This window comes from Gigantopelta aegis, chromosome 9 (assembly GCF_016097555.1).
Source record: "Gigantopelta aegis isolate Gae_Host chromosome 9, Gae_host_genome, whole genome shotgun sequence".
In the NCBI taxonomy this organism is placed as follows: Eukaryota; Metazoa; Mollusca; class Gastropoda; order Neomphalida; family Peltospiridae; genus Gigantopelta; species Gigantopelta aegis.
The window spans coordinates 72,890,885-72,951,832 of record NC_054707.1 but is presented as its reverse complement, the minus strand read 5'-3'; the positions used below and the strand labels follow the sequence as shown (position 1 = coordinate 72,951,832).

General features: G+C 34.7%; 2 protein-coding genes across 3 annotated transcripts; one reads left to right on the top strand and one right to left on the bottom strand.

Moving 5' to 3' along the window:
- Positions 1 to 8,288: 8,288 nt before the first annotated feature.
- Positions 8,289 to 49,369, bottom strand: LOC121381065 (choline/ethanolamine kinase-like). The gene is made up of 9 exons (XM_041510155.1): positions 49,116 to 49,369; positions 36,566 to 36,791; positions 28,269 to 28,402; positions 25,584 to 25,688; positions 22,909 to 22,967; positions 20,618 to 20,702; positions 19,198 to 19,309; positions 12,270 to 12,440; positions 8,289 to 11,513 (listed from the first exon to the last, which is right to left on the bottom strand). The coding sequence occupies exons 1-9, from the start codon at positions 49,367 to 49,369 to the stop codon at positions 11,406 to 11,408; spliced, it is 1,254 nt and encodes a 417-aa protein (XP_041366089.1). The 3' UTR covers positions 8,289 to 11,405.
- A 150-nt stretch (positions 49,370 to 49,519) lies between these two features.
- On the top strand, positions 49,520 to 51,447 carry LOC121381066 (BTB/POZ domain-containing protein KCTD1-like). 2 transcript variants are annotated; one of them, XM_041510156.1, is made up of 2 exons: positions 49,520 to 49,638; positions 49,852 to 51,447. In XM_041510156.1, the coding sequence occupies exon 2, from the start codon at positions 49,904 to 49,906 to the stop codon at positions 50,636 to 50,638; it is 735 nt and encodes a 244-aa protein (XP_041366090.1). In that variant the 5' UTR covers positions 49,520 to 49,638; positions 49,852 to 49,903; the 3' UTR covers positions 50,639 to 51,447. The 2 variants fall into 2 exon arrangements, with proteins under 2 accessions (XP_041366090.1, XP_041366091.1); XM_041510157.1 differs by having other exon boundaries at positions 49,573 to 49,638; positions 49,855 to 51,447.
- The last annotated feature ends 9,501 nt before the right edge of the window (positions 51,448 to 60,948 follow it).

The window sequence follows — 60,948 nt, the reverse complement described above, 5'->3', positions numbered from 1 at the left end:
GAGAGGAAACCTGCTACATTTTCCCCCATCAGTAGCAATGGATCTTTTATATGTATCATCCCACAGACAGGATAGCACATACCATGACCGTTGATATACCAGTCATGGTCTCTTGTGAGTTTAATGTTGAGTAACCAACATGTGAACAGAACAATGGTTCACTTGAAGCTCTAAGATCAACTTAAGTGCATTTATAATTACCGTATGCACTTAAGGTGATCTTTGCGCTAAGACCACTTCATGGAACGGGTCCCAGGTGCAGATCTAGAAGGATAGTGCTGGGGGGGGGAGGGAGGTGCACGATGCAAAACATTTTGTATTACCGCCTCCCAAAATCCAATGTTTAGCAATTGAACAGTTTGTATTTTAGTGGGGAATATAATATTTAGTAAGCATGTTAATGGTTCCCTTTCAAAATGTTTCATACCCTCCCTTAAAACATGCTGTATTTGTCAATTTTATTAAATGTATAAGTTTTTAAAAATATGTAAATATTACTCGAATAGTCTTTAAGACATAATGCAGTCATAGAAATTCAGATGATTGTGAGATGACAATTTAGTACAAATACTGTAACAAAATAAATAAGTGATAATGATAAAAATGCTGTTGCAAATCAATACTGATACAGCTTTTTACTGATTAACACCATAAACTGCAAAGGCTGCATAAAATACATGCCTAATGTAATGGCCAATGTAGCCTCACTGATCAACAAGTTACCCAATATGCTGTACACATGTAGGTAGAGATGATGGAATATCATTTTGTAAGATATGATTTGATTAAAATACCTCGAAAGATATATTTGATATTACATGTATAAATCTTCAAAATAAACTCTAAATACCCTGCATTTTCAAGATATGTTATACAACTACAGTAGCTGCAAAAAATTATTATAGAATATTAAACCAGCTTCCATTTCGTATGACGTTTAAGTCCCGAGTGAAATAATTTTCAGTTGTGACAAGCTTTAGTAAATGGAGAGTCTCCTCATTTCATATATTAATTTTTCAAAGAAATGAGTGCAATAGTTATTCCATAATATATTTTATACTGATGAAATATAAAAACTGAGCATGATAAAATTTGACATTCATGCAATGGTTATTCCATATTTTATATCAAATGAAATAATAATACCCTTGGAATTATAAAAACTAAGCATGTTAAAATTTGACATCCATGGAAGTATGAACACAGAACTGCTTTACCCACTTATGTTTGAATTTTTTTTTTTTTTTTTATTATTTTTTTTTTTAATGAGTTTATTGCCCCCAGATCAGTTGACAGTGTCAAGGTTGGGGAGCCTTGAATCATTGCCTTACAAAAATACATGTATATATTCATACCTTATAGTTACATACATTTGAATTTGTTAAAAACAATACATAAATATGAATACAATAATGGTTTTGATCTGAGGGGAACAGGGGAGAGGAGAATGGACAGATGAAATGAATGGGGGAAAAAAAGAGGAAAGATAAACAGAAACTAAAAAAGAGAGAGAGAAGCATGTATTATTTACTCGTATTGTAGATTAAGATTGGTTTTCTGGTTCTACTGAAGTTTTTGTATATCCAAGCAAGCCCAGATTTTCCTTTAGGTTAACAAAATGTGCATTTGTGAGATTGATGAAAGTAGTATCAATTAATTCTCTGATTTTCAAGCAAAAATGTTCATTAAACTTGTCATACTGGCAATTTTTAAAATAAATACATCTTTCTATTTGGAATTTAGTTTTCAGGATATTTTCAATGGCCTTTTTGTGCAAACTTTGTTTAAGTATTTTCATGTTGTAAATGTAATATTTTATATTAACAGTTTACTATGCATCTTAGATCACCATCTGTCATTCCAAACATAACTACATTTTTGCTTAGTGGGATGCAAAAACCAGTTTTTTCAAAAATCCATTTTTTAACTGCTTCCCAAAGGTTTTTTTACTTCAATGCAGTCGTAAAAAAGGTGTTGCAATGTCTCCGGTTCATTATTACAAAAAGAGCATTTGTTTGAATCAATATCATATGAAGAAAAAATATTAGTAGCCAGAATTCTATGTAACAGTCTGTACTGAAACCACCTTAAAGTTGTATCTTTTAAACAATAGAAAGGTAGAGCATAGTATTTTTCCCACGTACAACAGTCGTATGTCAATCTTTTGTTTGCATATTTTATCTGTGACTTTGGAGTTATGTTTTTTTATTCAACATATTGTACAGATCTTTACATCCTGCATTTGTGTTCAGTAGAATTTTCATTTTGAAAGGTAAAATTGGAATTTTAACAGATGTGAATGTTTTGTTATTAATATTGTTTAATGAACGTAGGAAAGATTTTACAGCATTTACTAATGATGCATAATTTTAAAAATTAGTTTTTATGTCATATTTTCTTCTAAACGTTTCAAATACCAAAATATTCCCTTCATTGTCGAGTATGTCGTTTATGAAAATTATTCTTTTTTATATATTTATTATACAGAAATGGTTTGTAACCTTTTAAGATGTTGGTATTATACCAAATATTCAGTCCTTGTATATCTTCTGTTGTTTTTTTACTTTGTTTTTCTCGTAATTATACCCAACTGAATAATACATCTTTCCAGAAACTGTTTTTGATCTTTTCTTTTTTAAATATAATGAAATAGTCCGAATATATAATTAGGTCCCTTGTACTTAAACCAGTAGTAGATTGAAATAGGTTGACCCATTTATTATTATTTAGAAAGTCTTCTTATCCATGATATTTTTAAGGATGTTATTACATGTTGTATATCTGGCATTTTTATACCCCCATATTTATAATCTTGAGTTAATAATTCTCGTTTTATTTTTTCTGGTTTATTTTGCCAAATAAATTGGAAAACATTTTATTTAAATTATTTATAATTGTTTTTGATGGGTTTGGTAATGACGTTAGTAGATAAGTAATTTTTGGTATTAATAAAGTTTTAACAATTGTAACTCTTCCTAGGACAGTCAGTTTTCTAAATGACCACAGTTTTATCAAGTTCAGAATTCACTTATGTTTGAATGGCTTCATGCTATATTATTCATACAGTGTGTTAAGTTGTTCTTTGGTTCACACTTTCATGAAAGTAAAACATTATCACATTCAGTTCTTAAACAGACACACTATTATGTCCAACTAGACATACATCCACACAGACTATTATGCACTAACTAGCAGGCACTCGGTACAGTAAAAAAAAAAACCCACCTTTATCAACAAATACATTTATATTAAAGACAACCTTAAAGGACAACCCAGAATAATAAAAAGGATATCATACAGAGTAATAATAACCAGGCTTGATGCTTATAAAACTCAAGATTTTAATAGTGTCTGAGACTCTAATACCATGGCAACACCATATAAATTATGTGTGTCTGACGTCTTACAGCTCTGAGTCTAAATTCTGAAGTTGTATAAGAACAGACCCTGGATATCTTCAACAATACTCTAGAGACAGACCCTGGATATCTTCAACAATACTCTAGAGACAGACCCTGGATATCTTCAACAATACTCTAGAGACAGACCCTGGATATCTTCAACAATACTCTAGAGACAACCAGTCAACTAAGCAACACTACTTACATCCTTATATCCCTTGAAGATTCAAGCACATCCATCCCAATATATTGGCTGCACTAACAAGCATATAAGGGGGTCTTGGAGACAGTGATGTTCAAAATGTATTAAACAATAAATGAGATTGGATAGACTATAAAAACGTGACACCTTGGATAAAACTAAAAACCCGAAACAACCCCAAAAGAATAGAAGATAAAAGCAAGATCCCACTGACAACAATTAACAGAAGCACAAGGACATTAATAATCTTGGTCAAAATAGGCAATAAACAAACTATTAACAGCAAACAAATTAACAAACAGGACACCACAGACAGTAAGAAAGGGAAAAACAATGACAGCCATACAGTTAAAGTTTGTTTTGTTTAACAACACTACCAGAGCACCTTAATTTAATTAATTAGTGCCTATTGGATGTCAAACATTCGGTAAATTTGATATATAGTCTTAGAGAGGAAACCTGCTTCATTTTTCTATTAGAAGGAAGGTATCTTTTATATGCCCCAAAAAAGTTTGTTCATTTTGTTTATCGACACCACTAGAGCACATTGACTAATTAATAATCGGTTATTAGATGTCAAACAATTGATAATCATAGGAAACTTGCTACATTTTTCCTAATGCAGAAAGGGATCTTTTATATGCACTAATTCACAGACAGGATAGCACATACCATGGTTCTTGGTATACCAGTCATAGTGCACTGGGTGGTATGAGAAATAGCCCAATGGGGCCACTGATAGGGATCGATCCTAGACCGACCATGCATTAGGCGAGCACTATAGCACTGGGGTACATCCTGCCCCTAGCAGCAATACAAATATCTCAGACAATAGAAGCCCATAGACACACAGTAAAGTGCTTGCCTAATGCATGGTCGGCCTAGGATCGATGCCCTTCAGTGGGCCCATTGGGCTATTTCTTGTCCCAGCCAGTGCACAACCACTGGTATATCAAAGGCTGCGGTATGTGCTATCCTATCTGTGGGATGGTGCATATAAAAAATCCCATCCTACTAATTGAAAAATGTAATGGGTTTCCTTTCTTAGAATATATGTCAGAATTACCAAATGTTTGACATCCAATAGCTGATGATTAATAAATCAATGTGCTCTAGTGGTGTCGTTAAACAGAACAAACTTCCATAGACACACACGTACAGAATGAGTTCCAATAAACATGATCCCATAGACAGTAATAAACAATATCATACACAGTAAAACACAACACCACAGACACCGATGAATAGGACATAATAGACAGAACTGGATATACAGTAATCAGCGGAGAGTATTTCATAGTCAGAGACTGTTGTAAAATCCAGTTTGATGTCATTGGCATGCATTAAGTATTAATTAACTGTATTTTATTTACACAAATACAGCAAACCATGTATCACGCAAAATAGGCTTCACATTGAAACAGATCCTTTGATGATACAAATTATTAACGTATGAAAAAATACCATTAATTTTCACCATAACATTTTTAATGAATGTGTTAAACTGCCATATATATTCTTAATTAATTCTATCCTTCGATAAACCTCAGAAAATGATGTCATTACGTCAAATGGGATGTCATTATGTAAAAAAAAAAAAAAAGGTCAAGAAAGGACTTTCAAAAATTATTTATGTATATTTTTAACTAAATAAGTACAAGTGTTGTTTGTAATCACAAGAATTGTTTGTAATGTTTTGTGAATTTATTGATGTCACAAAGTTAATATAAAATGGCTACGTGATTTTGGCGACTAGGCGTCAGTAAGTCTGGCGATCTAAGAAAAATATGCCGGCGTGGTCGCTGTGGAAATATCACTTGATAGGGGGAGGACCACGATGTACCCCCAGGCGATATTAGGATATTTTATGATAAATAGCTAGGGTTTCAGAGATATCAGGCAGAAACATAGGAAGGCTTCCAGGGATCGCTGTCCATTCGGACTGGTAATTATATATTTTCTGCTCTGTGTATAACCTTGATGTGATTGATGTGACTAAATAATGCTGTATTATACCAATATTATTTAGACGGTGCTGCCGGTCATCTGACGCAGTAAACTGTAGGCTCACTGTCTAAATAATTATTAAAGCTTAGCCAGTCATCCTAGAGGACCTAGGTAAACTGTAGGTTATTGTCTTTATTGTGATAGGTACCAGTATTAATTCTGTGTTACAAGATTACTGAATGAGTAGTTAAGGGTTAATTAAAAATTAACCAGTTAGGAATAGAGTTGTAATTCCTTTATTAATTAAGTTCCCCTGGAAGCGTTTCTCAATTATTACACGTGTGGGTGTTGTGTCACGGTGAAGTGATTAGCATATTGTGTAAACTAGACACCTAGAGATTAACTAATTAAGTGATCAGTTCTGGGTTGTTATTAATTGTTGTTGTTAATTAACTACTGCGGCAGTACATTTGTCAGCGTAGGTTAATACAGATTCCAAAGTGTATTGTGTTTTTGTTGTGTTTTCTAGTGAACTAAACGTGCTATATTACATATACTTTATATAGATCGTATCTCTGATCATACCTAGACGAGCCACACTAGGGTATAACCGCCCGTTACAGAGAGATCTAATAGATATACAGTTAGGAGAGATATTTTGATAATCGTGTTTCATTCAGTTACGGGTATAATAGGATCCCCGTGACAATTACATTACACAGAGGATAATAAACAAGTTACCAGTTATTATCAATTTATGTCCCGAGTGAAATAATTTTCACATGTCACGAACTTTATTTATTTATTCTATTTATTACTCCAGCAATGTTTTATTCTAAAAGCCTTTATTTTCGATACATACACATACATGTATATGTATATAGAAAGGATGTAAACCACTTTACACACTGTTCTGAGTATTGCTATAACTTTGTATTTTAATTACATTATAGATTTCAAAAACCAAAGTTTTATATCTTCTGTTAAAAAAATCTAAAATGATTTGCATTAAATTAATATTTTATCACAAGTTTAACACTGAAAACAGAAAGCCGTAAACGCAGTCATGTTTAGTACCGATAAAGTCATTGGTTTGTTAGCCACAATCGTCCAACAATACTGTACGTTACACCAATGCAGAATATTTCTCACTGCGAAAATCTGAAAAATATTTTCCCTGTTATGGGTGACCGCTGGGGTAATAAACAATTTTACTCAATTTCTGACTGTTATACACACATAAATTTACAATTCTTATATAATCTTGAAAAATTCTCCTACGGTCGATGACAGTCACTCTTCGCACCCCTGTTTTGGCTTTGTATACGATAAATATAAAATGTTTTTCGGTAATATCACTTGAAATTCATATTTTGTAAAAAGTACAATTTATTAATCACAAAATTTTCTTCAAACACATTCAGGTGCATTAGTAATGTTAGAAAAAAAATTTCAATAGCAATTTTGTACTGGAAGTTTCTCAGCATTCTTAAAATGGAAACATCATGTATTCAATGTATAATTATTGTAAGGAGATGCAAAGTGATGTCATTGGAATACTGACGTCATTCAAATTCAAAATTAGCTATATTATTACAATGCTTCGCCACATTAAAATAAAAACTGACCCCCGTCAAAATTTTATAACAAGCAGACAACACTGTTTACAGGTCGGTATGTTTTTATTTTGTATTATTCAGGACAAAATATTAAGTTTAAGCTTTGAAAAATGAAAGAAATAAAAAGTACCTTTTGTCAAATATATATCAAAAAATTACCATTGGATATGTTTATTTATTGTGTAAAAAGCCAAAACAAGGGTGAGAAAAGTTACTGTTGTCGACCTTAGTCATTCATCTAATGCTTTTGTGGTAAACACAACATTTTGGACAAAAGTATTCTTATTTGACTCAAACTGATAAAATTCACAATAAATCACAAAATAAAATATTTTACCAGATAAACTGACGTCTATAAACCATGATTGTCCAAAGCACATATAAAATTATTTACAAACAATAATATTACACATAACAAATAATACATTACATTTCACTAACTACTAAAACTCATAAAAACAGCACAAACAAATTTTAAAAATAAAATACAAAATATATAAAGCAGTTAGTCAACTAGTGGCACCAAACTAGCTGAAGAAACAAATTAAACATAATTTTTGTCAACTCGAATAACATTTCTGTGAAACAGTTACCATGGTTACTAATTCATATTTATTTAATGACACTTCTGCACATTTAAAACAATGACCAGTAACCTTGGTTATTTTGACACTAGATAAATGTGAGAAAAAACCCACAAATACAGTGTGTGGGTAATTTTTGGCACGCTTCCATCGGAGAACTGTTCAAGCACACCTGTCGTGGGCACAACATCTGACTTCCACAGAGTTCTGTCCATGACAGGGTAAATACCGTGGCAGCAAGGAATGCCTTGTATGCACTTTGCAACAGACAGGTCAGCACATACTACAGACTTTGATGTACCGGTGGTAGGGCACTGGCTTGGATTTCTATGATTAGTTCAATCGTTCAAAACATCCATGATTTAAACTCAACATAACAAGAATCGATCCCCGTCGGTGGGCCCATTGGGCTATTTCTCATTCCAGCCAATGCACCACGACTGGTATATCAAAGGTCGTGGTATATACTACCCTGTCTGTGGGATGGTGTATATAAAAGATCCCTTGCTGCTAATCGAAAAGCGTAGCCCATGAAGTGGCAACAGCGGGTTTCCTCTCTCAATATCTGTGTGGTCCTCAACCATATGTCTGATGCCATATAACCATAAATAAAATATGTTGAGCGTGTCGTTAAATAAAATATGTCCTTCCTTCACAATTAAAGAAAACCTGTTCAGTTTGTAATTATTATGAGTTTGTATTGCACCCACAGTGTAAATTAAAAAATAACAATTAATAAATAAAAGACCTATTACTGGTTAAGTTTAATTTGATGAACATATTTTCATAATAAATTCACCAAAAAGGTCATAATGAGAACAACCTATTTAATGAGACTGTATTTTGTCATCATCCTTTTGGCTACAACACACTAAATTTGGCTACATGTTTTTAAAAAATTTCACCAAATTGCTAGCAACATGTTTTTGGTCCAGATCAAACCGTGACTATAAGGTACCGGTAATGAATAATAATGTGAACAAACAATAGTCACCTACAGTTAGTACATTGGATTTGTATTTATAAACTGAATCCTCTCCACCACCACCTCACAAAAAAAACGACACAAAAAACAATAAACAAAAACGACACATACAAATATGTGAATATTGCAGCACACAAACATTATTATGGTATTCATTATGACAGAGATAGGGTGAGGGATTGTGCATAGACAAACTTGAGAGCAAAACATCCAGGGGTTACACTGGAAAGAAATTTTGTTTTAGCCAATGTTTAGATATGTAGGGTATTTGTTTGAAACATATTAATGGGAAAGACTCTAGTTTTTAAACACTACCAAATATTTTTCACTATTAGAGCCATTTATGATCAATGAAATCAAACATTACTTATATTTTATTCTTTTGATTATCCATTTCTGTACAACCAAAGTGTTTCTGGTCATCCCAGTGTTTCCAATACCAAAAAATGCATTTTTCATATGTTTAAAAGTACATGTGCGTCCGAGAAGTAGCGATTATTGATTTGAGTTCGTCTATTTTTAAATATTTGCCGGTTTCAACATCACACGCTCTTCTTTCACTATATTGTAACTTTATTCAAATGAGTTACAGGTTTGTAGATTAACTAAACTTAGTGTCCATTTTGTACGGGTTAAAACTAGGGTCTGTCCCTTTAAAAACTGGCTAATTTAAACAACTTTTTATTAGCCATATACTGAATGTTATAGCCACTTCACATAAAAGTTAGCAATTGGCCAATTTGGCAATGGGCAGGGTGAGCCCAGAAATCTAAGAGTAACTTCTAAACAATATTTTACTAAAATCTGACCAATGATTTGTTTGAAAGTTTGTTTTGTTTAACGACACCACTAGAGCACACTGATTTATTAATTATCAACTACTGGATGTCAAGACCAATGATAAATGAAAAAATCAGTGAGTTGTTTGCACTTTAATAAAAATTACCCTGTGAATTCTGCTACAGTAGGGTTCGTTACATGTTGGCTGGTAATGAAACTGTCATTTTGTTTCATCTAAACTTATTTAAATAAGAAAATTAAAAAACATGCTACACCATTGACATCTTACAACTGATTTTTTTCTTTCTTTTCTTTGCCATATTAAAAAAAAACCATTGTTTTTTTAACTATCTACTGACACTTTATATTTTAGTACAAAATGGTTATATTATATCACAAAAACCAATGAGTTAGGCATACTGGCTAATATGTAATTTGCCAAAATGGATTATTATTTAAGATATGCTAGTACTGGGAAAAGGACTTTGAGATCATACCGGTTATACATAGAAATCTGGATTAGGAAAATGGCAGCAGACCACCGGCACAAGTAACAATTTAAAACTTAGAAAATAACACTTTTTATCAAATGAATTTAACCAAATAAAGCCGTATTAAGTTAGACATAATGTTTAAGAAGGTAGTACACATAAAAAACTCTCTCAATTAAACCAACAGAAAAAACATGATGGCTTACATTTGAAAGGAGCAAAAAAAAAAAACCCAAGCCAATGAAGGAAAAACAAAGGAAGTGTTAGTCACGTGACTGGAACAGGAAGCAGGGGACTCATTGGAAGATTCAAGTCATCCCTTGGCTGTTGGGATGTTCGGACCAGACTAATATCTCTAGGGGAATAGTCAGGTTGAGTAGAAAAGAAAACACCTGTGCTCGTTTGGACAGAGTGCCCTGTATAGTTCATGTAACACAATTAATTATTCATTTATTTATAATAATGATGACATAATAATGATATCAACATTTACATGATAAGAAAAGGAATACAACAAGCAAGTAATAAGAAACAAATACAATAAACATTTTATCTTTGGAAAGCATTCATTATGATGGATGATAGTGAATTGTAAGTTTCAACATCAACTCTGTTTAAACAATTTATACCATATTGCAATTTTCCCCGGTTATGGAACTTAAAATGCCATCAGCTATCACATATGTACATTTCTAACTGAGTTAAGCTAAAACTTATAGCTTCTTAGGAAACTGGATCAAAGCAAATACTGTTGAGCATACACCAAATTACCATTATAAAACTAGATACTCGGTAAATAAATTCATGTATACAGAACACAAAAACATTATTTTTTTCCAATAATAATTTTCACAAATTAGACTGAGGACCTTTATTTGTGTATAGTGTAAAGTCTTCAACTTTTTAAGGATCGTTTTTTTTTTTTTTTTTTTAATTACATATCACATTCCTGGCTGTATTATATAAATGCATGGGAACATCAATACAAAAACAAGGCATTTTGTAGTGAAGGAACACATAGGTAAATGTAATACAAATTATCATATAATAAATATATACATTAAAACTAGGAATCCATGTGTACATGATCCATAATGCATAGTGCGTGATGCGTATTGGAACGATCACAGAGGAGTTCAGGAATTAACATATTGCACATTAAGCAACACGTACATATGAACGTGCTTCAATTGATTTCTATATAAACTGTTGTTTACGCACCACACACTACTCATTACGAACTACGTACACATAGATTCCTGGCTTAAAAAGTGCATCCACTGTAAATGTAATATGTGTTGATCTATATTTGTTGTGCAGTAGTCTATCAGAAACATTTTCCTGACTATTAAAAACCTCTGTTATATGCAGAAGCCCATTCTGATCAGCCATGAATTCAAGAAAGTTCCACTGAATAATCGGAGCTTATTTCATCTTGCGACCCAAGATACAGAAGCTGTTCTTTCATTTTAAAATAGCCTTCAAATCTGCAAACTGCATATTCCTAGAAAGAAAATAGTTTAATAATTTAAGAAAATAGTTTGACAAAAAACTAAACAAATGCGTGATCAGTCTTGATAAATCCCCAACAATTAGCCCACTGGGCTATTTCTCGCTTGAGCCAGTACTCCACAATTGATGTAATAATGGCTAAGGTATGTACTATCCTGTCTGTTGGTTGATGCATATAAAAGATCTCTTGCTGTTAATCAAAATGAGTAGTCCATGGAGTGGATTTTACCTCCCATTATCTGTATGGTCCTTAACCTGTCTGCATGACACCACATAACTGTTGATTAAAATGTATCAAGTGCATCATTAAATAAAACACTTCTTTATTTTTGTAACAGGCAACATTTTGTTTTCAAAATCTTAATCAGCTATTTTTTTCAGTCCGCTGAAAATTGATTAGCAATTACTGTTCAATGTTTTAAAATTGTGTAGCGACCTCTGAAACTTACATAGCGAATCACAACGTGATACTGAATAAAATGTTCCCTGTGGAGCTGTGAAAATGAAAAAAGATATAAATTTCAAATAAGAGAAAGGAAAGGGGAGAGTGGAATTTAAAAAAACAAAAAACTCCAGATTTTACCTACAATTTAAATCTCACCATAAATTCAAACTTGATAAATGGCCACAACTTGTCTTATAAAGTATGCTTTAAATAAACAGATACCATTATTTTTGCATACATGAGGGAAAATGAGGCTTTTAATATAGATGATGAAATTGTGCTTCCAAAGATACCAAACCTCACCATAAATCCAAACTTGATGGCACAGGTCTGTGACTGGACGAGCGACCACACGCCCCACAGGAAGTGTGAGGCCAAGGCAAACGTGTTCGCCTCCACGTACATGTTGTGAAGATCTTCATCCGTGATGGCCGTCTGTCCCATCACAGCCAGGTACTCTCGGAAAAACTCGTACTACAACAGAATAATAAGTTACTCAATCTGTGTTTATATAAGATATAAGTTAAAACGTTTGTTTTGTTCAACAACACCACTAGAGCACATTGATTTATTAATCATCAGCTACTGGATGTCAAACATTTGGTAATTCTGACATAGTCAAAGAGAGGAAACCCGCTACATTTATCTATTAGTAGCATGGGATCTTTTATATGCACCATCTCACAGACAGGATAGCACATACCACAGCGTTTGATACGGTGCACTAACTGGAATGAGAAATAACGCAACGGGTCTACCAACAGGGATCGATCCCAAACTGACCGCACATCAAGCGAGTGCTTTACCACTGGACTACGTCTCCCCCCCCCCCCCCCCATAAAATAGCCTGTGCTGCTAGATGTAGGCTAGGGATTTTAGAAGGTATCTTAGCTCTACAATATTGTGAAACCATAGTAGGTTATGATGTTCTTTACAACACATGCCATAGTGACGTCATAGCTTATGATTGTTTTACGATATCGTAGCGCTAAGATAGCTTTGAAAATATGCTTTGAAACACTTACCTATGGTGTGATGGTTTACAGATTTAACAGCACTTTATGCACTTTGTTCCCCTCCCCCCCCCCCAATCCCAAGCACTGTTCATCAAATTTGGTGGTATGTAATGTCCTGTCTATAGGAAACTACATATAAATAGTTCCCTTGCAGCTCAAACTTGAGTTTACCTCTGAATAATTTGTATGTAAGAAGAAAGAAGAAGTTTAAGCTATTGCAAACATTAGGGTGATCAGAAACACAGTGAATGTACACACATTGATATTGTAAAAAAACTAAAAAGCATTTAATATGTCATTTAAGTCATTAAAAGTTTCTATTAGTTGCAAATGCAGTAGAATCTCATTGGGTTGAACTCAGAAGGGTCGAATACACCACAACGCTCGAACCAAAAATGAAGTCCCGAGTTACACTTACACAATGTTGACCAAATAGATAGGTTGAACTACCCGATAGGTCGAACACTTTCTCGAGCACCGACAGGGTTCGAGCCAACGGGATTCAAATGAATCTTGACAATGGCCACAAATTAAGGACTTTCTCTTTAAAATGCATCACAGTCATGAGGCAGAGCTGGAGAATACTTTAATGTTTGAAACTGTCTATTATGAAATTTTGAGGTCCAAAAGAAACCCAAGTACTGTGTTTAAAATGTAACTTTCTAAATTTGATGCTACTGACGTTTAGTTTGATCAATTACAAGTTTAATCAAGACATTAAGCTTACATGTCAGTGTTCCAGATTAACGGTATCCCGATATCCCGGGGATACCAGAATTTAATTTCGGATACCAGACTTCAAGAACCCTGTATCCCACCGCGATACCATATAATGGGTTTGTTTTTGAGTTGTTGTTGTTGTTTGGGGTTTTTTGTTTTTGGGAGGGGGGGGGGGGGGGGAGTTTGTTGGGGTTTTTTTTTTTTTTAATCCTACGTTTTTATGTTTCACTGAAACAATGAAAGTCATCATTTACTAGTGAAGTTAAGTAACAGTGTCGTCCACGTTTGTTACGATGTTATTTATGAATTTCATTTAAGTGGGATACTAAATTATCAGGTGGAATACCAGATTTTGAAATATTAGTATCCAACTGGGATACTGCCCAAAATTTTTAATCTCGAACACTGCATGTCCATGACTAGTACAAATGCTGGAAGGCTTTAAACTGCCACTGTATATTAACTTTACAATAGTTGTTGATGTAGCACTGTTGATTGCTGCCGCAAATTTCAAGGGCTGTAGCTTGGCTGCTAAGGGAGTTGTCTTCACCTCTGTATTAAGATGGAGATTTGGCCAAGCATTTTGATAAACAATAAAAATAAGTAATCAGTCCATTCAGGGTGGGTCGAACGACACGTCCAATCCCCACCCACAGCTATGGGAATGTTCAGTTAACCATGTACATGTAGGTTTCAGTTAAAAGTCGCAGACCCTAGTTCTAACAGGTGAAAATGGTCACTAAGTTTGGTTAATCCTACAAGCCTGTTTAGATAAGTTACAATAGAATGAAACAAGAGTCTATGATGTTGAAACAAGAAAATACCCTTCAAAATAGACTGATGCTTGTCCACATTATTAACCATTATTTCTAAAAAGTATGTGCATTTTTTAAAATATAAAAAATGCAAATCACTGTATTACCGTACAAACACTAAGATAATCAGAAACACTTCGGATATACAGAAATGGATAATCTAAACAATAAAATCTAAGTAATGTCAGATTTCAATTGTCAAAAATTGCTTTAATAGTAATAAAATATGTTGTTGTGTTTTAAAAACTAGGGTCTGTCACTGTAATCTATTGGGAACCTATAATCCTACATGTGCATAACATAGTGAAGGATGCAAACAAACATTTTGTATCTGGTGAAGTAAGATAACAATTAGAAGTTGAATGTAAACAAAAAAGGTCCCATTTTTATTCTTTCTTTCTTCAACCTTGAAAGAGTACAGCATAAAACAGAGAACACACTACAGAAGAACTTTACTTGCATGTGGAAATCGTTATGAATATATTGTGTTAAGATCAAGTGTAATAGATAAAAAACACCAAACCACATTAAAGTTTATTATTTAAATGTCACAGATTACACTGTATCTGTTAGTGTTTCTACACATATGATGGACCCAATATGATTAAAATGAAATTATGACAAAATTAATCAAATTTAATGACATATCAGTGATAGAAATAATACAAAATTTCACTAGTCCACCGGACAAGTACATCTAAAAATGTACTTGTCTGCCAGTATTTTCACCTGTCCCAAATAAGTGATTTGTTTTATTTAAGTACAAGGTCGATGTTTTCGATTGCTCAAAATTAAACTGCATTACAAATAATTACTTATCCACTGAAAAAACCATTGAGATACATTTTTCTTGTCTGAGCAGATTTTCACTTGTCAGGTGGAAAAAAAGAAGTTTGTTTTGTTTAATGACACCACTAGAGCTATTGGATGTCAAACATTTGGTAATTCTAACACATAGGATAGTCTTAGAAAGAACAACAGTGATGCACTGGTTGGAACGAGAAATAGCCCAATGGGCTCACCGACGGGGATCGATCCTAGACCGACCGCACATCAGGTGAGCACTTTACTACTGGGCTACATTCCGCCCCATGTGAGGACAAATGAACAAATACTTATTTTGATTGCTGTATATACTGTACTGTACTGTATATACTGTACTGTATATACTGTACTGTGCTGTATATACTGTACTGTGCTGTATATACTGTACTGTGCTGTATATACTGTACTGTGCTGTATATACTGTACTGTGCTGTATATACTGTACTGTGCTGTATATACTGTACTGTGCTGTATATACTGTACTGTACTGTATATACTACCAAAATGTTTTTATGTACAATTTAATATACAACTGGCGTATAAATATGTGCACTACTTTATTTTAGAACTACTCAGATGGGTTAGTTGAAATGTATTACATTCTACATGTTAATACACTACAGTAGTTACTGACTAAAACTAAAAACAACAATCATCTTTGTATCATTGTTTACTGTGATTCCCTTTGCTTTTATTAATAATAACATTGGCAATTAGTTCCTTGGGGGTTTTTTCAAAGCTGTATTTCAAAGTATAGCTGCATTCACATTTACACTTTAAACTAGTTTAATTAAACTAGTGTAACTAAAACAGTTTAAAACGTAAGTGTGATCGCAACCTTTTCACTATACAGGTATAGCTAAACTGGTATATCTAAAACACTTTGGTATGGGGTTTAGTGAAATTGAAATAACACATTCGTAGTCCATGCTTGTTATAAAATCTTGCACGTGTGGAAAACTACACTTCCACCGTATACTGGTTATAGCTATTACACATGCAGGGCTTCAAGATTATGGCAACCCCACTCCCATGACTAGTGATATTTAATGTTGGGCTAGTAAATACCTGATATTGCTATGCCCGATGGCTAGTGAATTTCTTTGGTCAAATGTTTTAGTTAAGTCTATTTTGTAAATATGAATATCCTGCCCACCCACCCCAACCCTCCAATATTAGTATTTTTAAGCTGTATCTCCCTCTTTAGGTGACATATTTGATTATTACTATTATTTAGTAAAATTGTATTAACTTAAAATAAAGTAGGGTTAGTGAATTTTTAATCGTGGCTAGTACATTTTTTAAATCCCTGATCCCATGGCTAGTGGATTTTATAAAAATTCTAGAAACCCTGATGTGTGAAAGCTTGTCATTTCCAACCAGTTGTGTTTTAGCTAAAGCAGTATAGTTAAACCAGTTTAACGTACACAAAGTGTGAACACAGCTGATGTGCTCATACCGAAAGATCGATTTTATGAATGTGACAAAATACAAGTAATTAACAGTAGTAGCTCTGAACACATAAACAATAATTATAACACTCAGTGCAGACCGTAAAATGTGCTTGATAGAGCAATTCAAGAGAATAGTATACTTCAGTACACTCAGACTAATATTACTCATTAAATACTGTTGTTAATAAAGATGAAGCCATAAATACTCCATTGTGTTCATACCAGAGAAAAACCCACAAACATGCTTACATTTATGAAACAGCTGGTTTCTGAAAAAGTTAGAGAATTCAACACAATTCAAAGAAACATTATTTACTTTTAACAATCCAGTTAACAGGAATTTTTGTGGTTAAGCTTATCCATTTTTTAGTTCATGGGCTTAAATATGACCTTTATTTTTTGTTCAAACCCATGGACTAAAAAAAAGAAGCTTTATTTTTATTTTAAAACTCACAGGCTTAAATTCCTGAATCTTCCTTTACACAACATAATAGTTTTTGGTACTGTAGAATACTTTATTTTCGCGTTTTTCGCGTGTGAATGAAATTCGTGAAAATATATTCCACGCGAAAATAAAGGCATCATGTGCGCGAATAAGCCACTGGTCATGAATGGGTTTAATCATGTAGGATTAGTTCTACAGATTAGCGTAACAACCGGCAAAACTAAGTTCCGTTTTTAAAACAAAATTATCGACATCTGTACTTTGTTTTTTTTATTGATGGGGTTGGGGGATTCGCGAAAATAAATGTTCGCAAATTGACCCATTTTCATTAAATCGCAAAAATTTGATCCCGCGAAAATAAAGTATTCTACAGTATTCGTCCTTTTGTATATGTTTTTCTGACACTCATCTCAAGAAAATTAATCCTCGGAGCGATCTTTAGCGAGCTCCAAAGATTGATTTTCTTGAGACGAGTGTCAGAAAAAATATCTACAAAAGGACGGGTGCCAGAAACATTTTATCGTTCAATTATTCTTATAATTTTAGTGTAATTATTATAAAATTCACTGCATTTTATTTTTGTACCTTGACATCACTCCTCTCAGCTGATATATGTTATATCGCTAAAAGGAATGCATGCAGCGTAACATATTACGTGACGTCATGTACTACTGTTGATTATGGAATGACATAATGAACAGGTAGCAATGGCTGTCTACCTCCTCTACAACGAGACTTAGGGGACGTGCACTTGATGTTTTTTCTGGCACCTTTTTACTGGTTAATTGAACTAGAATAATGAATATGGTAACTACACAGAGGTATTTGTCTAGCTATGTTTAATTAACCTTCATGTAATGGGTAAAACTATTTGTTATTATTTCACAGTGTTTGATTGCACTGGATTTGCAATAAATACAATTAGAAATATTAAGTAGTAATTACTTATTTGTTAAAAGAAAATGTCATTTTTTATTTAGAAGACCAGAGCTTAACGTGAATAAAATCTTTGTCCTCGTAAAGTGGTTACTGTAAAATTCGACAAAATAAGAAACTTACTGGTACCTTTTGGAATCATCTGCAGGACTTCTAGATTATGGTAGCCCCACTCCCATGGCTAGTGATATTCAATGTTGGGCTAGTACATAACTACAATTGCCATGCCAGGTGACTAGTGGGAAATTGTTTTTTTGTCAAATGTTGCAGTTAATTCTCTTTTGTAAATATGAATATACTAACCCCACTCCAACCCCTAATGTTAGTGTTTTAAGCTGTATCTCCTTCTTTAGGCGACATATTTGACTATTTCTATTATTTAGTAAAATTGTATTAACTTAAAGTGAAGTAGGGCTTGTGAATTTTTAATTGTGGCTAGTAAATTTGTAAAATTACTGATCCCATGACTAGTGCATTTAAAAAAAATTCTAAAGTCCTGTATCTGAGATGGTTTACATGTATCATGCGTTATGAACAAGGTACCAAAAGGTTTCAACCCTTAAACAACATGATTTCCAATCTAGACAGGGACTAGCTCACACTTTTATTACATTCCATTTGTCTTTCTCTTCTCCCATTCCCTTTGACTGTTGGGCTAGCTGTTGGGGAATGCTTCTGGGGTGGCAACAGCAGACAATGGCATGTTGAGTTGGATTTCAAGACGTTTTGGAGATATACAGTGTTGTTGGAGTAGGCAGATGAGATTGAGATAAGAAAGGAAATGGAAATTAAGGCTATATTCATATCTTTCATAATCTTCAATGGATTTCAAAGTAAAAATTTCCACCCATCTTAAAAACATGGAATAAACAAGCCACACGCTCAAAACCCACAGCTTTCTGGATCTACTGTAGAATCCTGGTTGCCATCTCTTTTAGTATGACTTCCACAAAAACAACCTCAAATTGTCACACACCCACACACACACACACACAAAGAAGAGTGTGTAGCATAACCTACCTGACGTTTTCTTGATGGATAATCTTCAGGATGAAAACTGTAATATGGTGGATCTGGGTTATCTGCATAATCATAGCACCATTCCAAAAAATGGTTGCCAAAATCAAAACCTCTGTAAAAAAAATTGGAATACTGGTTTTAATCTTCTTAGTAGTTGTTCATAATTTCATTTAAAAAAGAAAAAAAAGAGTTTTATTCAAGAATTTTTTTAAATAGAAAGCAAGTCTGCTGCATATTGTAAAGTTGACCCAATGAGTAGATTTGTCAAAGTTCAGCCAGGAAATGTTTTACTAATGTTCACAAATTATTTGACTGGTTCCCAACGTGGCTATTTGGTATACTGTGAAGTGCATAAAACAGTCTAACGGACATTTTTCTGCTCAGTTTGGCTGAATTCAGGTCTGGTCAATGCGATTTAAACAACTGACTTAATGTCATTTCTCCAGCCAGTACATCACGACTGGTATATAAAAGGCCATGGTATGTGCTATCCTGTCTGTGGGACAAAATGTTTGACATCCAATAGCCGATGATTAATAAATCAATTTACTCTAGTGGTGTTGTTAAAATAACAATAATAATAATGTCATTTCTGAAGATACCACTGTATTCATGGTCTTAGTTTGAGGTAAACAAAACAAAAGTATTTAATCAACTAGTAATTTTGCGTATTTAGATCTTGTATTCTTGTTATTCGAATACTTCTGAAGTTATGAGCCTTTATGCTAATAACATTTCTGTAAGCATACAGTAGTGTTATCCTTATTATATATATATATACCAAGATATATGTTTCCAAATGGAGTGGCCTGGTTCCAAGAATATAATTCAATGCGACAGGAATGAATGAATGTTTAACAACAACTCAGCACAAAATACATCAGCTATTGGGTGTTCAACAATGGTAAATATGTGAATGAATTGATAAGCAAAATCAATATAAAAGATTGGAAAGGAAAGTTAAAGTTTGTTTTGTTTAACAATACCTTTAGCGCACAATGATTTATTAATCATCAGCTACTGGATGTCAAACATTTGGTAATTTTGACGTAGTCTTAGAGTGGAAACCCGCTACATTTTTCCATTAGTAGCAAGTGATCTTTTATATTCACCAACCCACAGACCAGATAGCACATACCACGGCCTTTGATATACCAGTTGTGGTGCACTGGCTGGAACCAGAAATAACCCAATGGGCTCACCGATGGGGACGATCCCAAACCAACGTGCTCCAAGGGAATGCTTTTCCACTGGGCTACATCCTGCATAAATGAACTAATGTTTAACGACACCCCAGGACAACAATACATGAGCTATTAGGTATTCAACAATGGTAAATATGTGAATGAATTGATCAGCAACATCAATATAAAAGATGGGAAAGGAAAGATGTATTTGGAATTATAACATGCAATCATACCTGTAGTTATAACTGCAGTATTCCCAGTCAATCACGGTCATCTGTTTTGTTTTGTCTGGATTTTCCTCAATATAAAGAATATTGCCTGAAACAAATGTAACAGTCAGGGTTTTTTTTACAATCAAATTCTTATTTTCTGCATTTTAATATATATATATATATATATATATTTCCAAGCTGTACTTTCATGATTCCTGACCTTGTCATTAAGGGGAGCTATCACTCTCCCTCCTAATCATTCATTTCAACTTACATCCGTGCTTATATCCAATTAAGGTTCAAGTACACTGTCCTGGGCACTCATCTCAGCTATCTGGGCTGTCTGTCCAGGACAGTGGGTTAGTTGTTAATTGTTAGCAGTTAGTGAGAGGTGTAGTGGTCTTACACCTACCCAATGAGTCGTTAAAACTCGCTCTGGATGGGAGCCGGTACCACAACACCTCCGAGGCAAATCCCTTTTCATTCCCTTGAGACTGGTTCAAGGAAAGTAATTTTTAGCTCCCTTTACAGTACCAAAATAGTAATATCTAAATGACTCCCCATAATCTCACAGGAGCAATTGATCACACTCCTCATATTTATCATGTCTAAGTCTGTGATTTCTGGCTTTCCACTTTTAAATCAATAAATTCTAGTTATACACTCAAACTGTTAAGATATATAGAGAATACTATTAAATACCATTTATAAAGCAAGCAGCCAGTCATGTCTTTAAATGTTATTGCACGTATATGTGTTCTCACCAATTGGTGTGGAAGAAAGTAATTTGAACTTTCATTTTAAAATGTAGTTAAGACAATTAGAAATATGTGCAACATCTTGGTTGCAAAACAACACTTCAGTACACTGGATGACACAGGGGTTCTAGAATACAGTGGCCCGATGCCCGAGGCCAGTGGGTTTTTTTATTCAGCCAGTATAAGTTACTTTGTGCAATCCCGATGGCAAGTGGTCAAAAAAAAATATATATATATATATAAAAAAAAAATAATAATAATCTACAACAATACGTCCTATGATTGTATAAAAACAAAAGAAACATCTACAAGTCATTTCTTTTGATTTGCTATCACATGCAGTATTTCACTAACAAATAGTTGGCCACCAGTAATCTTTGACCCATTCATGACATCAATATACCTACCGATATAATTTTATTAAAGTTATAAAGTGTAAACATTGGAAAAACAAAAGTTCATTGTTTTGCCACCATTTTGTTTTTTTACACTGGAATCCAAAGATTTGTTACTCTAATATTAATAGTAGTACAGTGCAAGCATAATATGCAAAATGATAACCACTCTTTTATTAGTTTTAAAGGTTGCATGTCACTATTTGCAAATAGTTTAAATGTGTAAATTATTAATTTAATTAATAAAATATGACATAAATTGCAATTTTTTTTATTTAAAACGTTTAGGAACATGGTATCATGAAATAGATAAATTTAACAAAGAACTCAAATTGAAAAATTTCTAATATGGTGTGTGTGTTGGAGGGGGTTAAGCCTTAAACTGTAATACATGCTAATAAAGGTTCTTGTTTCTTTTCTCTTTTTGTTTTTTGAGGGGGTGGGTGGGGGGAGGAGTTCCCATTCACAAGTAAATGAATAATGTTATTAATTGTTGTAATATCTTGGTAACATGGATTATTTTTTATAACTTTGGTGGTTTTAGTGGAAACAATTATTTTAAAATTTTAATAGGTACAGTAACTTTATTCTAAACTGATGAAAATTATTTGCATATTTTTCTAAACAAACCATAAAGTATGCCCAATGAGCCTATCTGTTGTGTAACATGATTTCAGTATAAAAAATGGACATTAAAAAGTTAATTATTTTAATTTGCTGTTTTTGTTGGTTTATCAACAGTTAAAATTGGGCAAGTGAATTTTAAAAATATTCTAGAACCCCTGGATGAGAAACACTGCTCTAACCATAAGACTATCTAGGAGACCTGTATTCATATATGGGTAATTTTCATTTCATTTCATTTCAACTTATTTTCGTGCTTATATCCAATTAAGGTTCAAGCACTCTGTCCTGGGTACACACCTCAGCTATCTGGGCTGTCTGTCCAGTACAGTGGGTTAGTGGTTAGTGAGAGAAGTGTGTGTAGTGGTCTTACACCTACCAATTGAGTTGTTAAAACTCATTCTGGGTGGAAGCCGGTACCGGGATGTGAACCCTGTACCTACCAGCCTTATGTCCGATGCCTTAACCATGACACCACTGAGACCGGGTAATTAAAATGGCTAACTTTAGTTTTATAGAAAAAAAATTAACCAACCTTCTTGCAGATCATTATGACAAAACACAACAGGTGATTCTATCTGTGATAATATTTTCCTGAAAAAAAAAGAGAAAAAAGGTCATGTAATGCAATATAATCCCAATTTTTTAAGGCATAAATTTTACTACACTGGAAGTTAAAGTTTTGATTCATAATTACTAAATATACTGTAATTTGTATGCTTACATTTCTTTGATTTCCGATATGATGTTAGCATTGACAATAAAAAGTCAATCATGATGTCACTATGAAAGTTAAAGTTTGTTTTGATTAATGACACCACTAGAGCACATTGATTTATTAATGTTGGATGTCAAACATTTGGTAAATTTGGCATAGTCTTAAAGGTAGACTAAACTCCAACAAGAGCCTTATGTGTTGGAAAGATGCATACCCAGACCACCAACACATACTGACACTTTAACAAATGAAAAACGTGTAATTTTAGAATTAATAAAAAAACATGATTATTCCTGCTAAGTGGGGGCAGCCATTTTGTTTCGTTTTTGTGATATCTGATGGTATAGCTTGGGGCGAAGTGACGTCAGCTCAGGTCCAACTTCTCTATTACGCATAGTGTAAACAAATGCTCTAATTTACAACAAGGCTCTTCGCTTTCATCAACCTGACTTGCAAAAATGACTTGATAGTATAATAAACTATTTAACTAAATATATTTCAATTTGCATCAATATAACAAAATGGAGTTATAGTATTTTTTTCTTTTAAAAAATCCAAAGAAAAAATGTATATTATTAGGCCTATTGGTAGGATACATTCGAGCAACAACGACCACTCACGATATCCAAGTGATAAATTTTCTTTTCTCTGGGACTACGTAATTGGTCAGTTTTGTTATTTTAGATGGGAAAGTCTACTTAATCAAGGGTTTTACAGAATTACTTACAGTAATAAAGCTGGTAAAGTCCATTACGATTTGAGGTTATCACACAATACCCTGTGAACTTAATAAAAGAGGCATGTCTTTTTAGTGTGTCTAGACACAGTGTCTAGAGACCGTCTAAATATACACCTGCCAATCAATCAAGAACCACAGGTACAGGCCACGGAAAGAAAAGACCAATTAAGCAAGAAAACACTCCAACTATTATTTCAGTACATGAGTTAATTTATACACAAAATATAATACAGTTGTTTCAACACTGACAATGGTGGTTTATTTTGTATTGAAAAATAAACCACATATACACGTTGCTGTGTTACTAGGATAAATATTATTACAGAACATTGCGATGCATCCACAAAAATCAGGTATGTTTTGTTTCTTCAGTTTGAAGACTAATTCCTGACGTGACACGTTAGGTATTACATAACCACCAGCTCGCCAGAGGGCTTATTCACTGGGAAGGTACAAAATGGCTGCGCCCGTTATATATAATAGCCGTCACATTTAACCGTTTTATTAATTAACTATACTATTATACTTGTTGATATTGAGCAATAATGTGCATTAAGTATCGTTGAATATGATCGGCCTCGGTGGCGTCGTGGCAGGCCACCGGTCTACAGGCTGGTAGGTATTGGGTTCGGATCCCAGTCGAGGCATGGAATTTTTAATCCAGATACCGACTCCAAACCCTGAGTGAGTGCTCCGCAAGGCTCAATGGGTAGGTGTAAACCACTTGCACTGACCAGTGATCCATAACTGGTTCAACAAAGGCCATGGTTTGTGCTATCCTGCCTGTGGGAAGCGCAAATAAAAGATCCCTTGCTGCCTGTCGTAAAAGAGTAGCCTATGTGGCGACAGCAGGTTTCCTCTAAAAAAATCTGTGTGGTCCTTAACCATATGTCTGACGCCATATAACCGTAAATAAAATGTGTTGAGTGTGTCGTTAAATAAAACACTTTTTTATTTTTTTCGTTGAATATGCACACCAGTCCAAAAGCCTTGCTTTAGCATTCCTTTAAAGAGGAAACTTGCTATATTTTTCCATTAGTAGCAAGGAATCTTTTATATGCATTATCCCAAACAGGATATAGCACATACCATGGCCTTTGATATACCAGTTATGGTGCAGTGGTTGGAACGAGAAATAGCTCAATGGGCTCACTGACGGGATCGATTCTAGATCAAAAATGCATCAGCCAAGTGCTTTACCACTGAGCTACGTCTCACTCCATTTCACAATGTAGGAAGGAATGTTTTATTTAACGACGCATACAACAGTCTCACAGTTAAAGTGATAACAATATGTGTAGCCTCATGTAATGATGAGCCACTAACTGCCAACAGCTGAGTTAATGATTTGTAATGAGTATACATGGATAAAAATAGAGGATCAGGGTACTTTAAAAAAAAGGAGGCCTGCGAGAAGCAAATCATAACAGAGTAGGGGAGAACACTGGTATATGCAAGACATATTTTATTTTAGAGCCATTTTTTCACTTGATAACAAACTTTCATCATAGTTAAAAAAAAAAGGTGTTTTTCTTTTACGACACCACTAGAGCACACTGATATATTTATTACTGGCTATTAGATGTTAAACATTTGGTAATTCTGTCAAATGGTCTTAAGATTAAAAACCTGCTAATTTTTTCATTAGTAGCAAGGTTTCTTTTATGTGCACCATTCCACAGACAGAATAGCACATACCACAGCTTTTGATATACCAGTTGCGGTGCAATGGCTGGAACGAGAAATAACTTACATCATACAGTCTAACTCTTCTTCTAAATTCATTGACATCAGTTTCATCACTTCTGGGCATTTTTGAAGGTTTTCTGCAAAGTTATTCTGTATTTCGTGGACCCAGCTAAAAGAAAAAATACATCAATATCATTTCAATAAAAAAAACATTTTTAAGTATTATGTAATTATTATTGAAGAAAGCAAAGAAATTATTCCTAGATCAATAACAAGGTGAAGGTTGGGGAGCCCTGAATCACTGCTTTACAATATGGTTTTAATTACAACAAAGGAATGTTTATTTTACAACACTCTCAGCATGTGCTTTGTTTAGCCAGCTGCTATTAATAGCAGAACATATAGTATTCATTTAAATCCATGTGATATATTCATTTATGCTGATCTATACATGTATACAGTGTACCACTACCATTTGTTGATGTGTTTTGCTTGTGCTGCAGTGTTGTTAAAACATTCACTGACTGACTGACTGACTGACTGACTGACTGACTGACTGACTGACTGACTGACTCACTCACTCACCGACTCACCGACTCACTCACTCACTGTTTTTTGGGGGAGTGGGCAATGGTAGTGTTATTGACAAAATGATTGTAAAGATATATTCCCTTCTCTCCAATTCACCCAGTTGTTTAAAAGGACTTACATCTGACAAAGGACAGAATCTTAACCAAGTACTTTTAAAAACTAGATACTAGTCTTATGACATCAGAATTTAATTAAAAATAGTTCTTTAGTACATGTATTACTGTATTATGCATAATGCCCAGTCATTTATCCTGTAATCTAAGCTATATATAGATATTTTTGTTTCAAACAGAGATACATGTTACAACCTTTTTTCAAGAGTGTAACTTACAACACATTAAATTTTATAAAAGCAGGAAGGAAAGAATGTTTTATTTAATGACGCACTCAACACATTTTAATTATGGCTATATGGCATCAGAGATATGGTTATGGACCACACAATAATGAAAGGAATCCACTGCTATCTCGTAATGGGATATTATTTCTGATTAGCAGCAGATTATATGCAGAATCACACAGACCAGATGGTGACCACATTAGGTGAACACTTTACCACTGGGCTATGTCTCACCTTTTATAATGGAGAATATAATTATAATGTGATGTGTCTAAGGCCTATTCTAATACAACTGTCATATAAACCTTTTTTTTCATTGGAACCGGCCTCGGTGGCGTCGTGGTTAGGCCATCGGTCTACAGGCTGGTAGGTACTGGGTTCGGATCCCAGTCGAGCCATGGGATTTTTAATCCAGATACCGACTCCAAACCCTGAGTGAATGCTCCGCAAGGCTCAATAGGTAGGTGTAAACCACTTGCACCGACCAGTGATCCATAACTGGTTCAACAAAGGCCAATGTTTGTGCTATCCTGCCTGATCCTTTGCTGCCTGTCGTAAAAGTGTAGCCTATGTGGCGACAGCGGGTTTCCTCTAAAAACCAGTGTCAGAATGACCATATTATGTTTGACGTCCAATAGCCAATGATAAGATAAAAAATCAATGTGCTCTAGTGGCGTCGTTAAATAAACCAAACTTTACTTTACTTTTTTTCCATTGGTTAATTTTCATGATAAATCGGATGTTAAATGCACGCTGTCATAGGCAACCAGGATTTATCACGATGACAAAATTCTGAGAATTCGTCCGACATGCTGTCACTTAGCCTCATGTGTAGTGTTTTCCATCTTCCATTACATTTAAATGTCTTTATAAATAATTTTCAAAAATATTACTAACTTCAGATAAAAATGATGTTATTGTTCTTATTTTATTATTATTTTGTGCCATTTTAATTAACACTTCATTAGCAGCAATGAACACCCACCCTCCCCGAGTAATGTCTGGTCCCTGATCAATCGCAGCAGTCAATTCGATCATGTGTCATATTGCCTGCTATTCTAGTCTGTGTTCCCAAAATGGCACAAGCAGGTAAGAAATAATTGTATCACAATCTTAAGTACATCATTTTTGTGGGACAATAAAATTCATAAAGAAGACAAGATGGAAATGACTATCGCAAAATTTTGTAAAACTAACAAAATAATACATAATATTTCGTAAATGAAATTATTTTATGTATTTATAAAAACAATATGTAAAAATATGTTAGTAAAAGTTATACATAAGCTTGTAAACCTACCACATCAACATGGTTCTTGTCCAAAATTAATCCAGGCAAATTGCTCGAAATAATTCTATATGAGATTGAAACACTGCTTCATAAATGTAAAGTCCAATCAAATGCATACATTTTGCAACATAAATTAACAGCAAACGAAAATATATTTGTAGTATATTCTGTATTACAATAAATAATGTATAAAATATAGACTACAATACTAAAAGATTTGCCTTTGCTTCGCTCCTATGTAAGTGACGTCATGTCAAAGAAAAGAAAAAAATATTACGTCATACTTTTACTTACTACAAGCGTTTTCATTGAATATTGTAAGGAGAACGGATAATCAGGTTTTTAAAATTTGTGTGATTTCTTTAATAAAAACACAATAAAATTTCTTACAGATACTCCTAATAGGTGTAGTATTAGAATAGGGATAATAACTTTGTCTCGTCTCCAAATCCAAATTTTGTGATAAATCCTTATAGTTAACAACTTAACAGTGATATTATCCCCAAAATATATTATTAATGTATTACCCATTTATGATATGATAAAGCCAGCGTGGCTCTTTACACAGTGGCATATCGAGGCCATGGAACTGTGCCAGCTTTTGAGCAATAAGTTGTGATACTTTAGGACTCTGCAAATCCATCCTTCTCAGTGACTTCGTCTGTAAAAAAACACAAAAAAACACTAACATTTATTATATTTTATTTAGTAAAATATTTGAAAATACCAGTGAATTAATACAATTATTATTAATTGTCAGTCAGGTATGACCATGAAGATAATATTTATGAAGAAAATGAAAGTTTAATGTTTTCTTTGAATTTGTACCCCTTGACCTTTAATGACCTCTGGTGACCCACAGACACTGTTCAAATCTGACCTTCACTGGAATACAATACTGAACATCATACATGGCATAACTTTGACTGTCTCTCTGGTAAAACAATATCTTATTTGAAACCAGTTTTTTTTATATCGAAAAATCAGTTGAATTGAGAAAATTACATTAAAGTTGAGGTTTTGTTTTGAATAGTATGCAAATTGATATTTTACAGCAACAGTTTTGCTAATTCAGTGTGTTGTTTGTGTTTATAAGCAATCACACATAAAAGGTATGACTGTGAAGATAATATTTGTGAACAAAATGAAAATTTACTTTTTGCTTCAAATTGACTTTGACCATACTTTTCAAAGTTGACCTCCCCTGGAACGAAATCCTATAAATGTGGACTGCCCCCAGATTATTTGAGGTGTGAAACTTAAGCTACATGTAAGACACATCTGAAAATCAATGTTTGTTAAAAAAAATTTTTATTTAAGTTGACAAGAATGGACTCTTTAAAAACAAGCATTTAGAGAGTACTGCTAAAGCAATGCAATGTCTGCTACTGGGCTCAACAAATTTTTGTATCACCTAAGTTCAAGGGCCATAACTATCAAAATTGGGAAAATCACCATGAAAGTCAAACTTAATCTGTAACAGTACATCATAAGCCTATACTCACAATTTCAGCTCAATATCTCAAGGCATTGTGAAAAAAAAACATCTGGAAAACTATTCTGCCCCGAGTTGGGCTCCTGGCCTCCAGAGGCTGAACCCTGGGTGGGGACATGCTCGAAACCATAGTGGTACATGAGCATGGAAACATTTTTCAGATCGGATCGGAAAACTATTTGTGGGACAGATGGACAGACATTTCACTTATAGTCCACTCCGGTTGAACTGATAAAAGCTGTCATGACTTTACTAGTGTCATAGTTCAAATTCTGTAAACATAATATTCACAATCCCTCAAACCTTTATTTAAACTGAAATAAATATTTATTTAAATCACAATGTTGGTTTTCTGTTTAATAAGAGGTTATGTGGATGAGATTTTTAAAATTAGCTTTCTGTATGTATCCATTCTGAACGAGTGCACCGATATAAGTTTTATACAGATGAGCAACAAAGTGAATATTGTACAAGTGTAATCTCAACACACAGCAGTCGCTGCATAATAAGACAAAACATAAAATGGGAAATAACAAATGAATAGCTTTAAAATATGGAATATTTTGTCAACATACTTTTAAGAAGGCACACCAACAATTAAGTGTTTTCAGTCAGTTAAAAATAGCCTGCCTTATAGCCCTAAAAAGCTGATTTAGACAAACTGATCCGAATTTACACATGTGTAACTACATACATTTAGAATGCTTAAACACTTGCATTTAAGAAAAACAGGCTTCGTAAAAATTTTTTAGGCCCACTGCATATTTTAAATAACAATGCCTGCATTCTGTATATACCAGCACATTCATCAGTCCCACTTAATACAGTTTCTACAGAATCCAGTATATATAAAGTATTGATTAATAATATGTATTATGTAGTGGGGTAAGGCATACCACATGCTCAACATATGTATTTATATCTCTTTTGTTGTTCATTATACAAATGATATCTAAACCCATGACATCAGTAATTATATATCACTCTGTCATATTGTTAATACTCCACTTCTCTCCATGAAAACAGAAAACATGAAATATCATCTATATAATTATTGATTGGTCAGGTTGTTGGGATTTTTCCATCACCTTTTACTTCACAACATGACTCATACACAGTGTGATTGCCCTTACACAATGCGGGTACCCTCCCCCCCCCCCCCCCCCAGCAATATAAAATCCTGGCTATGCCAATGGGGATGGGGGCGAGGTGTTGGTGGGGAATATGAACCAGTACCCAGAATGTTCATTAGTAAGTGGGAGGCATTAGTGAGTAGGAGACACCACTGCCTACAGTTCATTAGTAAGTGGGAGGCATTAGTGAGTAGGCGACACCACTGCCTACAGTTCATTAGTAAGTGGGAGGCATTAGTGAGTAGGACACACCACTGCCTACAGTTCACTAGTAAGTGGGAGGCATTAGTGAGTAGGAGACACCACTGCCTACAGTTCACTAGTAAGTGGGAGGCATTAGTGAGTAGGAGACACCACTGCCTACAGTTCACTAGTAAGTGGGAGGCATTAGTGAGTAGGACACACCACTGCCTACAGTTCACTAGTAAGTGGGAGACATTAGTGAGTAGGAGACACCACTGCCTACAGTTCACTAGTAAGTGGGAGGCATTAGTGAGTAGGAGACACCACTGCCTACAGTTCACTAGTAAGTGGGAGGCATTAGTGAGTAGGAGACACCACTGCCTACAGTTCACTAGTAAGTGGGAGGCATTAGTGAGTAGGACACACCACGCCTACAGTTCACTAGTAAGTGGGAGGCATTAGTGAGTAGGACACACCACTGCCTACAGTTCACTAGTAAGTGGGAGGCATTAGTGAGTAGGACACACCACTGCCTACAGTTCACTAGTAAGTGGGAGGCATTAGTGAGTAGGAGACACCACTGCCTACAGTTCACTACATTAGTGAGTAGGAGACACCACTGCCTACAGTTCACTAGTAAGTGGGAGGCATTAGTGAGTAGGAGACACCACTGCCTACAGTTCACTAGTAAGTGGGAGGCATTAGTGAGTAGGACACACCACTGCCTACAGTTCACTAGTAAGTGGGAGGCATTAGTGAGTAGGAGACACCACTGCCTACAGTTCAAGCTTATAGTTATACACCTTACTGCATGCAGACTACATAAAATCTTAAACTGCCTGGAGCCAACTTTCAACAATAATGGACTCGAGTAAAATGTTGGGGGTTTTGTTTAACGTCACCAGTAGAAAACATTGATTTATTAATCATTGGCTAGTGGATGTCAAACATTTGGTAATTTTGACATAAGTCTTAGAGATGAAACCTACATTTTTCAATCAGCAGCAAGGGGTCCTTTATATATGCACCATCCCACAGACAGGCAGCACATACCACGGCCTATGATATACCAGTCATGGTGCACTGGCTGTAACGAAAAATTGTCCAATGTGTCCAGTGTTAAAACCAATATAGTGTACATAATTGTAAAGTAAAGTTTGTTTTATTTAACGACGCCACTAGAGCACATTGATTTTTTATCTTATCATCGGCTATTGGATGTCAAACATATGGTCATTCTGACACTGTTTTTAGAGGAAACCTGCTGTTGCCACATAGGCTACTCTTTTACGACAGGCAGCAAGGGATCTTTTATTTGTGCTTCCCACAGGCAGGATAGCACAAACCACGGAATTTGTTGAACCAGTTATGGATCACTGGTCGGTGCAAGTGGTTTACACCTACCCAATGAGCCTTGCGGAACACTCACTCAGGGTTTGGAGTCGGTATCTGGATAAAAATCCCATGCCTCGATGTCACAGGGATTCTATAATACCCGTAACTGAATGAAACACGATTGTCCAAATATCTCTCCTAACTGTATATCTATTAGATCTCTCTGTAACAGGCAGTTATACCCGCTGGGCTCGTCTAGGTCTGATCAGAGATAAGATCTTATATTAAGTATATATTATTATAGCACGTTTAGTTCACTAGAAAACACAACAAAAACACAATACACTTTGGAATCTGTATTAACCTACGCTGACAAATGTACTGCCGCAGTAGTTAATTAATAACAACAATAATAACAACCCAGAACTGATCACTTAATTAGTTAATCTCTAGGTGTCTAGTTTACATCAATATGCTAATCACTTCACAGTGACACAACACCACACGTGTGATAATTGAGAAACGCTAACACACACACGTGTGATAATGGAGAAACGCTTCCAGGGGAACTTAATTAATAAAGGAATTACAACTGCATTCCTAACTGGTTAATTTTTAATTAACCCTAACTACTCATTCAATAACCTTGTAATACAGACTTAATACTGGTACCTATCACAATAAAGACAATAACCTACAGTTTACCTAGGTCCTCTAGGATGACTGGCTAAGCTTTAATAATTATTTAGACAGTGAGCCTACAGTTTACTGCGTCAGATGACCGGCAGCACCGTCTAAATAATATTGGTATAATACAGTATTAAAATATTTAGTCACATCAATCACATCAAGGTTATACACAGAGCAGAAAATATATATTTACCAAAGTCCCGTCTGAACAAATATAGATCGTTCAGTGGACGACGACCGTTCCCCTGGATACCTCCAAAATGTTTCTCCTCGATATCTCTAAATCCTATTTATTCAAAACTCTCAGAGACAGCGAATATCACCTGGGGGTACATCGCGGCACCGAATCCCTACAAGTGCTATTTCCACCGCGACCAAGCAGTATTTTTTTTCTCAGATCGTCAGACTTAATGTCACCAGTTCGCTAGAGATTCCATGGTCGCGCGGAGGTATTACGTAACTACTGGCCACATGGCCTCCGTACCTGGCTGGGTGTGTATTAGACGACCATCGCGCAAAGGTATCATGTAACAAGTTGCCCACCTGGCTAAGTGCATTTGGAACTGCACACGACCTTCTAAAACAATTAATATCGCCACAGGCGAAAAGAGATTAAGAGCATGTACCATCACACTCGACTGGGATCCAAACCCAGTACCTACCAGCCTGTAGACCGATGGCCTAACCACGACGCCACCAAGGCCGGTAGTACATAATTGATGTTGGTTCATACTCAAATAGTTGAACATAATAATTTAATTTAAAAAAACAGAACACAGGACACATGGTACATTATATACAAGTATACAAACTGTACATAATATTACATAACTATCAAACCACTAACATGTTAACAACATCATACACGGAAATTAATAATATAGTACTTAGAATATTGTGTCAGATAACCTCATAAAGTAATGTTTACAATTAAACATGGACATCTTACTTACACTGAAAACACAACTGTGTTGTTTGTGTTTATAAGTAATCACATATAAAAGGTATGACTGTGAACATAACATTTATGAAAAAAATTAACATTTACTTTTTGCTTCAAATTTACTTTGACCTTTAATGACCTCTGGTGACACCCACATATTATTATTTATTTATTTTTAAAATTTTTTTAGTAGTATCTAATCATCTGAAAGACACCTTCTATGTTACAATTACTTACCAATGCTGTTTATTTACATCCAAAATTGAATGCTGAAAAGACTTACACCAGCAATTAACAACACACTATAGCATACATGTTTGTGACACAGACAAGCCAGCTTACATGTAGTTGTCAAGGTGATGAGGTGAGGACTTATTTACGAATAAGGGCCTAATTTCTTAAATGTTGTCAAAACGGAGAGGGGCTTATTCACAGACATGAGTTAATTTCCGGTCAAATACGGTAAATACAGGGCTCATACTTAATGATGGTATTGATGGCAATTACGGTAGTTGCAATATGATCTGCTGTCGGTCAGGGTCTATTTGTTGTTTTTTTGTTAAAAATTGTCATTGGCAGTTTTAAAATTGTGGTTAGTGAGCATTTTACCTATGGCAAAAGTATTTTAAAATTGCCATATAGTTAACAAATTCTTAAGTTCAAGCCCTGAAATACCTTGCAGACATTGCACGCTACTTCTACATTATACGTTTCTAAACTCTATTAAAGGAAACATGTCACGTAAACCATATTTGGCACCAACCATGTACAATTAATTATAAATTGAATCACCTAAAAAAAATTTTTATAAAAAATTAATTACTTAAAATATCTCTATAAAAGAACCCCAGATACGAGCTCTTAGCGGAAATTGCCGATCTTTAATGAGCAGGGCAATCACGAGGTCCGTGACGTCAGAGACGCGTCGCTTGATCTGAAGCCTTACACTTAAAAGCATTAGTCCGTACCACTCATAAAGAATCTAAGACTTGCACAGCTTACCAAAACAATGAGTGTTCGTTCGCAAAACGTTTTGCCGTATCAATATGAGCTGTTAGTAAATGAAGAAAGACACACATTTACTTACAACAGTGATACTGAAGAAAAAACGGATAGCGAGTCGGAGGGTGGAGAAACTGATGGTGCCAGACCAGACCGGTCGACCAATTTACAGCCCGGAGCCCGAAAGCAACCCGGAGACAAAACCAAAACTCGGATGCTAATGCCGAGGTGTATACTGTTCATATTTAGCATAAAGATACACCTCGATATGATGTATTTAAATATGTAAAAAATATAAATGTAGGACAAACATTTTTTGGGTGTTTTTTTTAAAAGAAAAGGTCGCATTTTTTATGTTCGGGCTGTACATAATGAAATCTGTATGCACAGTGTAAACAAACGCTCTAATTTACGACAAGGCGCTTCACTTTCATTAACCTGGCTTGTAAAACAACATAAATGACTTGAGAGTATAATCAACTTTTAAACTAAATATATTTCTATTTGCATCAATAGAACGAAATGGGGTTATAGTATTTTTCTCTCATAAAAAAGTAGCATATTATTAGGCCTATTGGTAGGGTGCGTTAGAGTAAAAACGACCACTCACGATACCCAAGTGATAATTTTCTTTTCTTTGGTACTACGTAATTGGTAAGTTTTGTAATTTTAGATGGGGAAAGTCTACTTAATCAAGGGTTTTACAGCATTATTTACAGTAATGAAGCAGGGCGGCTGATAATGTCTATTAACATTGTACTATAGTCGCGACAGGTTACGCCACAATACCCTGTGATCTTAAAAAAAAACTGGCACGTATTTTGTACGTATGTCTAGACCGTGGTAATCACTTACCTGGTCGATACCCTGCAATATACACCTGCCAATCAGGAATCACATGTGCAGGCCACGGAAAGAAAGGACCAATTAACTAAAACAACACTCCGATTCTCAAGTCAGCCCGTGGATGAAACATATAATTAGTTATTTCGACACCGACAGTAGTGGGTTTTTTTGTATTGAACTTCGTGTTGCTTTGGGGCTTCGGGCGATGAGGAACGTTTTTGTGACGTATTCCGCCCGAAGATTTAAAAACATTATTTAAAAAATTATTATTGTTTTTCTACACGTTTTTTAAAAACATATTTAAATACATCGTACTGAGATGTATCTTCATGCCAAATCCCATGTTTGTATATGCCATATTTAATTACTTATTGACGTTTCCTTCTTCGGACGGTGAATACAGATTTTGTTATGTAGGCCTACAGCCCTAACATGAAAAATCTTTTTTTTCCCAAAAAAAATAAATAAATAAAAAATTCTACATTTTTGTTTTAAACATATATAAATACATCATGCTGAGGTGTATCTTTGTGCCAAATATGTACAATGTACACCTCGGCATTCGCAACCGAGTACTGTTTTTGTCTCCGGGTAACGTTCGGGCTCCGGGCTGTAATTAGGCTGACACCAAAGTACTATGCGGTGTTGGTGTCCAATCTTTTCTTTTGCGATAAAATACACGCGTCTTTCTTCGGATACAATCCTTTGGAAAACCATAAAAAGACAATCCCGATCGTTTAAACTGTTTATTTTTACACCCAAAGGCCGCGCAGTACGGCACTGTTGGACTGAAAAGATCGTAAGCCCCTTACTCCATATATAAACAGTTAACAACATATATAAACAGTTAACAACAATGGAAGAGTACAGCGGCTCTGACGTCACTTCCCTTTTTTTCCGAACGCTCATGAAGAAATATGCATAAATCGTACTTTGATACTGATTAGCGTAATTTCTTAATTTTAAGTTAACTACACGTATTTTATTGTTATAAAGTTATTTGTATATTATTTTTATATCATTTTTCTTTTAAAATGAGCTATAATATGGTCTCGTGTCATGTTTCCTTTAAATTTTTCAACACCTACAGGTGCATGTGAGCATCTACTGTTTAATGTTTAAAAATTATGTAGCAATCTCTGAAACTTGTGTTGTGAATCACAATGCAATATGGAACAAAAATATACATGTAAATACCGGAATGTATTCTTCAATTCGTCCATCGTGGTAAATTCCATAGAGTTTTGGTCCAAGTCCCTTTTCTGACAAAATGGCGAACACGACCGAGTTGTGCACTACGAACTCCTTGCTGGTTTTCGCCACATGACCGTACACTCGCAGCAGGACACAGCGGGGCTCCACAGGTTTTATTTCAACGTCTGACGGAAGATAACACAAGTACAGGTAGTTTGTGAGACCCCCACTGAAATAGAAACCATAAAACAAACGTCAATTTAAAAAATGTGATATCAGGGCTCAATCCCTGACACTACCAAATTTATTTCTGGGGTTAATAAACATCTTTTTAGTTTCATTTTAAATTAAAAAATAAAAATAATAAAAATTGGGAGTTGTTTATTTTAAAAATGACTAGCATGATGATTGATGGCAATAAACATGGCTTTAATTATAAAATTTTACAAACATAAAATGACCTGACAGCAATTTTTAGCCTCCTTACAGCTTTTTTTTTTTTAAAGTGACTAATGCTGCAAATAAACATGACTAAAAGGCTATTTTACTATATGAAGTCTATTTCAAATTTACAAAATTGTATAATAATATATTAGTTTTCCATTATTGAGGAGCTTTACTGATGGCAGTATTGTTTATCGAGTTTCACAAAAGTGCTGTTGGTGACCCCTCTGTCCTACAGTAATTTATATCTTAATAAGGCCAATCAACAGAGTTAAGTTCAAGCTCTTCATGGATGGAAAAATGTAGTGGGTTTCCTTTGCAGGCTGTGTGTCAGAATGCTGGTAATTGCTTTTACTATAAATATGCTTATTATGCTATTCCAGGTAAATTAATTCAGTTTTAGATAATGTTTTTGACCTGCTACTATTATTAGCTAAATATTTTATATATAAATGTAAAGTGCTAAGGGTCCAATTAAATATTATACACTTCCAAAACGAAGCTAAACAAAGATATAAAGTACAAAAATTTATTTATCTCAGTAAGAACAATCTCAATAAATTCTTCACCAAGTGGTCAGTGTATTATTCTCTCTTTGAACAGATTTTTGTAACTTTCCTTGTGCATCGTCTTGTTCCCAGTGGTCCACGCATTAATAATGTAGATACATACATGTGTATGTGTATGTGTATGTGTATGTGTATGTGTATGTGTATGTGTATGTGTAGATATATCATGTGCGTATTTTAAATATTTATGTACGTCGTTCATAGAAAGAAAAAAATGTTTTATTTAACGACGCACTCAACACATTTTATTTACGGTTATGTGGAGTCAGACATGGCTAAGGACCACACAGATTTTGAGAGGAAACCCGCTGTCGCCACTACATAAGCTACTCTTTCCGATTAGCAGCAAGGGATCTTTTATTTGCACTTCCCACAGGCAGGATAGCACAAACCATGGCCTTTGTTGAACCAGTTATGGATCACTGGTCGGTGCAAGTGGTTTACACCTACCCATTGAGCCTTGTGGAGCACTCACTCAGGGTTTGGAGTCGGTATCTGGATTAAAAATCCCATGCCTCGACTGGGATCTGAACCCAGTACCTACTAGGCTGTAGACCGATGGCCTAACCACGACGCCACTGAGGCCGGTTCGTTCATAGAATGTAAAAGGATGAAAGTGTGTTGGTTTTTTTTTGCGTGAAAGAAAGATAAATGGATAGTTACATTGATTAGATATGGAGGAGAGAGAGAGAGAGAGAGAGAGAGAGAGAGAGAGAGAGAGAGAGAGGCGGGGATGGAGAGGGGGTGGGGGTTGTTTTGAGGTGGGGTTTGCAAGCCAGTACCCTAAAGTATTATATTATGTTGTTTTATTATTTTTATGTACACAACCCATGTTTTACCCTTGCCATGTGTTGTTCTAATTGTAAACAAGGGGCTGGCAATAAAAACTTGTAAAAAAAAAAAAAAAAAAAAATTACAAAAAATAATTCAGTTTTCAACTTCAAAAATTATTAATTTGTGGAACTGAACATAAACAAAGGATTTTATTTAATTGAAAAACACAACCTATTTTATACATGTGTATGCGTATGCGTATGCGTATGCGTATGCGTATGTGTATGTGTATGTGCACACATGCATGCATGCACACACAAATGCGTATAGATACAGAGATAGCGATTAAAAAACAGTGAAGACCTAACATTAACGAATACTCCAATTCACAAATTTAGATGGAAATGGTCTAGTACAAAATCATGTATATGTGAACAAATTTGAGACGCAAGACTTTGAGATCAGAATGACGAAATAATAAAATTAATTCACAAACATATTTCAACACTTGCCAAGGAAACTTCCCAAAATTGGTTGGCATTTGTCAAGTAGTTTTGGAGAAGTCAAAGAATTTACTGCTTAAGTGAACTTCTTTATTTAAGGATTGTCTGTTATTTCTTTTATGTTCATCAGGGTATGAAAACAAAAAATCATCCGCAAACTATGTGAATCAGAAAGCCGTTTTCAAATACGTTTGCGGATGATTTGGTGTTTTTTTTGTTTTTTTTAAATATATTTATTTCCCCAGATATTTATATATTGATAATGTCACAGTTGGGGCCCTAAAATCATTATCTTACAATAGATACATAAATATAAAGTGCATTCAATAAAATTACTAGTTAATTGAAACAGTCAAATTTGGAGCACAAAATTAATGACAGACTAAATATATAATAAAAGAGAAATTAAACAGATAGAGAGAAAAGAAGAAAAGAAAAATCCATATTTCCAAATATAGAAAACAATCGTTATTGGCTTTTAGGTTACAAAAAAAAGAAGAAAAAAAGAAGAAAAAACCCACCAACAGTATGTGTCTTCTATTGAAGTTATTTTGAACTATTAAGGCTAAGTTTAATTTTCTAGACATCTTTGCCATGGTGCCCAGTTTTCATCAAACTCTTTATGTGAACAGTTTTTATAGAGTATGTATTTCTCTATTTGTAATTTATCTGTAATTACATTTTTAATTCCAGTTATATGAAGTATATTCTTTTCAAGTTTTATTCTATATATATAATGCTAATAAGCCAATTCACAAATTTATGATTTGTATGTATGCTGCCGAATAGAACCATACTTTTATTAAGCTGAATATATTCGTCTTTTTGCTGTAACCATTGTTCTATAGTTTTCCATAGATCACTGACTTTAGGGCAATTATAAAACAAGTGCGGATGATTTTTTTTGTTCATACCCAGATGAACATAAAAGAAATAACAGACAATACTTATAATTAAATTTGAATTATACAGGCTAATAATAACACTAAAACGTCATACTTTATTTTGAATTATTTTTTATCCATAAACAATAACTCTCAATAAGACAACTTGCCCATATAAAATGACGTCATCAGATATGACGTTCCCTGACGACGCAATTTTTATGTTCATCGAAAAATGAACAAACTACCGTTGCTACGTCTGGACCAATGGGATGATGTTATATTGTAATGAATGTAACAGAAATTTAATTATATAACTATAGTAAACTTCACCACCCCAACCCATCCCTTAAAAAACAACAACACTACAACCTAACACTAATGTCCATTAACTAAATAACTTTTCAGCTGCAAACAGCAAAAGAACTGACCTATTTCCCCATAAAACAGTTAATATTGTTTACGTAACATGTCCTGTATATTTTATTTATACATGTAGTTTCTATTTAGTAATTAATACAAAAGTTATTAAAAAAACCTATTAAATATATAGTATCAAATTACTATAGTTATTAAATTCATAAATAGTTTTTTAAAAATGTCAATTATAAAAATATAACTATTAAAAAAAACATATTCAATATAACATGTTTTTAAAATAACCTAATTCTGTTTCCATTATACCTTATAGACCACCCTTCAAGCACCTGGGGAGTCAGAATGACCGAATTCACAAATTTGTTTCTCTTGTGTGACAAGAAAGCTTCTAATAAAATGTTGTTAGAATTGGTAAAGTAGTTTTGGTGAAGAAGTCGAAGAAATAACACTTTAAATGCATTTCACTACAGAACTATAGGAAACGACAATGACATTAACAAATTAGATAAACCACCTATTATCCTTTACATATATATGAAGATTATTTGGTTTTAACATTTCTGGAAGAAGAGAAGGAGATTTTTATTTAAGTTTCCCCATTTGAGCCCCATCCCTCAGGTTCCCTGAGTGTTGGAATAATCAAAATCATCAATATATTTCTCCATATACCACAGCAGCTTCCCACAAAATTTGGTTGCAATTAGTCAAGTAGTTTTAGAGGAAAAGTTGAAAATGTGAAAAGTTTACCAATGACGATAAGACGAAAATGGTTTGCAATAAGTCACTTAAGCCTCTGGCTTAGGTGACCTTAAAATACATCCACTGGCCTACAGGTTTAGTTGATGTTCAGTTGAGGAAAATGTTGCTGACAAATTTGCTGTCTGTGCACCTCATCAGCCTCTTGACAGCCATATCCAGTCAAGTTGCCAGATTTTGTGGAATCACGATTTCAGAAGATCTGTTACAATGTGAAAAGACACAAATCTACTCACACTAAACATCTAAGCACATTGCAATTTTGATATCCCCAAGTTATTCATGCAAAGATTATGCATGGGATTAATTAATTTGTTATATATTTATTACAAGGGATCACATGTAAAGTACGAATACACAAAAATCAGAGATTTTCTAATCTATTTACTGACCCATGTACATACACCGTTAGTACATTTGATCATCACATCAATCCCTCCATTTGTCAACTGCACACACTGGCATATGTACTCTTGTTAGCAATCACCCCTCCACCCCCTGTCTTCTAATCATAATCAATGCACAAAACTCACCCCCAGGCTTTCTACTACCGTACTACTAGAAAATAATTTGAGGGTACGTAATAAAAAGAAAATAGACAATAAATGGGTTGGAAATGTTTTGAAACGGGACACTGCATTTCAAGCACTTTAACAAAATATAAACAGTAGTCTTCTTACTATAATAATATATCTAAATATTTAAAAAATATATCTATTGAAATGTTGTTTAATTACATTTTCTATCACACCCGTCAGTGAGGACACCATGCATTATTTTTGGTAACACATGGTTGGTTACACATGTATGTGTGTTAACAATTTCAAGAAAGACGACTGACTGCTCCTAGGTTATGACCAGGTCACCACTGCCATACATCCAATGAAAAACTACACAATGAAAATCGATTACATTGCGACGTTAGTTAACCTAACAATCACGGGTCTGTGATGCATAAGTTAACTACAAGTGCAACGGCTGTAAATAACTTTTAGTCAAAATAGATGTTAAAATCTGCTTAAAACCTGGTTTTTTAGTATATATAAGAAATAGAATAATATATTTGTGTCCGTTAGATACCATTTATTTCACAACTCATTGTTTAAAAACGTATCAAACTCGCTTTTGCTCATTAGATAAATTTTAAAACAACTCATTGTGAGATAAATGGTATCTAACACCCACTCATGTATTATTCTCTATAAAATAACTTGAAATGTATTTTGAAATATATTGACAACTCTCCATCAGCTGTTAATGTCTGAACTAAAACAACATTACTGCACTCTGAAAAGAAGATGAAAAGATGAAACCAAAACAGATAAGAAAATGAACACAGTGTGCGTCACTTTGAAACATATTAAAATGTATTTATGCACAGATCAAATCAATATACGGATGCATAATGAAACAATTACTGCACAGCAGACTGTTGTGATTAACCTGTTTTTAAAAAACTATATTTTACATTTATACATGTATGTAGTCTATGTGAATTACAACATATTCATTCATGCAATTTAGGTTGACTGAATAAAAATCCATAACGTTTTGTTTAGCTATTTATTAGCATTCAGAAGCAAATCCCAACCCCTGCAAATTGGCCACGGACATCGGCAATACTGTGGAGATTGCCACAGAGTTGGTTCATTATCCACAGCATTGTCTTTACCTTGGACTATACTGTAAAATAATTTCAAGATGAGGTTGTTTTCAACATATACTCCTAAGTCACAAGAAGTGTCAGCCTGACGATGAGATATTTGTACAGAGAGAGATATCATTCCGATAAGTTTATTCAAATTTTCTGTCATTTATATTGACAAAATATACAACCCTTTTTTGGTGATGAGTGGCCTAATCCAATTTTTTTTCTTCTTTAAATGATGATTCACTTAGGTCTACCAGCCTCAGTGGTGTCGTGGTTAGGCCATCGGTCTACAGGCTGGTAGGTACAGGGTTCAGATCCCAGTCAAGGCATGGAATTTTTAATCCAGATACAGACTCCAAACCCTGAGTGAGTGCCCCGCAAGGCTCAATGGGTAGGTGTAAACCACTTGCACCGACCAGTGATCCATAACTGGTTAAACAAAGGCCATGGTTTGTGCTATCCTGTCTGTGGGAAGCGCAAATAAAAGATCCCTTGCTGCCTGTCATAAAAGAGTAGCCTATGTGGCGACAGCGGGTTTTCTCTAAAAAATCTGCGTGGTCCTTAACCATATGTCTGACGCCATATAACCGTAAATAAAATGTGTTGAGTGCGTCGTTAAATAAAACACTTCTTTCTTTTTTCTTTCACTTAGGTCTGAAAAGGAGGGCATTTGGTTTTGGTGACAGATTGTTACAGAAATTATGCCATTATTAAAGATAAATATTTTATTTCCATATTGCATTAAATATATTCTGACACTTTGATGTAATATAATTAAAAGATAATGATTGAACTGTTATGTCACTGTGGACTGACTATGCTGTATATGATAAATTGTTATCCTTTTACAATTCCATTGTTCTTGAACGTCTGTGTCATTCACATGTTAACGGTCCACAATCATGGCACATTATTAATACAGTATATAAAAAAAAATACATAAAGATTACATTATTAACCATAAAAAAACAAATATACCACCCCAATAAAGTGACTTTTTGTAAAAGGCTCGGGGAAAAAACACTGATCCAGTTGATTTTACCAGCATCTGACTATTTGCAGCACGGAGCATGGACATCGCCCAGAGACAAAAACAAAGCCTGATTGTTAATGCTGAGGTGTACATTGTTCATATTTGGCACTAAGATACACCTCAACATGATGCATTTATATATGTTAAAAACACAAATGTAGGAAAAATATTTTTTAGAAAACTTTACTCAACTCTACACCCTCCCCCCCCCCCCCCCCCCCCCCCCCCACTCCATCCAGAGTCAGGCCACCGATCTTATCTAATTTCTTTTTGACCACCCGATCTAATCTAGCGACTGAATTTAATGAGTAGAATTTTCTTTATTAATTATATTAATTAGAGATGCGCATCAAACTTTTAAAGGCCCACTATTTAATTTTTGGATATAAATTTCAAAATTATCCCCTTATTTTTTTTCTGTCCCGGGACAAGCCCCTGACTATCCAGAGACAGGCCCCGGGATGGACATGCTCGAAACTCTAGTGGTATATGAGCATGTTAAAATTATTCGCACTCGAACACTTCATATATATTGTAAAAGGTATACGTAGATACCAAACAATAGTGAATTACGTTTTTGATAAATGTAGACCTTTAACTATCACTTTCAGCCAACAAATACTGTCACTGGTATAAATAATGAATCTCATGCCATATTGGCAAACAAAACAAAAAACAAACTCATCATTCAGATTTAATTACAATCCTGAAATGCAAACAATGTCAACTGTGAAATGCTGTTGACAATATTTTTCCACAGCATATTTTATGCCATGGTCATTTTCTTAATTACAGGGCTTAAAATCCAGAGAGTACACCCTGTCACAAAAATCTTTTTTTTTTTAATTAAATTTAAATTTAAAAAAAACATTAAAAAAATAATTTAAAAAGTAGGGCATGGAGCTCAGTCGAGGCAGTGTATGTCCTTTCTTATTTTATGTTTGGTCCTCAACGATATATCTGAACATCATCTATACAACACTGACTAATTGGCTATTTGGGTGTCAAACATTTGCTAATTCTGAGGATGTCTAAAGAAATGATCATCTACATTTTCCAGTTGGATCTTTTATCTTTTCTCAGATAGGATAGCACATACAACATCCTTTGTAGGGCACTGGTTGGGACAGTATATTACAATGGGTCTGCCGAGGAGGTTCGAAACAATACAACAATAAATAAAAAGTGTTGAGTAAACTTTGACATTCATAATCTACCAAAAAAAATTAAAAATCACTACACCATTTATCACCCATGCTCGGGTGACAAATCGTGTAGCAATTCCTGCACTGTTTGTCACTTAGGTAATAAACTACTACAGTACATTTGGTTAATACATGTATTTAATGTAGCCAGTGTAAAGAAATTAATTATAATAAAAATTGGGTAAAGTGGGAGGCACCCCTAGTCACACTGAACCTCTTTAGGTCAGTATATATTGCAAAATAAATAAATGACATCATGATTTATCAACCGACATTGTCAAAAGCTTTCATAACGTTGACTAGACAGTCGCATCGGTTGGTGTGTGTAGGTGCACATTTTCAGATTACTGCTAACTCTTGAAACAGTCTAGTCGATATTAATTGACAGGTGTATGCCAAGCAATAGATGTTTACTATCCTTCACCACATAAAAATAATTGATGATTCCATTTTAAGCGGGGAAAAAAATTGTTACAATTAAGTTTTTAGTTTTTAAAAATTTAGAAGAACTATTTAAGTTAAAAAAGATTAACTAAAAATACCATCCATCATTGATTTAAATGTAACATTAAAATAAATTTGTGTTTACAAATTTCATATTTATTGTATACAAAGCCAAAACAATGATGTCACATCTAATTCTGTAGTCCACATTACGTATACTAATGAATGATGGAGACATTTTGTTAATGATGTCTCCACGCTATAAACATACTGATCCCATTATATAAAATGTCCATGCAGTCTTCAAAAATAACAAAAGCTAACAAAATAATTGGAGTAATACTTGCTTTGAACAGTAGTCGGAAGCACGTTATAACGCCTGGCACTAGTGTGTTCTATACAGAACCTTACTTGAATTGGAAAATGATACAAATGAACTTCTTTGATTTTACAACATCCACCCAGAAATAACGATCCACACTCTTTGGAAAACAGCTTACATATGTATCCAAGTTCACACTCTCAATATTATATCCTCCTTAAAGTCGCACGCCCTAGTTTCATCCCGCGAAAATTAATTATAATTTTGGTTAATCTACAAAACTGTAACACACTTAGATCAAGTTTTTATAAAATAGAGTGAAAAAGCAGGTTTTATATCAATAAATACCATGGGAATCCCCGTGACCCAATTACTTGAAATAATTTTGAAAGTTAGTATTCTGATATCACCGGTCGAAGCACAGAAATGCCTATGTAACGACAAATTTCCCAGAGTGCACACAGACTTGGGGTATGTTCCTTTCACCTCTCCTGGGCATGTTCCAACTGTTCTGTCCTGGACAGCGAAAGGGATGAGTTTGAAACAGGAAGTTACTTTACCAACATGGGTGCTTCTGTTGAGGAAGTGGTTGCTGCAGAAATCATGATATTTAAATCGGAATAAGACAACAATGATAGTCCGTTACTGACCATGTTGAGTATACTACAGCGTTTGAAATAATAAATTATATATATAAACCGCAATTAGCCTACATTTGCTATTTGGCACCGGGTAATAGTGGCTAACCTATTGTTATTAGCAATTAGATGCACCGTTTATTATTATTATTATTGGTGGTGGTGGTGGTGGTGGTGGTGGTGGTGGTGGTAGTGGTAGTGGTAGTGGTAGTGGTAGTGGTAGTGGTAGTGGTAGTGGTAGTGGTAGTAGAGTCTGTAGGAACCAGAGGTGAAGAGGCACTTCCCCTCCCCAGGACAAAAATGTAAGGGTTTTTTTTGTCCTACTCTGTTTAAATAAAGGTAACAATATAGCTTGTGCCCCCCACCCCCAAGGTTGTATCCCCTCTCCAGATATCGTAAGACTTAGCAAAATTATCGGTTTTAAGGGTTTGTAACGTTTTGTATTGAGATACTTACTTGTCTGAACTTTGTTAATGAAAATGTTCACGAACCGTGGACGAGAAAACAAACCGAACTAAAATGACAACGGTCACGTGGTATACCAACGTCTGTGACGTTGAAATGGGAAGATCCCCTCTAAAAATAGATTAGACCTTGTCTGCTCAACAATTTTTTCTCAGACGTGCTTTTTTAAGAAATACGAAAAATGCATTTTGTGGTATTACAAACACCAGGATTACCAAAAAACACTTCAGGTAAATGGAAATGTATATTCTAAATAATAAAATGTAAGTAAAGTGCAATTTTATTTGTGAGAAAATGGGTTTAATATCGAAAAACAACGGTGTAATGGTTAACAACTAGGGCGTGTCCCTTTAATTAAAATATGCAACATGAAATTTTTCGATAGGTGGTTAGGCCATCGGTCTACAGGCTGGTAGGTACTGGGTTGGCATCCCAGTCGAGGCATTGGTTTTTTAAAATCCAGATACCGACTCCAAACCCTGAGTGAGTGCTCCGCAAGGCTCAATGGGTAGATGTAAACCACTTACACCGACCAGTGATCTATAACTGGTTCAACAAAGCAAGCCTTGAAATAAGCGGCCAGTCACGGTCACTGTCCGGTACAAATTTGTAACTTGTCAGTAACAATGTTGATTGCGCTGGTCATCATGTCCGAAGCTCGCGTTGTAGTAAAAGCTGGCTGTTTTGGAGTCGAATACACTTAATGCACCGATTAAAAAAAAAAAAAGATATGAATGAAAAAACACAAATGTGTACCAGTGGGATTCGAACCGGTTCGCGGGGCACTTGACAGTCCAACACGAAGTTCATCTACAGTCCATGTACCTGTTTAGTAGGATTTTTCATAGTCTCGATTTTGCGTGAACTTACATTGTGAAAAGTGATGTCACGCATATTAGTAATTGACCTTTCGTACTTAGTATATACATCCTGTGGCGTTTTCGTTTACAGTTTGCAATTCAAATTGCCTTGTGGTTAACAATTAAAGGATGTTGAACAAAATAACTCCAGTCTTTGCTGTAAAAGAACAGACAGGTACCGATAATGACAAATCAACTGCCCCTGTTCCCAGTATCCGCGGCATGCGGCCTCCGATTAAATCGTGCCCCGGAAATTCCCAAACGAATATCTCGCAGAGTAGGATCTTGAAATCTAGCACTTAACTAAAATGGTAAAAGGAGGATTTAGTTAATACAAATGCCTCTTTGTGGCTACAGTTTGAAGAAAACACAAAAGGCAAGGTTACACTTATGACGTGCTCACTCTACAAAAAAATTCTAAAGAAATGCAGTATAATTACGATTTTTCGGACGCATGGATCAAAGGGTCCACAAATCCGTGTATCAAATGCTAAAAATCACTCGGCAACCAAAAATATAGAATATTACCACAAACAAGACACTGATGACATTGAAAATAATGGATGAGTCTGAGTCAGATCATCATGAATCTGAAAGTTCAACACAAAGTGATAGTGACAACAGTTTCATGGGTTTCTTAAGCCCTATCCTAACCGGCCGCAAGTGATGCGAGCGATTGTTGCCGCATCCTAGGTGCGTGCGGTTAGGATTCGACAATTGAAATCCATGATTTCTAAAAGTATAGCTCAAGTCGCTCAGGGCCGGTTAAGATACAGCTTTACCAGAGGACATATATTAATGCATCATAGACTAGTAAGTATGTAACAATAATAAATGTCATCATTTGATGACTATTGCCTTAATTGCTGCATTGGTTATTTAGTAATTAAATATATCAATTATTATTTCATTTTTATTTACAATGTTTTGTGACAGGTATAACTTCTTTTATGTCAGGCACAAATTGATTGGTGTCAGGTACACCAATTTTTTTTATTTCAAGGCTTGCAAAGGCCATGGTTTGTGCTATCCTGCCTGTGGGTAGCGCAAATAAAAGATCCCTTGCTGCTAATCGGACAGCGGGTTTCCTCTCAAAATCTGTGGTCCTTAACCATATGTCTGACACCATATAACCGTAAAATAAAATGTGTTGAGTGCGTCATTAAATAAAACATGTAAGCACATCATCAACATTTATTGTTTTATATAAGAATAAAGAAATAATTTGAGTAAAAAGAATTATGAGTAGCTACAAACTATCACAAATAAAACCAAATAAACTTCCACCTTATTTATTTTAAAACAATAATTAATCAGCTACATAACATTGATGTTGATTATGCATCTTCGGCTAACCCCTTTGTGGGGGCAAACTGGTTATGCATGTGGGGGCGAACTGAAATCCTCGGCAGGACTTTCCTTTGGCACTGTCAGGTATACAGAACATTATAAATATGGTACTTATAATAAATAGTTAGGTTTAGTGACAGTGCCAAAGGAAAGTCCTTCCTAAAGATAAACCTCGAGTCGCGCTCGACAGTTTGTCGAGGTTTATATTGATAACTTTATCTTGATTTGATGAACTACGTTTGCGATAACATGCTACTAAACTATTAGTAATAAATACCTCAAGCGTTTCACAATAATATCATCTTCATCAATGCTGGCCCATGAACTATGAAGTGAATCACGACACCAACGGTAGGCTTTAAGTCGCACTTCTTCGTCATCTATTTCATCTTTTTCAATGGACATTGCGACTTTTCCACGTTTTAGTCCAAACCACGCAGCTACAACACGCAGTATTTTCTGGAAAAATAACAAGGGCTGCATATTGTACAGCTTGCCAAGGTTCATATGCAAATTGTGTCCTACATTCATCGAAAAACAAACAACAGACTGAGAAGATGTCAAGACATCAGTCTCACATGTTACTGTAAACAATCTTGATTTTCTACGAAATACACTGGTTCTTCGTGACTATTTTTTTTTTTTTTAAAGATCGCTTTTACTGCGGTCTGTGAAAGCGCCGAGTGCGCATACGGTCGAGTACCATGTAAAAAAACCATAAAGATATTAACTTACGGAATCAAGGGAGATCATTCATGTGTTTCACACGTGTCCGCAAAATGCTGGAGGTGTTGATTTGAGTAAGTGACAACAGTTATTTATAGATTACTAGTAATCCCCTTTGGAGGTGATGGTAGTAACTATTGGTTACGTTTGTAGCTTAGTTTTAATTTGACATATTTTAATTTTAGTTAGCACTACGTTTTAGTGTAAACAGGAAAACTATGTTTATCAAAGCTTTAATATTTAAATTGTTATTATTTTTTTTTTCTTTCTCTCTCTCTCTTTTGCAGCAGCTTACGACCGAGCTATACCTACTTGTAGTCAGAGAATCAGGGCTTCATCATGGATGGATCCACAGTCATTTTAAATGTAGGTGGTACACTTTATACCACAACTAAACATACACTTAGCAAGTTCCCGGATTCCATGCTGGGAGCAATGGTAAGTGGGCAGTTCCCATCAACTGTTGATTCCAGTGGAAACTACTTTATTGACAGAGATGGAGACATTTTCAGATATATTCTGAATTTCTTACGATCATCAAGACTTGCTGTTCCATCCGACTTTAAAGATTACGATCTCTTAATGATCGAAGCTGACTTTTATCAAATTAATCCCCTCATTGATGCAATATTACACATCAAGGAACAGCAGAGTCCAAAATGTATGACATACAATTTGGAGATAATTGAATTAAGAACAGGGTCGACAGCAACTATGCCAACAAATAACTCCAGAATTAAGACAATATTATCGGGGCAGAAAAATGTTATCATAACTCTTCCAGAGTATCTAATTGGATCGGATGCCATGGAAAAACTGGCAATAAAAAATGGGAGTGACTTCGCAGAAGTTGAACTTATTGGAAGTAACTCTCGTCTGCGTTTAGGAGAAATACTTCAAAACCGAGGATGGAAATTACAAGGTTCAGATCTTTCATCGTCATCAGGCTATGACAAGTGTCTGGTGAACAACAGTCTGATTGTGGAACAGAGCTACAGAGATCAGTGGAGTATTCAGATTGCAGAAGGATCAACTCTACCGGTGCGCACAGAATTTCAGATACAAAATTCTTGATACATGTATGCAGTTGTCATGATAAAATTGGATATAATATTTATATAACAATTTTTGAAGTGGTCATGTTTGCTTGGCTATACTTTATTTCAACATTTTGTAAATTTATATCTTGCTGTTAATGTCAGAAGCAAATTAAGCAATTGTTAGAGGCTTATGTTATAAAATTGTTACTTATTTTTGCTACATTTAAGTAACAAAGAAGTTCACATAAAACAGATTTGATAAAGGCACTCTATAGTATATTTGAATGACTTTTTTTTTTAAAATGACCTTTTTTTTCCTATCCACACTAAATTGCTCTGAGCATCTTTATTTTAAAATTGACCAGGGGCATGCTCCCAAACCCTCCTACAGATCTCGCTTCAGGGAACATTTTCTTTTCAAAATCTTGATTAGAGATATTTCTAGTCGACTGAAAATTTATTAGCAACAACTGTTTGTTTTAAAATTGTGTAGCAATCTGTGAAACGTGCATAGCGAATTGTAACACCATACTGAACAAAATGTTCCTATGATTCCTTTGGGATTTTGGCTCATTTGACTTCAACAAACTAAAATGTGACATCCGCCAACCCCACTCCCTTACAAAATCTTAACTTTCATGGTATGAGTGTCAGGTTACAGAATACAATATGTTTTTGTTTGAGGTTAAGGTTGCCGTAACTCATTCAGAAATTCATATTATTATTTATTTATTTTTTAAATTATGTACAGTATTAAATTATGTACTTTAATCTTGGCCTAGAGCTTTAGAACTGCCGGCTGGACTGTAAACAATAAGTATTAAACAAAATTGTACTGTAAAATGTTTTTCTGTCATCTGTTTATAATTTTGGGTGGGACGTAGCCCAGTGGTAAAGCGCACAACTTGATGCACGGTCAGTGTGGGATCGATCCCCATCAATGGGCCCATTGGGCTATTTCTCGTCCCAGTCAGTGCACCACAACTGGTTTACCATAGGCTGGTATGTGCTATCCTATCTTTGGAATGGTGCATATAAAAGATCCCTTGCTACTAATGAAAAAAGGTAGCAGGTTTCCTCTCTAAGACTATATACAAAAAATATCAAATGTTTGACATCCAATAGCCAGTGAATAATAAATCAATGTGCTTTAGTGGTGTCTTTAAACAAAACAAAGAAACAAACTTTATAATTTTGAATTGTAGTTTGATAATTGTTGAATACATTTACCATCTTTTTTATGCTTTATTCTCCTCTGAATAAATATGTATTATTTGTTGAAGGAAAACTGTCCTCTACAAAATAAAATTGTCTGACTGCTTTACAAAAAACATGTTTGCCTATTTTAAATTCAGATTTTAATCCATCTCTATGATAATTTTAGGAACAGTCCACATCTGATATATTGTCTTTCAAATAATCATTAAAGAAGTGCATATAGAAAAGATCCTATGCTTCTAATGAAAAAATGTAGTGGGTTTCCTCTCTAAGACTGTTAAAATTACCAAATAGTTGACATCCAATATCTGATGATTAATAAATCAATGTGCTCTAGTGTCGTTAAACAAATACAAACTTTAATTTTATTAGTTAAGACTTGTTAAGGCAACTTATTGGTTTGCAGTTATCTAAGTATTTTCTTCAGTAAACTCCATTTTTGGTTGATTTAATTTTTACTCTAAGCCAGATTACGTAACCGCAAATTAAAAAAAAAAACATCATGTGGTTTATTGGGCTGTAACATCAGATGGACTGACAGCAGGTATTTTAAACCTAAATTAACAATTTAATATATATATATATACAAATGTACAGTACTTTACTCACAAATTCTGAAGCTTGCAAGTGTTGCCAACATGCACAACAAATTCAGCATTAGTGAAAATGTTGCCACCCTACAATAGACCTAAATAAAACGGACAATAAACTCATAATGATATACAGTATTATTCAGGTCTATAATAAACTGGAAGGTAGAAGCATCTGGTATAATATAATTAAAATTCTGTGACCAAAGACAAAAAAAAAAAAAATGTTTTATTTAACAACGCACTCAACACATTTTATTTACAGTTATATTGCGTCGGACATATGGTTAAGAACCACACAGATTTTGAGAGGAAACCCGCTGTCGCCACTACATGGGCTACTTGCCACCCTACAATAGACCTAAATAAAACGGACAATAAACTCATAATGATATACAGTATTATTCAGGTCTATAATAAACTAGAAGGTAGAAGCATCTGGTATAATATAATTAAAATTCTGTGACCAAAGACAAAAAAAAAAAAAAATGTTTTATTTAACAACGCACTCAACACATTTTATTTACAGTTATATTGCGTCGGACATATGGTTAAGAACCACACAGATTTTGAGAGGAAACCCGCTGTCGCCACTACATGGGCTACTATTTCCAATTAGCAGCAAGGGATCTTTTATTTGTGCTTCCCACAGGCAGGATAGCACAAACCATGGCCTTTGTTCAACCAGTTATGGATCACTGGTCGGTGCAAGTGGTTTACACCTACCCATTGAGCCTTGCAGAGCACTCACTCAGGGTTTGGAGTCAGTATCTCGATTAAAAATCCCATGCTTCGACTGGGATCCGAACCCAGTACCTACCAGCCTGTAGACCGATGGCCTAACCACGATGCCACCGAGGCCGGTTTTCTGTGACCAGTGCACATGGTAAATGTAACTATAAATCGCCAACAGATAATGACCTGAATACACTGATTAGTTGGTTGTGTGCAAAAGGAAATTTCTGAACGGACCAATTTGATGGATGAATCTTCGTTATTAAACTTCGTCTAATAGACTGACTTCAGAATGAGCTATGTGTCACCTGGAGAGGACATTATGTAGACCTGCTTTTTTTGGTAAACAGGCTTCTGGTTTTGGGTGTGGCAAATATGGGTGTTGAAGTAGGGCACCCCTCCCCAAAACGGGGTTGACCACTAATAGCACTATTGGAAGAACAGATAACTGGGAGAACCTTTTAAATGATGATAGAAACACGAAACTTGGCATAGATGATCTCCATGGGGTGTTCGTCACATTCAATCAAGGAACCACTTGAATTTTCAAGATGGCCACCATATTATCCTACAAATGTTCATCATTTAGGTGTATTTTAATAGCTTTTTTATATTGGTCATTTTATATTATTTTATATATTTAAAAACATGCTGAATATAACATCTGATATGTAAAAAAGGCCTCTGATGGTGGGAGTGGCAAATATTGGGGGCCAATATATGAAAATCTCCCCAAAACATGGGCACCTACTGCTAGACTATTGGCAGTGCAGATAACAGAAATGACCTTTCAAATGGTGATACAAGCATGACACTTTGCACAGATGATCTCTTAGGGAGTTATCAAATTCAATCAATGAGCAACTTGAAATGTCAATATAACAGTAATTTTTCAAGATGGCCACCATTGTCCGTTATTGGCATGTATAATAACAACTTTGTCCAATTTTAGCCATTTCAGTGACTTTTTTTTATGTACTAGTATTTAAAAACATGTTGAAAGTAGTTTTTATATTTAAAATACTATCAGAATTAACATTTTAATTCAAAATGGAAGGAAGGAAATGTTTTATTTAACGACGCACTCAACACATTTTATTATATGGCGTCGGACATATTGTTAAGACTACACATATATTGAGCGATGAAACCTGCTACTCTTTTTGATTAGCAGCAAGAGATCTTTTATATGCACCATCCCACAGATAGCATAGCACATGCCACAGGCTTTGATGTACCAGTTGTGGTGCACTGGATGGAGCAAGAAATATTATTCAAAATGGCTGCCATATTTCCAACAAACATGGTCACCATCTACAATAGAAGAACATAAGTTGGTACAAGTATATCTTGTTCCATAACCAGATTACTTTACCATATCATGGAGATCAACAGATACCTTCTTTTGTCTACAGCCTGTTTATTTTGTCTCTTAATTAGCTCATAACATAATTAATTTACCTTCTAGAGTTCTGTATTCCTACCTAGTTGTACATATACACATATATATGCCATTACATTTTATATTTTAATGTTTATAGTTTCTAATATAAAAATTATATTTACAACAAAACTAAAGGAAATAAAAAAAAGAATGCTGCAGGCACTATTCACTAATCCTTATTATCATGGCTATCTTTGTAATAATGCTTCCTTCATCCATGTCTTCTTGTCTTCTTTGTGTTTGTCTTGGGGGTGAGTGGGGTGGGGGACAGAGCATGATAGATGCACCCAAACCCACATGCTATCATTTGTTTGACCATGTGGTTATTTTTATTGGAACGTACTAACAATACGTAAATGGTAGATGACAGCCATATGTCTTGTCATAAAAATCTACATTTTTGTCATATAATAATATACAAGACGCACAAAACCATGGGATAAAGTTCCATTAGAACATTTGGACTATAAATTAATTCTAGCCCATACTCTGTTGTCAACACTTGCTAGTTATAATTTTCACATATGAAACCTGTAAACTAAAGAAGGCCGACAATATCGCCAGTTCAATCATGAATCGGTCCAAAAGACCTAACACCTTCAAAGAAATTGTATTAATATACATCCTATTCTATGAGCTTAGTACCACACTGTAAATGTTAAAAAGCAGGAAAGTCTGTAAAGTGCATGTACTATTAATTTGGATACGAGTATGCTTATTTTGGGGTATTATATGGAGTATATTTCCCCGAGTGTTCTGGTACACCAGAAACCAATGGTTAAGAACTTGTTGACACAACTTGGGGTTTTTGTTGATGGAAAGAGACATTGACTAATGATTAAATTAGATCTGGTTATTTCACTATGTATACTCCTGTACAATCAAAAGTCTTATATTATGGTAGGATGTGCCAAAAGAGCATGTTAATCACTGATGGTAGCAAGATCACAATGCTGAGCATCTGTGGGTGGAAGTAATAAAAGAGGATTTCTTGCTGATGACAATGTCTTCATATAGGTTTGCAATGGCCGAGGATTATGTCTTACTATAGGCTTGCACTGACATCTGATGCATAGTAGCATTGCCTAAGAGACTACATCCTGAGTGAGTTCTTTGCTATGATCGCCAAAGATTTTATGACTGATGTCTCATAAACTACGTTGCATGAAACCACACCTTTTTTCCAAAGATAATTGGTTAGATACCTTCTACTGAGATTGTACAAAAATGGAAGTCTGTGAACTGACAGTTCAACATTTGTGTCAACTCATGCAGATTTGCTAGTGAGTGCTTGTATATAATATATGCTAAGTACAGTAATTACCATGTCATTGGCATGAATGACCACACGTAATCCATTTTACATGATATGCATGGTATAAAATAAGCTGATCATAACGTCTTTGTTGATTTCAGTACAGGAAGAGATAATACCTGTTGAATGATAAATGAATTGGCAGACATATTGGATTTACATTTTGAGCCATGATGAAAAATGCCAGGGTTATACAAGGCTATATTAATACTAGGGTCCCATCGAAAGTACCCACATAGTCATGCTAATAATAGCACGTCTGATCGGGTCCACCTATATTTGCCCTCTGGGTATCTTTGAAGAAAAATTATTCCCGTGATGGCTATAATGATAGAGATAAGTGAATAGTGTCTGTAGCCTTCATCGTTGGTTTTTTCTTTATTTTGAGGTGAAAAAAGATAGTACAGAGTAATGTATTTATATTAGAAATGATTAAAACAAATTGAATATCAGAGGTAGAGGCATATATTCATTAAGAAACAACTAAACAAGAATACTACATTTAAACAAGTATATTTTAATAATATAATAAGCTAACTGACAAGCTAATGAAACAGGATATTGATAAGACATGGGATCAGTTAATGTTTGTGATATAGTACAGTGATTTGGTTACAGAACAAAGTGCACTTGTACTTGCTTTATGGTCTTCAATTGATATTATGATGCCTGTGTTTCGTGGACACATTGCAGCTATTTAAAAAAAGGTATATTCTGATAGTAGTATAATTATCAGAAAGAGGTTCAGCATAGTTTTAAATATATAAAACGACACTGATATGATAAAAGTCAGACAATTTTATTAATGTTAATAATGGATATTGGTGGAATAATATGGTGGTCATATTGAAAAATGGATTCCATGTTTAAAAATGGTTTCTATTTGATGGGAACTTAAGAACTCCCTAATGAGATCATTTATACAAAGTTTCATGTTTATATCACCATTTGAAAGGTAATTTCTGTTATCAGCTCTGCCAATAATGCTAATAGTAGGTGACCATGTTTTATGGAGGTTGCCGTATATTGACCCCTGATATATTTCCACTTCCACCCTCAGAGGGCGTCTCTTTTTTTTTACAAATCAGACTGTAAGTTCAGCATGTTTCTAAACATAAAAATAATATTAAAAACCCCATTAAAATACATCTTAATAATGAACATTAGTAGGACAGTATGAAATATGGCCGTAATATTGAAAATTCAAGTGGTTCATTGACTGAATTTAAAGAACGCCCTTAGGATATCATCTGTGTGTGTTTGGTTATGGTACAAAGTATACTGGTAACAGCTTATGTTCTTCTATTGTGGCTGGTGACTATGCTGGAAATATGGCAGCCATTTTTAGTAAAAACTTTAATTCTGATAGTGGCCATCTTGGAAAAATTATTGCAATATTGACATTTTAAGTTGCTCATTGACTGAATTTGAAGAACTCACAAAAGAGATTATCTGTGCAAAGTTTCATACTTGTATATCACCATTTGAAACATCATTTCCGTTATCTGTTCTGCCAATAGTCCTAGCAGTAGCTGCCCATGTTTTGGGGAGGTTGTCATATATTGACCCCCAATATTTGCTACTCCCACCATCAGAAGCCTTTTTTACATATCAAATGTTAGGTTCAGCATGTTTTTAAACATAAAATAATATAAAATGACTAATACCAAAAAACTATTAAAATATATCTAAATAATGAACATTTGTAGCACAGTATGGTGGCCATCTTGAAAAATGTCTACCATATTAAAAATTCAAGTGGTTCATTGATTGGATGTGATAAACTTCCCATGGAGATCATCTGTGCCAAGTTTCGTGTTTCTATCATCATTTGAAAGGTTCTCCCAGTTATCTGTTCTCCCAATAGTGCTATTAGTGGTTGACCCTGTTTTTGGGAGGGGGCCCTACTTCGATCCCCATATTTGCCACACCCAAAACCAGAAGCCTCTTTACCAAAACATTTTTGTCAACATTTAATATGATGAAGAATACAAAAAGCAGGTAAACACAATGTCCTCTCTGGGTGGCACTTAGATCATTCTAAAGCCGGTCTATAAAATTTTTTTGTTGCCAGTTAATTTTCTCAGTGCCTCCCCAAACAAAATCCTCATATGAAAATGGTTGTTTGTGATAAAAAACCTGTACCAAACTCTACAGATCTACAGAGCTATTCTAAGATTGGATTGGATAAACATTAACATGCCTATATCCAACTAAGGTTCAAGCATGTCTCTCCGAGACACAATCTCAGACTTCGCCAGTGACTGGGTCCAGGACAGAAGGGGGTGGGGGGTGTATGGTTGAAAATGGGCAGAATTTGGAAATAGCAATTGTTGAAAAAGTTAATAAAATTACAAGCCAAAAATAAAATAGAATTCACTGCCCGGCCAAATGTTTATATAATTTGGAGAATTTTAGGACAGTCCAAACATAAATAAGAGAAAGAAGAGAGGATCAGACTATTTAGTAATCTAGAAAAAAAGTAATATTGACATAAAATTTTGAAAGAATGTCTAAATGTTTAGTCCAATCTATTCCAAAAAGTATAATTCTTTTCACAAATTTTGGCAAATCTTAGGACCATTTTGTAAATAGTCCAATACCCTTTTATTTTTGGCAGTCTGTCATAATTGCTCAAATCATCTGAAGTATTTTCGGCTGAGCAGTCAGTTTATTTTTAGCTTTAATTTTCCAGACATGAGTAGAATGCAGGTTCTATTTTAATTTTAGGTTCCAGACCAAACTTCTAACTTGGTATTCCAAATTCCACTCACCTCAAACTTCACCCCACTCCTCCTTTCCTGGAATTAGTCACTGGCAATGTTGGAATAAAGCATAAATAACATCCCACAAACAACATTAATTCATAAATATGTTACCCATGCCATACAGTCCTGGCCATTGCAGCTTTGTCTTTTAATTTTATAAACAAATTACAGGTACAGCAATGGTACTCCATTTGTTTAAATATGCTAATATTTATGACTTTGTACATTTGCTTCAGATAATGCACAGAAACTAGCCAAAATGTTTTGTCCTTTGGAATAGGCCATACAACACTGATGCATCAAATTTGGACATCCATGCTGTTTTAATTATTTGGTGTTATCTTAAAGAAAATTGACAGTAGCTAGGGCCTCCATGAGTACAAAATATTGGACTCGTGTACTCAAATGTCAAACTCTACCCAGACCAGAGTATCTGTCACTTACACTACATGATAATGAGACTATAGAATATAAAAAAACCCAGCATTATGCATCTTAATTCCAGAAAGAGTTCCAAACGTTCCAGCATACATGCTAATACTATCGCTAACCCTAACCCTAACTCTAAGCCTGAATGAACTGAATGCTGAAACGTTCGGAACTCTTGCCACTCGTGGAGACCCTGACAGTAGCCTACCCCATTTGTGTTTAGCCTACATTATTATGCAAATTATATGAATACGACTTCCTGGACAAGTAAATTTTGGAACCAAATGGAAACATTTAACTGTTAACATTGGGTCTTGAAAATCCATTCTTGTTTGGTTACTGGGGAATATTAGATGGGGGGTGGTCAGTCATTGTCCCCCTCCCACGTGTTAAAAAGTGCTAGCTGGAAACAACCCTATATTACTGTGCCCAACCCACCCACCTCCCCACCCCATTTTTTTTTAGTAATGTTACAGCCTTAGGATGTGTAGTTCAACCTGAACATTAAGTTAGCCATCTTAGAAAGAACCACCCATTTACAACCTCTGATTCACACCATGGGATGTCATACTTAATACCACAGACATAGGCTATTCATACATTATTCCTGGTTCTTTGATACGGACCTATACTGCAAAGAAAGTGATGAATCTTGTCCAGTTGCAACACCAAACGTTTCACACAATATATAGTGGTGCTCTATATTTTATAAGTTAGTCAACATGAGTGGGCTGAACAAAGCCTAAAACAACTTCATACTGACCCGTGTGTAGCAATTTTAGCAGTGGGGTCTAGACTGTAGCAAGCAAAGTTTATAGGGGTGTCAAGAATTGTATTGGAAAAAGAAGAAAATTTGCTGGGAGGGGGATTTCAACCACCAAAACAGCCTGTTACACCTACCTCCAGCAATGCATTCAACTCATGCCAACCACCATTTTAATGGCCAGCGATTTCAACATTCAGGAACTTTGGGCAGTGGGCAAAGCCCCAACCCCACTTGAAGACAAAAATGGTCTTATGGGGGGGGGGGGGGGGGGGGGGGATCAACCCACTATTGGGAAGCAAATGTTTGTATGAATATATGATTTTATAAAATTAAATACAGTACAAAAAAAAGACAAAACAATTTCATGGGGGGGGGGGGATAGCCCCCACCCCTCACTACGCCACTGCCCCATCCCACTTCAAATATTGTTTCTAAGGGCATGACATTCTCCCTAGTACAGAATCATCAATAGAAAAAATGCTAGTTCCAGAAGCTAATAAAATCAAACTTTCTACTTAGGATAAAACTAGGGCTTCTGTTCCAGGCCCCAGAGTAAAATGTGTGAGAGAAAAAATATATCTACCTGTTAAGTCACATATGTATAAACAATAAAGTCCATCAAATTAAAGTCAGTGTAGACTGTAGCACTGCCTTTGTAATTTACAGCCTTACTTAAACCAAGTACAAAATGACTCCACAATTTAACATCCATCTAATCAACTGTTACACAATTATAAGCAGTAAAAGGCAGCCCATTTCAGTACAACAGGGCATGAGTGCTAATAGCACTCTATTACAATACAATCCGAAATTACTATAGATACAACATTTGAGCACAAAGTGGTATGAATAACTTGGTGAGTAACACAAGCTGTTACTTATTGATGTCAGCTTATCCTTAGATCGGATTGTTCCATTAATTTTAGCTTATTAGCTGAACAGTCTTTTTCATCCTTTTAAATGTTGCACTTGTTTCTATATTGTTTTCGGATGATGTTTATGGTATATTAAAAAACAGTCCCAAACATCTTTGATATCTTTTCCAAAAATGAGCATTGCAAAAAATAACAATATGTCTA

Coding starts and splice junctions, on each gene's coding strand:
- LOC121381065 (XM_041510155.1), bottom strand. CDS start 49,369: ATGAATGTAGGACACAATTTGCATATGAACCTTGGCAAGCTGTACAAT. Junction 19,310..20,617: donor TACTGCAGTTATAACTACAG/GTATGATTGCAT, acceptor TTTTTTTTACAG/AGGTTTTGATTTTGGCAACC. Junction 11,514..12,269: donor CCATCAAGTTTGGATTTATG/GTGAGGTTTGGT, acceptor TTTTCTTTCTAG/GAATATGCAGTTTGCAGATT.
- LOC121381066 (XM_041510156.1), top strand. CDS start 49,904: ATGGATGGATCCACAGTCATTTTAAATGTAGGTGGTACACTTTATACC.